Source organism: Triturus cristatus, chromosome 10, assembly GCF_964204655.1.
Source record: "Triturus cristatus chromosome 10, aTriCri1.1, whole genome shotgun sequence".
Classification (NCBI taxonomy): domain Eukaryota; kingdom Metazoa; phylum Chordata; class Amphibia; order Caudata; family Salamandridae; genus Triturus; species Triturus cristatus.
The window spans coordinates 823,770,948-823,843,036 of NC_140593.1; positions in this window are offsets into that span (position 1 = coordinate 823,770,948).

A 72,089-nucleotide genomic window follows, 5' to 3' on the forward strand; every position below is an offset into this window, starting at 1 on the left:
ATTGGACCATATGAGCCTGCCAAGAAGGCTTAGAACGGACCCTGATTCTTGACCCTTTTGGTATCTCTTTTTTCCCTTATTCTTTAGCGTTTTTGTGCCCATTCTACGTCATTGGCTCCATTTTAAGTTGTTTTTTTCTTTAACGCTATGATCTGTGAATATAATTGTAGAAAATGTATCTTTTTGGTTGCCCCCTAGCAGCAAATGAACAAGGTCTTGTTGCTCTACGCCCAGGGCGGGTTGGTTTTGAATGCTTGCTCAGGAAAAAGGTATTTTGGGTTGCAGTTATGTTACTATTCCTATTGGGGGAAGGGCCGGTTCTGGGTGATGGAGTGCTCTGGGGCTACATCGTCATGTGTCTTGTATCAAGCAGTTCCCTCGGATCATCAGACGCGCACTATGCACAGTAACGTTTTTCTGGATACCTACCAAAAATTCTTTGGAGATAATACAGCTTGTTATCCTACTGATTTTGTTACAAGTTTATGGACAGCTTATCCCCTTTCACTGGTATATTACACATAGGTTCATCCCCCCACCTTTGTATAGGTAGAAGGTGAATTTATTTTGGGATACCCTGGACCTTGTCTATATTATAGAAGGTCAAGAGGTACAGGATATCCGGCATGTATGCCTAAAATGTATTGTGCGATACAAAAGGGGGTGGTGATGGACGGAGCATCAGAACCAATCAAACACTCACACCCAGTCAACAGATCTGGGTTTGATCCATCACCGTTCTTTAGCCCACTCTGCCACCCCAGTTCAGACATGGCCATATGCAAATCAGTCTGACCCTGTGCCTCATGGGAACACTCCAGCCCGAACTGCCAAGCCATGCCTTCCCTGACCGGAAACAAGCTTCCTAGGACCGGTTTCTGGCATTTCAGCCGTCATCAGCCAGGCTTGCTTGAATCCAGTGGCAAAGTGAGCAAGGGACTCACGTCTGAGCATACCCTGCCAACTTATGGCGAACAAAGCGATACAAAAGGGGGTGGTGATGGACGGAGCATCAGAACCAATCAAACACTCACACCCAGTCAACAGATCTGGGTTTGATCCATCACCGTTCTTTAGCCCACTCTGCCACCCCAGTTCAGACATGGCCATATGCAAATCAGTCTGACCCTGTGCCTCATGGGAACACTCCAGCCCGAACTGCCAAGCCATGCCTTCCCTGGACCGGAAACAAGCTTCCTAGGACCGGTTTCTGGCATTTCAGCCGTCATCAGCCAGGCTTGCTTGAATCCAGTGGCAAAGTGAGCAAGGGACTCACGTCTGAGCATACCCTGCCAACTTATGGTGAACAAAGCGATACAAAATGTATTGTGGTCATCTATATTTCAGCAAACGGAATATCACACTGACAGGATGGCATTACCAAGATCTGACTGTCACTCAAGAGTCAGGAATATATCCTGCGTGTTGTCCTGAATTAAATAGTACTGATACTTATTTCTATCTTAACTGTTCTGGAGAAATAGTTTACAAAATTTTCCTATGCTTAGGAAAAAGGATGACCCAAGTATGAAAGGAATGAGCACTAGATATGCTCCATTGGATTACCAAGATCCACTCTATGCACACTCCAGTTTTTATTTTTTATCCACTGGTTCATATTTTAATATGTACAGTGGTACAGAAGACATAGCTTTGGGAATGGTGTTACCCCTTGGGGTACCTTGCAGGCATAGTAAACCAAATATAAGATGGGTAAAAAGAACTCTGACCAGGGAATTCTGCGAAGGAGTTACTGATTTGGAAGTTAATAATTATAGTAATGGAATTACTTTTGGGTACATCCTTTGGCCAGAGGTGAACATGCTAGAGAGTATTTTCAGTGTAAATTACAGATTCTATCAAATTTGACAGTGGTAGCTTTGCGGGATATCACCACTCAGTTAGAAAGTATGCGCATATAGTTCAAACAAACAAGGTATGCTTTTGATTTTATTCTAGCTAAGAATGGTGGAACATGCGCTGTCATAGGAGATCAGTGTGTGGTCGGCATCACGAATATGGTAAAAAATATTACCTAATGGAGGTGCGCACAAGTATACTGAGACCTATCTAGGTCTTATTCAAGTTCCAGTTAATTCAAAAGTAATTCTTACAAAGTTGATTTCAGTTTCAATCCATTGAACTTTATTCAATTCTTTAGACGTTCTTCATTTTATTAGCAAATTCATTCTTTGCTGAGACATCTTTAAATTACATTTCACAACCACCCAATGCATTTCGGGTCATGGGGTGACCCTTCTTCAGGGGTCTCTAATGGAAAAACAAAGAAATGTTATGAGCCCATCAGCCACATTATCAAACATAAAACTCTAAAAAGTTTACATGTAATGTTCTTCATACATATATTGCTGTTTTAATATGACACTTTCTGTTGTTAAATCAGGTACCAACTAATCTTGTTGTCACCCGAAGGATACCCTATCAAATTATCAAAAATAAACGCCCTAGATTGAGCTGACAAAAAATCCCAACTCGCACAAGGTCTTTTATGAGCTTTAAATAAACAGGGACAAAAAACATTTTTAAAGTAAAACATCGAAGGTCCTGGAAGAAGAACTTGAAGGAATAAAGCGTGAACTCAATGCTCATGAAGATTTGGCTGCAACATTGGAAGATATTAACAATAAACTGGAAAAATACTCCAAAGAAATTGAAGACAGGAAGATTAAAAAATATAGACGTGATACTATAGATTATAAACTAGAGGAAGTTTATAGTTGGGCGGAAGTGTACAATCAAAGAAAGTGGCAACAACCACCAGTAAACGTCAGCTCGTCACAAGAAAGTGTCATATCCGATTCAGAAACAGCATAAAACAGGAAGCCAATGGGAAAAAGTGTACAAACTGCACGTAAAGATCAACAAAATAAGGTAGCTTTTTTAGAAACAAGCCCGGCTGCAAACTATGTTCCTTCATTGTCCGTAACAACGGGAGAACCCCCAAAACAAGGAGGAGAAAAAGAAAAAATAAAGGAAACGGAGACAGAACGAGAACTACGATCAGCAAAAAAGAAGATGACCTTGTCATAAATATATCGGACACCCACTTGACTACGGCTCAAACTAATCTCCTGAATAAAGGTCTGACATTTGTTCCAGTATATAAGTCGAATCCCCAAGAAACAGAAATATCCATCTTTAAATTTCTGCGCACATTGCGCCTAAAGAACTTCTTCAGTAATCTTCCACCATCAGAAAAACCTGAAAGTACCACCAAAGAGTTCAGAGTTTAGAGCACATTTTGTGCACCTACCTCACACAAAACCATTGATGCTTATAAAAGAATTATCACCACTGAAATGAGGAAAATCAATTACCAAAGTGGTACCAAAAGTAATTTTTCCAAAAAAGAATGGAACACTTTAAGATCTTTGAAGGAAATTACAAACATTACCATACAAAGAGCGGAGAAAGGGGGAGCCCTAGTGGTAATGAACACGGAATTTTACATGGAGAGTGTGCGTACACATTTACAAGATGTTAATACGTATCATAAACTGGACCAAGATCCTACAGATATATTTGCAAATACATTGAAAAATATCCTGGATAAGGCACTCAAGATGAAATGGATCACAGAAAAAACATATCATTTTTTGAACATAAAATATCCTCGGAGACCTCAGTTCTACATGCTCCCAAAAATTCATAAGCATGCCACTAAACCACCCTTCAGACCTATAGTGTCCGCATGTGGATCAATTTCTGAACCTCTAGGGCAATACCTAGATTGGTTCATGCAACCTCTGGTGCAGAATTGGTATACTTACGTTAAGGTTACCACCGCATTTTTGATTATGCTGAACAGCATTGAAATTCCAGTGAATGAAGAAATATGGTTATGCTCCATCGACGTAACATCACTATACACCTCCATCCCTCACAATGAGGGGCTAGAAGCTATGGAATGGAGTCTACTGAAAAATGACGTAACAGGAACTGATAAAGTATTTATGTTGGAACTGCTACACTTTGCGCTATTTGACAGTTAACTGGAATGGGAAAATGAATTTTATGAACAATGTAGTGGAACATCCATGGGTTTTGCGGGGGCACCATCCTACGCAAATACATTCATGGCTAAATTTGAAAGTGATCACATACTCAACAACCCAGATTGGTTAATTGGCATCATGGTATTTAAAAGATACATAGACGATATCTTTGTAATTTGGAAAGGAGCCAAAGAAAAACTGGTAGAAAATATTCATGTTTTAAATCAACAGCACGAACGGATTAAACTCACTCACCAAATTGATAAAAATGAGCTAGCATTTCTGGACGTTAAAATAACTTTAAGGAATGGTCAAATATGCACTGATGTGCACATTAAAGACACTGACAGAAATAGTGGTCTCCACTATGAGAGTTTCCATCACCATTCACTTAAGAAGCATTTACCCTTGTCCCAATTTATCCGCTATAAAAGAATCACATCGGATCCTAACAACTTATCCTCCACAATCGACATGCAGATCCAAAAATACAAGAAACATGGATATCTAAAGGCCATATTACAAGAATCCAAAACAAAGGTATTAGCAATGAGCAGAGATTCCTTACTTGGCAAGAAAGAAAAATCTGATAAAAAACTCACAGTATGTGTGTTGAAATATTCAGTACAAACCACCCAGATCACTAAAATCATGAGAAAACATTGGTCTCTCATAACACAGGAACCTGATCTTCAACCATTAGTTTCGAATCAAATAACGTTTGCCTACAAGAGATCTAAGAATGTGAAAGAACTACTAAAAAGACAGAGGACACCGAGTGACAATACAACGTATAAGGGAATGAGAAGATGCGAAAATTGCATGCACTGCAATAATGTGATGACTGGTCAGACTTTTACGCATCCAATGACAGGAAAAAATATTCCTTTACTTCACTCAAGTACTTGTGATACCAAAGGGGTAATTTATGGAATAAAGTGTTCTTGTGGAAAGCTTTACATAGGACAAACAGAGCGCAAAATAAAAATAAAAATAACTGAACACAAAAGCAATATCAGACAAAAAAATCAAAAGTCTACAGTGGCCACTCATTGGATGAAAGCAGGACATAATATTTCACAATTGCGATTTACCATATTGGAAGTAATCAAACCACACCCTTCTATGGATGCTCACAAACAAAGATTAAAAGCAGAATACTTTTGGATTCATAAAATGGACAGTATGCAACCGTTAGGACTAAATGACAGGATAGAATTATCGTGCTTTCTTTGAATAGAAATTGAGGAAAACGACATTGATCTCCTGTTTCTAACATTCACATATGTTTTTACCCCAACCCAAAATGGCCGAACAAAATACTCCAATTGCAAGTCATATTTTGTGTTTGTACCCAAAGCTTTTTCATTTATGTACTCGTTCTTGTGCCTTTTAGTTTAAGAATGAACCACGTTATTATTTATGATATAGGAACACAAATATACAGTTTAAATTATGTGTTTCACATTATGAACATTTTAGTTTTCAAAATGTGCGTTAGCGCTTAGAGAATTAACTAAGGTAATACAAGGGTTCATGACAGCCTAGAAATGCGGATTGTTGAAACTCTTTAGAAGGTATATACATTGTGATGCCCGATATTTTGACTTTGTATATCCGCGATCATGTGATCGCGTTTGAACCAATCAGGAAGCTGTTATATAGAAAGATAATATCCAGGCTAGTAAGCAGAATTTCCATTGGAGGAACACTGAGACATGTTCTACGTTTCACACAAATGTAAGTGTTGAGTATGAAACGCTATGCTTCATTATAGTCGTCTTCTTAATGAATTTACACAGTTATAAATAGTTATGGGCATTCTGCTTTGAACACGCCAATATGTTTTAGCACATAAACAGAGTTAATGAGTCAGATAGCGTCTGTGAAACATCATGCACAAGATTGTTTGTTTGTTTATTCATTAGCGCAAGGACCTTCGATGTTTTACTTTAAAAATGTTTTTTTTCCCTGTTTATTTAAAGCTCACAAAAGACCTCGTGCGAGTTTGGATTGTTTGTCAGCTCAATCTAGGGCGTTTATTTTTGATAATTTGATAGGGTAACCTTCGGGTGACAACAAGATTAGTTGGTACCTGATTTAACAACAGAAAGTGTCATATTAAAACAGCAATATATGTATGAAGAACATTACGTGTAAACTTTTTAGAGTTTTATATTTGATAATGTGGCTGATAGGGCTCATAACATTTCTTTGTTTTTCCATTAGAGACCCCTGAAGAAGGGTCACCCCATGTCCCGAAATGCATTGGGTGGTTGTGAAATGTCATTTAAAGATGTCTCAGCAAAGAATGAATTTGCTAATAAAATGAAGAACGTCTAAAGAATTGAATAAAGTTCAATGGATTGAAATTGAAATTAACTTTGTAAGAATTAATTTTGAATTAACTGGAACTTGAATAAGACCTAGATAGGTCTCAGTATACTTGTGCGCACCTCCATTTGGAAGTGGAACCCCCATTTTCTCCAAAGTTACCTAATTAGAGATAGTGTTTCCAGACAAAACTCTGGGAGGAAGCTGCACACAACAAAAATTGTGTGCAATTGTTAAAAAAATACGAATACACATGAGTGCCCGATTGACTTCTAATAGAGTTTTAAAAAATATTACCCAACATATTTTAGACATTTTGGAGAATGTTAAGGGCATGGAGAGCAGCAATTGGGGTTGGTCCTTGTTTGGTGGTTGGGGTTGGATCTTAGAGAAAGTGATATATTTCATTGTAATTCTAATTAGCTGTTGTGTCCTGATACAGTGTCTTCCTTTATGTTGTTCATATTGTACCACCTATCTTACACCCAATAGAAATTCAATTCATGATACAAATGCTTAAATAGTGCTTCAACAAGAGCTTGACACACTCATGCAGTTGGATGAGGGAGTTTTTGGATCAGGTACTTCCCTTGCTGAATCTGTCTCTGATGTTACTCGTATTGCTAACGATTAATACCGCAACTTCTTTTCAGTGAGCTTTATTATTATATGTAATCATATTTGACAGATTATTGTTTATCCAATAAAGTTTTTCCTAGTTACTAGAATTGTAAAGACCCTTACCTGATATCATAAATAAAGATGATTTAGCATATAAATGCTAATAGGAGGGTCTGATAGAATTGAAACGTAGTTTTAATATTCCACGTGTGTTTTACTTTACAATATGTTAGCATTCATATGGCGAATGCATTATATTTTCATAGTAAGTGTAAGATGTAATCAGTTGATACAGATGTCACGTCAGTTAGGTTGACATCTGTGCCGCCATTTTAGTTAGAAGTACGCCATATTCTGATGCAATCGAAACTGTTACTTGCATACTCAAAACTGTATTTTGCTCATTTACGAGAACTGGTCCTTGGTAAGTTTTGGATCTTCAATGCCCATGTTAGCTCGTTAGCGCATGCCTTTTCCCCTTGGATCAAGGCCTTCTCCCACCTGTCTAGAGGGGAGGATAAGCCAGACAACCTTGAAATGTAGATAACTTGTACCAGGCTGCAGAATCAAGACTTATGATCTGTACCCCCATTGTATTATGGCACCTACCAGTGTTTTTCCATGGTAGGCGGGTCTTTGTGGACTCCGCAACATACATAATGTAACTTTATGCTTGTAAAAGGCAATCCCTTCTCAGTCATCATAGGAGGCTGGTCTGATTGGACTCCAATACAGTGCATTCTGTAAATAAACTAGTTTTCTTGTATTCTCTACAGTGTCATCGACTCTTCATTCTTGGAAGGCTATAGGAGGTCGAGAGTGAACCTTGGGGTCATTCTAAGGAAATATTCCTTAATGGACTTACGTAATGTGTTGCACAGTAAACGGTCCCTTCTAAGGGGCACCAGAAAAAACAAATCTCTTGTATTTTGGGAGAGGACCATCCCAGACCAGTGTCAATGGGCATGGGGAATGGTCCGAAGCAGTGATAGGGTGTGTGGAGTTGGCCCGCAGTGCTGGGATTAAATTCTTACTTGCAGAAATGTAGTCGATCCTAGAATAGGACCTATGTGTATGAGAAAAGAAAGTATAGTCTCTATCTAGTGAGTTCATTATGCACCATGTATCTACTAAGCCCAACGAAGACACATCTTTTTTCAAGGCTTTGGTGAAGGTGCTAGAGACTGCCCTTTGGCATTGCGTGCTATCCAGGCCTGCACCCAGGTTAAATTAAAATCCCCTAGTAAAAAAAAGATCCCCTCAGCAAACCCCCCCAACCGAGATAGGACCTTAGATAAGAATGTAGTTTGGTTGGTGTTAGGCACGTAGATAGAGGTAAATGTACAAAGTCGACCCAGTAATATCCCCTTAACCATCACTATCCTGCCCTCCTTATCAATTTTGCTTCCTTCCAGCTGGAACTTCAAGGCTCTATAAAAGAGTAGTACAACTTCGTTGTGCTTGGTCGTGGCCGAAGAGCGATAAATGATGGGATATTTCTTTGTCCTAATCAGTGTTCCTCCGCCCTTTTCATGTTCTTTTCCTACAGTGCAACGACATCATGCCTTTGGTCTTGGAGATACTTCCACAATTTCTGGCATTTGCCAGGGGAGTTAAGCTCTTCCACATTCCAAGTTAGCAAGGAAAGTACCATTTATATTCATTGTTTGTGGAACTGTGCCCTCTTATTTTTTGTGAAATCAGCCTTTTGTTACACCCCTCTCTGCCCTAATATTAGTGGTTTTCTCATCAGATCCATGGTTCCTTCCACACCTGCCTCTTGTTAATGAAGGAACTTCTGTGCACTTCCAACCAAAATAACAAAACAATCCTAAATTAGAACTTTTGGCATCAACTTGACCCAACTTCCCAAAGTTAACGATCATAGAATACATTTATTGTGTATTTAACGTGGACGTATTGGTCCATGTCAGCGTATGGCGAGCTACAAATTGTTGCTGTCAAATCACCTGCTCTGGGGTAGCGTCAGGAGAGGTAGTGAGTAGTTTATCCCAGCTCCATTTCTCCCCCACTAGTAAGCTATCACAATACTCTCCCTTATTTATCATCACACAAAGGAGATATTTTAGTCCCCCCAAGACCCGACCGCCATAAAGCTTCACGAGTGATCCCATGGATTTGGTCCAGACACTCATCAATATAGTTAAATCAATGAGGACATTGTTCCATGTTGGCGGTGAGACAAAAATGGCGATCACCTGCTCAACAAAAAAAAGGGGCGAGAAAGAGTGTAGAGGAGGGAGGGAGGTAGAGGGGAGGTGAAAAGAGGCAGAGAGAAATTTCCCCAGTGTCAAGGATCCAATCCCGAAGGGGAGGACTCAATGTAGCCTCTTGTTTGCCCTCACACACCCCGAAGGATGTCTTGCTTCATCATCGGGCTTGTTATTGCTCCTCGTCGGGCCGGCGCTGCAATGCCCGACGGTCCCCCGAAGGGTCTCTTTATCGGAGGTCTTTTAAAGAGAAAAGCCGTAAGGTGAGTGCGGGTGTGTGGGCTTAAAAAATGATGGTAGTGGATCCAGGAGAAAGGTGATTGCGTGCGTGCAGAGTGTGTTGATAAAAATGCCTAGGGGTGGCCAAAAAGGTACTACTTTAATGATGTGGGGCCCCTGGCAGAGTAAAAAAGACCAGTAGGTCACGGGGTAACTAAAAAGTGCAAGGTGCTAGTGTGACTTATAAAAAGGTCGACATGTTTCACGCCTAGATAGCCCGGAAGGGTCAGTGGCGATTCTTCAGGACCTAACTCAGTGGGGGGATGTGCACGGTGAGGACGGGGGTTCCTGTGGTAGACAAGGTAACCTGCGTCTATGAAAGGTAAAGAAAGGTACGGAACTGCGGGGTACAGTGACCTATTCAGCAGATATAGAGAAAGCGTACCAATGCTAGTGTTACCTAAAAAGGGGGAAATAAACGGGGGAGGGGGGGAAGGAAACGAGAGAGAGGGGTGACAAACACACATTGATGTTTATAGACCGATCTGGTACAAATGTGAACACCACTTAATCGAGAGAACACAGCAAAAAACTAACCGTGCCCCCGATTACCATCCAAATCGTAAGTGTGCAGTCACACCCATCGTTTTGTACAGAGAGACATACACCAATACCGTGATGGCGGTATATCATTAGTGCCAGGCACACACATCTATACTGAAGGTGATATAATGCCCGAACATAGAGGGGCGATGTTAGAGGTCAACAAATCACATAAACTTGGTCAATATTAATGCCAAACAATGAATTACGATACGAGGAGGCAGTCTGTGCACCTAGAGAGAAATGATAATAGTCATAATGGTTCGGGGGTGAACCATAGCGTATACATTCCACAAAGTGAAGATAGAGTCCCACTCTGCTCGTTGGTAGGCAGACAGCACAGAGCGCACGTGGAAACTCAGTTCGTCTCGCTAAGTGAGTAAAATAAAATAAAATGAAATGAAATAAAGTGGGCATTCAAACAATCATACGAGATTCACACACATGTATATACCAAGCTCCTTACCCTCGTAAATGTAAGCGAGGGCTTCCTAGGTGTTGCCGTGGCTGCCTGCGCCCTATTTGCTAGAAAAACAAAGCATAGGTAGATTGATGCTGGGGCCCCTAAGAAAGGGCGAGCTGTGTATTGGGATCGTGGAACGATTCCCAGGCGGACCCTGCGTTGTTGAGTACTTACGGTTGCGTCGGGGGCCAGCTCATTCAGCACCTACCCTCTGCCAACGGCTGCCTGTAGATAGTCCTGGTAGTATTCAGGGTTCCATTTAAAGCCGTTAAAGGAGGCGTGTCCCACTTCCTGTTCTGAAGGAACCGGGTCGCTGTGAGTGATGGATCTAGCGCATGCGTGGGTGACTGTGTCTTGACAGGCGCGCATGCTCTAACGGAGCAACAGGCGGTGTGCGCGTGCGTACTGAGTAGACCTCGGTGCCCTTCTAGGAGGTGCCGTGCATGCTCGAAACGGAACCAAAGATGGTGTGCGCATGCGTTCTGACTGTACTCGGTGCCCATATATGAAGTTGACTACGCTTTTATAAATAATGGGGCTAGTAAAAGCTGGTGGTGCCTCGTAGTCTGGTATAGAATTACGGAGTGGCGTGCCCACCCCGGCTGAACCGGACGTGTCTGTGTATTGTCTGGATGCCCCTTAGTAAAGTGGTCAGTGTTTCAAGGGGAAACAGAGGGGAGCCAGAGGGCCCAGAGCAGGGGGATGTCCCTTAATCAATAACCAAAGGGCCAACGTTGAATCACAAGTATACTGATATGTGCCCAATGGAGGGATGGTGTATGTAAGGGACTGATTAGAGTTCATCAATATAGGCCATGAGAAGTCATATCCCCTCCCCCTTTCCCAGAGAGCTATTTTCCTTCTCACCCCTTTTATTAAAGTCTGAGTTAGTTATTGGTACTCTCCTCACCCCTGGACATCTCCAAACCTTGTGAGTGTTCCTGTGGTGCTGGCCCATGCCTGTATCCATCACACTTGGCAAAATGTTCAGAAATCATTCTACTCCATCTCTCTTCATGTCTCTGATTCCCCCTTTGGGGTTATTTTTCTTTTAGAGATTTCGACCTATTTTGCCGCTGCCACTGTCCGTCTCTATTTGTCTCCACTGCCTTTTTCCCTGTGTCGCCCTTCGAGGTTCCGTTTCCCAGGTCTTCAGGGAGCGCAAGCCCAGTATTTCTGCCGCTTCAACGTAGGAGGTACTTTAGTGTTGCCTATTATGTAAGGAAAAAGTGATTCCAAAGAGTAGGTCATCTGTATTTTATGTGATCCTGTTGTAGCCTGTCGAGACTGATCACAGTTGTTGCCAGCACACCAGCTTTGCTGGTGCCACATCCTGGAATAGATCACACTTTAATACTTGGAAAGATATCTCCTCTCACGATCTTGCTCCCTGAAGAATCGCCCCCTCATCTTATGAGAGTGTAGTTTAGCCAGTATGTCTCGTAGTCGCTTATTCCCTCCAGACAGTGGCAGGCCCACCGTATTCACCATGTTGATTTTTTTCTTCGTGCCTCCGGATCTGAGAACTTCTCCAAATAATCCCAAGACAAAGGCTTCCAGGTCTGTCCCTTCTGCTCCTTCTATGAAGTTCTTAAGGCGAACATTATCTCTCCGAGCACTGTTCTGAAGATCCTCACATTTTAGGATATTGACTTGTAGCTATTCATGGAGCCCTTTTGTTGTGTTTTCCATCTCCTCCCTTTTATGTTCTAATTCTTTCACTTTAGATTCTTCTTCCAAGGTGCGACTGCCGACCGAGTCAAGATCTTGCTGCAGCGACGTTAGCTTGCCCTGGATGTCAGAATGTAGGGCCTTTAGGTCTGCCTTAGTTTTCACTCTGAGTTCTTTCTTGAAGTCTCTTAAGGAGGCCAGCAGGTCTTCTTTAGTAAGCACCATCTCTCCCTCCTGCCTGCCTCCTTTTGGTAGCCCTCTCGTCTCTGTAGGAGTGAAATAGCTGAAGACTCTATTTGCCTGCAACTTTTTGGGTGGTATAGAGTCCGTAGTGCCAACTCAACATCCTCTCCTGGGTGTAACTCTGTATGTTGTAGCCTCCTCATTTGGACAGTACTTCCTATGCATGGGTTTCTCTGTCAGGCAGAAAACTTTATCGGATCACAGGCCTATGTGTGCGGTGGAGAACTCATTGTCCCCGTATGCCAACTTGATTGTTCACAGTAGATCCTCCTTGTGTCAGTAACCCCATGCCTTCGAAAGGTATTCCACATTTAGAGGGGGTTCCTTCCGGAGCTAGCATTAGGGAGGGTCATGCTGAGTCTCTCACCTTTTGCTGGCCCACAATCCTGGGTGGCCCCTGTAAGCTCATCCCCAGACTGGGAATCTCCTCCTCCATTGAGTCTATCCTTGCGCGGGAGCTAGCTTCCGTCCGCTTCATGTGGGTCCTTGCATTATGTAGACTCCATATTGGTGCTGTTAAGTTTCTCCCCTGGGTACTAGTGCCTGTAGATAGGTTTCAGTGTTCCTGGAGCTGCTTCATCCCACTGGAGTGGCCGCCATGTTGAAGTCAGACACCCAGATGCTCAGGGGTCCCCCTGTGTGGCCTCCAGGTGCCACCATCTTCCAGAGTAATCTTCTGGCCAAACCACCATTTCCCCCTCCGGTTGCCCTGCAGACACCACCTGTCCTGCCTGTACCAGCTATAGGCAAGACCAAACTGTGGCTCAAGCGGCCACCAATGTGACATCTGGTGACTGCCTCCACGTGTTTCCCGCAGCTTCTCTTGGAACCAGGGGCTCCTCAATGATCCTTGCGTTGCTGCAGCCACCCGTCAGGCAAACTATCAGACCAGTTTCCGATTTAGGGCTGGCGGGACACACAGGTCCGCAGCAGTGCAGTCTGATGCGTCTCTCCTATGGAGTCAGCGCTCTCTGCTTTCCTCCCGGGAGGGGGGAGAAGCCCGATCATTGTCGGCTCCTCCGATGTCATGCTGCCTCCCACAGCTCGGGCCGGCGCATGATGCAGCTCCATGGTGTTCTACCAGCTGCTTCCCTCCTTGGGGCCTTCCACCACACCCAGGGCCTCTGTGAGCTTCCGCCAACCCGACAGTTCCGGTTCCTTTTTGGCAGCAACCCAGTGAGTTATCAGTGCCGCCATAAACTCTGACTTCTCTTGGCTTTTCTCATGCCGGGAATCACCTTTGTTCATACTGTTAGGTGACTTTTCCCATTTGCTCATCACGGAGCCTCAGCTGTTCAGGTCCTCACGGACATCTTGGCTCGTAAAGATGATTTTTATGTTCTGTGTTTGAAAATACCGCTTTTGGAAAGTGTGTATTTTCTTGCTTAGCCATCCTATGTGCCTCTGATGAGTTGTGAATTAACTGTCTGGTTTTGGAGTAATAGAGGCTGGGAATGTGCATTCTCTTAAGATAGCCACTGCTGGGGTTGAAGGGTGTCCTGCCTCTCCTCAATGAGTCAGGGTTGGGCTGAATAGATCTGGAATGCATTTAGAGTAGTGGGAGGAGATTTCCGTGCACCTGAATAGGCCTGATCTGCCTTGGACAATGCTGCTGCCACCCCCTGCCAGGAAGCAGGGCCAGAGAGGACAGAACTGGTTTGTACTGAGCACAGACACTCGCTGCCACAAGAAAACAAAGGGAAATGTGGTATGATATTTGGGGCCCAGACCCCAGATTTTCAAAACTCTTTTGGACTCAGAAACCTGCCAAGAAGAAGAGCTAAATAATCTGTGAGGAGGAACTACCACTTTGCTGCTATCCTTGTAAATGCCACAGTTGTGCCAAGAACATTGCTTAGCGATGTGGAGGCTATTTGCATTCAGATACGCTGTTAGCGATCCGGAGGCTCTTTGTATGCATGCAGATACACTGTTAGTGATATGGATGCTCTTTCTATATGGAGACGATTATATTGGCATCATATGTGCGAGGCAAGCGCTTATGTTATATGCATGTTGTCATAGTGTGCTAGGAATGTTAAAGCCCATCTTGCACTTAGGAATACAAGGGCATAGTCAATTCTCTAATAATCAGCTGTGTTTGTTTGCACAGCAAAATCCTGCGAGACAACAGAAGATCGCAGCCACCATCTTGGATGTGGCGATGCCGTAAATAGTGGCCCCACCTGACCTAATGACACCACTTGCAATTGTTAATCTTGCAGCTTGGGATCACGTGCTGGAGCAATTTCTGAGTTCCTGTGTTCCCGAAGGACCACCATCCCCCACAGTGATTAAGCAGGTAGCAGTGATCTGGGGAATACTAAACCATGGTAATAGAAAACATATTCTTTGTGTAAGGATTGGAAAACGGTTGCTTGCGCGCTCCACAAACATATTAACCAACACAAACAATCTCTTGTGAACTCTGTAGTGCTAAAAACATTTCAAAGAGCAAAGTGCATTATAGTGTTTGAGTCTATAGTGTCTTAAGAGGAAGCCATAGGATCTTTGTTTGCATGTTTCAATGACGTAATGTACATAATTTTGCTGAGAATCCAGTTCATTATTTACAAGTTAAATGCAAACCTTTGAACAGGGTGAAGAAACACAATCAGTGAATGGTACTAGTACAAGTAATCATGAGAAGCTGTAATAGTATGTAAGACTGTGAACTGTGCAAGGCACTTTAAAACTAACATTGACATATTCAGAGTGAACCAAGAGATTTTGAACTTGCTAACCAAATGTACATTAAAACTACTCTGGCAGTATATAAATACTAATTTCTTATTCCACTGATTAGAAACAAAGGAAGTCCTTCTTGTAATGCCTCTGTTGTAATATTGGTTCCAAGTATGAGCAGGCACCAGTTGTCTAACTTGGGTCCTGTCTCGTTCCAGGTCTCCCTCCCGCAGTACCCTCCCTAAAACCCTTCCCCTCGCCTGTCCACTTTAAACTTCTGTTTACACAGCAGAATCAGTGCTTGCCTATTTTGCATATTTAGGGTACTGCTCCTGAGGAACCACAACTCTTGACAGAAATGTGAACCTATACAATTATGTTCCTCCTGAGCATTACCTCCAACATGTCTTCCATAGACAATTTGTGTAAAATGCTGACAGAGAAGCATGGCAGGACTCAGCTCGGTTGCCTAGTAAGGTGGCTCACGTCCAAACCCAGATCTCTCAGTGGCTACACCACCATGTAAACAGTCCCCTTAGTAAATTCAGACAACATCCTCATATGCAATTGGAGAAACTTCAAGGAAGAGTCTGAGAAGACCTCTGATAGGCGCACCATCACCGGATTAGCAGACTGTGAACTGCTCGAGCTCAAATGAGATGGAAACAGCAATGTATCAAGCACAAGAAGATGCAATACAGTTAGGAAACTTGGAAGAGCAACTAAATGTTGAACAGAAACAAATATATCAGCAAGTGAAAGGGCAGATTGACCATGGATTACTTCATGAAAAGTGAGGGTGCTCATGTACATCATTTCAACCTAACCAAATGTATGTGAGTGGTCAAGCTGGAACAGGAAAAAGTTTTTTTAATTAAAGCAATTACAAGTTATCTGCAGAAAACAACTGATTCACATTTGTCTTGTGTTGTCACTGCTCCAACTGGGTTGGCAGCTCATAACATTAAAGGAATTACTTTACATTGTTTACAAATGCTGCCAGTAGAGCGTGAGAACAAATTGGAATACCACAAGCTATCTGGAGAAGCCTGTTGTGAAGTTTCAAGAGTCCTGAAGAAAATGAAACTTCTCATTATTGATGAGGTGAGCATGGTCTCAAACTTGATGCTTGCCTTTGTGCATTTAAGAATGCAGCAATTTCTTAAAACAGAGTATGACGTGTTATTTGGAGGAAAACACGTCATAGTTTTTGGAGATCTACTGCAACTGACTCCGGTAAAAGGACAACCGGTATTTAAAACACTTGCCCATGAAGATACCAGAAAGTCTCTTGGCAGTGTTGGTAATGTGAACATTTGGAGTAATTTTGAATACAAAGAACTGACAACAAATATGCGACAGGCAAATGATGCTGAATATGGAAGTATTCTTCAAGATATAAGAATTGGAATTCTTTCAAAACAAGGGAAAGAAGCTTTGGAAAGACGATTACTTTGCAATGTCTTTCCAAATGAAAATGCAGTTCCTGCAAAAGTGTACGTGGAAATTGCTAATCATAAGTCAGTGATTTGCTTAATGCCAACACTGCATGAGTGTTCAATATTCAACGAAGAATTATTAAAACTGGAAAATGAAGAAATTATAAAAATGGAAGCCATCGATAAAATACTGCATGAAGGAATCACTATTATTTTGACAGGAAAGTTGAGATCAAAACTGGATTGTTTAGAAAAAAAAATATCTAAAACTGCTGGTTTAGAAAAGACACTATATGCGTGTGTAAACTGTCGGGTAATTTTAAGGCGTAATTTGGATGTAGAGCAAGGTTTAGTTAATGGTGCAATGGGTAAAGTGGTGGATTTTGTGAATTATCAGAAAAAAGAAGGAATTGAATTTTTAAAAATTAAATTTGATCAGATTGATGAAGTTAAAGAAATTGGTCGTTGTTCAGTTCGTTTTTTGCTTGTTAAAGATTTATATGTCCGTAGGAAACAATTTCCATTTTCTCTGGCATATGCAGTGACTATTCATAAATCTCAAGGATTAAGTGTAGACAGTGCATTGGTGAACATTGGATCTACCGTATTTAAAGAGGGTATGGCATATGTTGCTTTGTCGCGAGTCAGAACATTATCTGGTTTGTTTTTTATTGATTTTGATGAGACAAAGGTTACTGCAGATGCAAACTGTGTAAAAGAGTATAATAGGTTAAGAAGGGTGAATGCTCCAAATTTAGGTCAATATCCTGTATTTGAAAAGCGTGTGGTTGGTCGAAAAAGAAGGTTAGAGAATATCTGTTCTGAAGGTGTCAAGAAGGGAAAACAACAAGATAATGTTGTGAGTGCAGGTAAAAAGAAATTGGACACTGTTGGAGAGATTGTTGGTTATCAGTTTGAAAATAGTTCTGGTGTAAACTGCTATGCTAATGTAGTGGTCAATGTTGTTTTTTATCTTGAAGGTTTGCAAGAACAAATTATGCAGAATCGGCAAAAAGATTTTGTTCTCTGTTGCATTCTGTTTATGAAAAATTGACAACAGATAGAAGTAAAATACAATCTGTTTCAGTTGTTCGTAGTATTTTGGATGTGTGTTCTGGTTCTACACAATTTACACAAAATATCCAACAAGATGCTCAGGAATTTTTAATGTATATGCTTACCATTCTGAAAATTGCATGTATACATGTAGCACCAATGTAGTCACTGAGAGAATTCTGTATTTAACATTACCAGACTGTAAATCAGTGTCTTTCAATAAATTAGTTAAAGGTGCAATTCAAAACATGGAGTGCAGCCAATGTAAATCAGAAATGTTATCCACATTATTCTTAACAAAATATGGAAAATACATCATTTTAATGATACAACGTTGTACAGCTGACGGAAGAAAATTGGATACTTTAATAAAGCAATTTGTAGCAGCACAACTATCAATATCAGGAAGGACTTTTGTAGCAATTACAATAATTTTCCATGATGGTCCTTCCACAACATCTGGACATTACACTGCCTATCTAAAATGTGACAAAGGCTGGACACTTTGTAATGATGCCCAGTTGGTTTTCAAACAATGTTTTCCTAGTGAATTACCAAATTCCTACCTAATATTTTTAGAGCCAAAGTTTTAGGAAGATAATTCACTCTCTGGGTATTTTATTATTATAATTTAATAGGACTACCATTGGACAATTTACATAAAGAAGGAGTCCGAAAATACCATTTGGCCTCAAGGAAAGGTATATTTTTGAATTATGGACTTTTTGGTGGTCATTCATTATTTTAATGCGGCAACATTTACAGTTTTTATAAGTTAAAGTTATAAGATTTTGTAAGCTGTAAGCATTTCATAGATGTGTGATTTGTATTTTCTGGTATTTTACTGAGAATAGTATGTTGTTGTTTTTTTTACAATCTTTCTGATTGTTTTTTTTTTGCCCGCTGTTAAGTGATGAGTACGATTGAAATCACTATTTCTAGTGAAATTCAATATATTCTGAGAACAGCAAAAAAGGCAAACAAATTACTTTGTGGAAATTATGCTGTGTTGTAAAAAATATATTATTACATGTTAGATTTTTTTTTCCCTTTTCTTTCACAGATCCAAATTTTAAAATAAGCAATTTATATGAATTTAGATTGCAATGAAAATATGAAAAAAATGCATACCATTTTTTATTCCTATTACTGTGAAGGTAAGTTTAACTAAGTCTCAATATGCAGAACGACGAGGTATGCAAGAAGCTACAAAGTTGAAACACGTTTCTAAAAACACTCTGTTTATACCTATGTAGTTTTGAAATCTGACGATAATCAGATATCATGTGACCTGCAAAAAAAGCGATTTGAGGGGTTCATAATGTTTCCCATTGTACCTATTGAAGGACTGAAATCATTTCAATCATTCTTCTTTGAGCATCTTTGCAGACAAAACTCTGTGCTTACCTTCTATCATTCGCAAGGAATTTTAAAACCGGAAATATGTCACTTTTTGTAACATAGTTATTGCGCAAGACACTCGTTTATATTTACAAAGAGAGGAAAAGGCACTCTGTGCACTTTTTCTACTCCATGTAAATACAACCTCATCATACACACCACTTTGCATTGTAAGGGTGTCCTATAAGTCTTGTTGTGCATGATTGCACTGAATACTCATAGAACAAGATATATCTCTAGATTTATCAGAAATCAGAAATCTCGATATGTATGTGAATGTTGCACCATTCTAAAATTGGTGTAGGTAAGTACAATAAGGAAAATTATTTTTATTTCTCCACATTTTTATATCTTCAATGCATGCTAAAATGTTCAGCATACATTGAGGGGGAAAAATGCATTTTCTCATTGTTTTTGTGCAGGAAGGTGTGTCTTCCTGCAGAAAAACAAACAGCAAATGACACAGATATCCTTGCACTATGGTGCAAGGGTGCCGGTGTCACCTCATGGCTGCAGTTTAAGCAGCCGTGCAGAGAGAAGCATAGATTTGCAACATATTTATGTACATATGTTGCATCCCTATGCTTCGGAAGTACTACAGCACACTGTAGTTATGGAGGTTACTGTGTGATGCTGCGGCACTTCCTCACAGTTCTGCACTTATACATTCACCATACGCTACTAATGCATTCATTCACTCAATTACGTACTACACATATATTCATCTAAACTTTCACACACTAAAAATTTTGCTCTTTTTTTAAACCAGGAAAGTTAGTTCTTACAAGAACTTTTTTTTTTCTTCTTTCTTCTTGTATATTTTTTTTGGGTTTTTCTAACAATTTTGTGATTTTTTAGTTTTTTCTGGAAAAAACAAAAAACAAAAAATAAAACAGGAGGAACCAAACAATGAACTTCAGGGAACAAAAAAAAACTAGCAAATGTGACTTTCTTGCCGGCGGCAGATCAGATCGATCGACTGCACACCGTAGCACAAAGTCGCATTGCACTTAGTGCAGAGCACTTTTAAATATTGAAATTGAGGACGGATGCACTCTTGAAGTGCTCGGCTGCGATGAGGTGGAAGGCGCAGGAGCAGGAGTGTTTCTCATCCGTCGACACTCTTCTCGTGCAAGATTGTTCGGATGAAGGGTCCTCAGGTGCTTCATCATACTTGCCGTGCCGCACAAGTATTTCCTGTTAGGATCCCCTCACTACAGCACTCTTTTGCAAATCTTGCACGTGACCAAGGTGGCATTGGTCTTATTCTGCCCCTTGGGAAAAGTAAAAAATGTCCACACTACTGAAGAAAAACGTTCTTTGGGTGGTGCCTCCACCAAAAATTCATCCTCAGATGAATGAAGAGATGCAGGTGATGCCTGCTGCCCTGAAGCCATTTTTAGTGTAAACTTAGTCTAAAAAATCTTCTTCTCTGCAAAGAGATGCTCCTCCAAAGAAGGTCAACGAAGAATAACTGAATGGGGTGGGGTCTTTTAATAGTTAGAACAGGAAGTGTAATGAACCAATCAAATCTCTTTTTTTTCAGGTCACATGCGATCCGCGCACCTTGCGCATACGCAGCACGCACCCAGCGCGGATTCCCGAAATTGAATTAAAAAAGGATTAGATGTAAAAATATATTAGTTTTAAGACTAGTTTAGAGTTTGTCTTCAATTAATATTCACATGAAATACATATATATATGTTTTTTTAAATGTTAAATATTTCGCGGGATCCGCGCACCTACCGCGTCATAGACGCATATGATGCATCGCGGAAGCGTGTAAACGTCGCGTTACGTACATCAAACGTGTCGCGTATAGGCTGGGAGTCGCATACCAGTCGCATTGCAATTGCGCACTAAACACAAACCCAACGCATACCATGCGCGGATGCTATCACGTAGGGATCGAGAACGGTGCGCATAGGGTGCGCGGATCCAAAAAACATGGGAAAAAATATATAAAATAAAGTTTTGAACATATAGTTAAAAAATATTTTGAAAAATATAAAACAATATGTTTGAAAAACCCATTAAATTCAAATAATATTTTTTAATTTTTAAAAGAATTAATTGAAAAATTAAGTTTAAAAAATGATGATCAAAAAGTATTTTTAAAAAAACATAATTAATGAAATTGACACACTGAATTTGAAAAATATAGAAATCCAATCAAAATCATTAAACATGATATCTTCAGAGATGAGTTAAAGATAGGAATTAGCATTTAAAAAACCTTTGAAATTCACTGAAAAAACCATAGGTTTCGTGCACGTTATAGTTAGGAATTGGCATTTAAAAAACCTTTGAAATTCACTGAAAAAACCAAAGGTTTCAGGGGCATTATAGTTAGGAATTGGCATTTAAAACACCTTAGAAATTCACAGAAAAAACCATAGGTTTCAGGGGCGTTATAGTTAGCTGGACATTTCCCTCGTAAAAAACCCTAGAAATTCCCCTGTTATAGTTAATTCAGCTAACTATAACTCGCACCCCCGCAATGCACTGCTGATGACGTCACATATTACATCACTCATGACATGGTCAGTGACATCACTGATGACATCACTTCTGACATCTCAAATGACATCAGTGATGACATCACTGATGACATCATCCATGTGATAAATTAGTGCATCTTCTCACACCCTAATATAACCTTTGATACACCGACTCAAAATTTCAGACGGCCATTTTGAAAACCATAGATACTTCAATACCAATAACTACATACCCACTCATTAACTCTTAGGTCTACATACACCTCCACTCACCTGTACAGTCACTCATACTTACAGTCACTCCATACAAGACTATCATATGCATTTATACACCTATATAGACACTCACACACCGCCAATCATCCATTGAGGTACTGACACACCTAGTCAGTCGTGCAAGTAATTAAACACAGTCCAATTTACTCACCTATACAGTTAAACACACTCAAGTTCACTTAATCATAAAAATAGTACCACATTCTTACGCTCTTATACAATCATTGATACAAGCACACATTCATCCATACAGCCACTCTCACAATCACACTCTCTCACATATACCCACTTATATACTGTTACACACATATATACTGCCTTTCACATATGTAGTTAGTCACACATGTAGCACTGAGATATACATTCAATCCCTAACACATCCATACATACACTCACCCAACCATACAGACCATCACAGATGCACTCTTAAAAACATGCAGCCATAGAATCGCCCACTCACACATCTATGCATAGAGTCACACACACCCTACCCACACAAACACTCAGGCACCCATACAGATACTCAGACAACCAATCAATAACCCATATAGACACTCCTATAGCTATTCACAAAACCATGCAGCCACTTATAGACCTACACACAGACACATACAGACATTCACACAGTTTAGTCACTAGTCTGCAGTAAGATACATTTAATGACTCACTTATAGAGTCAGTTACGCACCTAGAAAATCATCCATTCACACACTTGTACATCCACTCATTCTTCCACAGGCCTTTCCCTATATATATTAAACATATTTAATTTTCTGAAAAACACACATTCACTGGATGATGTCATCAGTGATGTCATCAGTGATGTCATTTGAGATGTCATCAGTGATGTCATCAGTGATGTCACTGACCATGTCATGAGTGATGTAATATGTGACGTCATCAGCACTGCATTGCGGGGGCGCGAGTTATAGTTAGCTGAACTAACTATAACAGAGGAATTTCTAGGGTTTTGCACGAGGGAAATGTCCAGCTAACTATAACGCCCCTGAAACCTATGTTTTTTTTCAGTGAATTTCTAAGGTTTTTTAAATGCCAATTCCTAACTATAACGCCCCTGAAACCTTTGTTTGTTTCAGTGAATATATATATACATACATATATAAACATATATATAAACGCGACAAGGGGGCAGGGTAGAAACACCCTGACCCCTAGGCCTGCTCAGGACGTCCCAATTTTTTTTTTTAAATGAGAGGATGCACGCTGGATGCACGGATCCTCCCGATAGAAAAAAAATTCAGTGCGGGCTCCCGTGCTAAATATGCTAATTTGCCCCTGGGGGGCCAAATCCTGGAGACATACTAAAAAAAGAAGTGTGGGGGGTCCCAATCCACGTGGCCCCCTCCACCATTAAGATAATAAAAAAAAAATGAATAAATGGCCGGCCCCGGGGGATGGAGTCCCCGGGCCCTTAAAGTGGCCAGAGGAGGGGGGCTACGCAGCCCCCCTCCATAAAAATATTCATAAATAATTTTATTAAAAGGGACCTGCCCTGGGGGATGGGGTCCCCGGGTAAATTATGGCCTCAGGAGGGCGGCCACACGGCCCCCTTCCCAATTTAAAAAACAAAAAAAACAAATTGGGGGCAGGCCCTGGGGGATTGGGTCCCCAGGGCCAATAAATTAGAAAAAGAAGGGGGGCTACACAGCCCCCCTTCTTAAAAAAAAAAAAAAGACGGGATCGGGCCAGAGGCCACGCCCTCTCCTTATACCACTCTGCAAACGCACCCCCTGGCGCATTTGCAGAGGGGTAACTAATTCCCCTTGAATACTGGGGGTCCTTGGGGTCCAACTAGCCCACCAGGAACCTCCAGTATGCGCCAGGGGGCTGCGTTGCAGAGAGGTGTAATGATGCTACGCCCCTTTTTACACCTCTGTGCAACATAGCTCCGTGGCGCTTACTGGAGGTACCTGGTGGCCTAGTTGGCCACCAGGGGACCTGATGCTTCAAAGGGACTTAATCTCCCCACTTAAAACGCGACACAATAATTTTCCTTAAAAATCACTACTTTAACCAAAACGCTTTTACGCAACTGTTTACAGGAGATGTCCAAGGACTGAATATAGGATCCAGTCCTGTGGTTAGAAAAGTAATCCATAAAGTAACTAATTGCATTTGACTAGAAATTCACATTGAGATCAATGTTGCATTGTGTTTGAAATTGTGTTGCCCATTGCAACAACTGTAACTACTGTACTTAAAAGTCTATTGCCTATTTGCAAAGTATTTAAACTAAAGTAATTCATTCTGAGAAAGTATATTTTGTATTGTAATGTATAATGTAATTCAAAAAATAAAATATCTAAAAATAAACAGTTTCAAAAATGTAGTAAATCAGTATAAAAAAAATCAGTATAACAATTAATTCATAAAAAATTGTCATTTACAAAACCTTTGAAATTCACTCGAAAAACCAGAGGTTTCAGGCCTGATATAGTTAGGAATTAGCATTTAAAAAACCTTTGAAATTCACTGAAAAAACCATAGGTTTCAGGCCTGATATAGTTCCTAACTATATCATGCCTGAAACCTATGTTTTTTCAGTGAAGATATATATATATATATATATATATATATATATATATATATATATATATATTCAGTGAAAAAACCATAGGTTTCACACACGTTATAGTTAGCTGGACATTTCACTCGTAAAAAACCAATGTTATAGTTAGTTAAGCTAACTATAACTTGCGCGCCCGCAATGCACTGCTGATGACGTCACATATTACATCACTCATGACATGGTCAGTGACATCACTCATGGCATCAGTGATGACATCTCAAATGACATCACTGATGACATCACTGATGACATCATCCATGTGATAGAGTGGCAGACCTCCTCTCACCCTAATATAACCTTTGATACACACATTCAAAAATAGAGACTGAAATTTTCAAAAAAATGGACATACCAATACCAATTACAACAACATCTTCAATAATTCTAAGATCCACATAAACATCCACTTATTCACCAACAGTCCTGTACAGTCACTCATTCGTGTACTCACACATCATATGTACTCATACACCTATACATCCTGTAACACAATGCCACTCATCCATAGAGTTACTCACACACATAGTCACTCATGCTAATAAAGAATCAAACATCCATTTACTTGCATATACAGTTATACACACACCACCACACTTACTTCTACGGAAACTTACACATACTTACTCTTTTAAACAATCACTTATTGAAACACATACTTATTCATACAGGAACTCTTTCAATCTCTCACTCTCACATACACTCACTTATATACACCAATAGTCACATATACTAGTTTAAAACATATGTAGTTACTCATAAAGACACTATTGAGACAGCCATTCACTCACTAACACACCCATACACACACTCTTCCACCCATACAGTCCTGCACATATGCTGTCTTCAACACATACAAACAGTGAGTCACTCATTCATGCACTTATGCACTACGTAATACCCCCCACTGAACCATACAGACACTCAGACACTCATACTGATACTCAAAAAACCAACTAATAACCTATATAGACACTCATGTTGCTGCTCACCAACCCATGCAGCCACTTATACACAAAGTAAGAGACTGATACAGGTATTTACACATTTAAAAATTACTCACTTAGATACACTTAATCAGTCAGTAATACAATCAATTTTTCAAAAACAAATCATCCATTTAGACACTTATATACTCATTTATTCTTCCATCGACCTTGAGATATATAAAACATATTTAATTTTCAGAAAAACACACATTCACTGGATGATGTCATCAGTGATGTCATCAGTGATGTCATTTGAGATGTCATCAGTGATGTCATGAGTGATGTCACTGACCATGTCATGAGTGATGTAATATGTGACGTCATCAGCAGTGCATTGCGGGCGCGCGAGTTATAGTTAGCTTAACTAACTATAACGGGGAAATTTCATTGGTTTTTTACGAGTGAAATGTCCAGCTAACTATAACGTGTGTGAAACCTATGGTTTTTTCACTGAATTTGCAAGGTTTTTTAAATGCTAATTCCTAACTATAACATGTGTGAAACCTATGGTTTTTTCAGTGAATTTGCAAGGTTTTTTAAATGCTAATTTCTAACTATAACGTGTGTGAATGAAGGACACCTTTGCACAACTGTTTTCACTTTTCCCTAAAACTGCCTTTGTGTTTTCTAACATATGCCAAAGGCAAAAATGGAACTGGTCCAATCATTTCTGTCCGCAGATTGACAAAGCAAGAAAGCACGTCAACAAATCTGTTTCTGCTTTCCTCCGTGACTATGGTATGGGTTCCATTTACCACAACAACTTGCATTACGACATGCAAGACATTTATAGAGGAGATGGTGTGCACTTCAATGATGAAGGGAACAGAGTCTTCCTCTTGAACCTTAGACTCTGCATCGGTACTTACTTGTAGGTACCACTAAAAAATCACTTCATAAACACAACGGCTCTTTTTAGAGCCCCCTAATATCTAAACACTTAAATCTGAATTTCATTTCTTTTTTTCTTTTTTTTTTCTACCATACGCTTACGGTAAGCTTACCGTACGCGTACCCCGCGATTTTTTTTAAAATCAATAAATGTTGTCTTTGTACTTTTCTGTCCTTCTTTGTCCCCCTTACAAATGTTAGGGGGTCTGTAACTCTCCTCCTTCCCCCTTTTCAAGATATCACTCTTTTTTTTTCTGAGTGAAACACACGAAATGGCGGCCGCCGCTTCCTGGTTTCGACCGATTCGAATGTTTACTAAGATCTAAGAGCCAATCAGAATCGCGCTCGCGCACGCCACCGTACGCGTACGGTAAGCGTACCGTAAGCGCACCGTAAGCTGGCTCAGATATATATATTGATTTAAAGGCTATTTTCTCAGAATCTACTGAACAGATTTACACCAAACCTACAAAAGGCACTTCCTTGACCTGAGGACTACCTCTCTGCCAAATTTCAAGTAATTCTGTTCAGCCGTTCGGGCTGTAGCTGTGTCTAAAGGTCCTATGGAAAAATGCATGGGAAAAACGCGTTTTGGGACCCCCCTTTTATCTCAGCCCCCGCTTGACGAATCCCCCCGAGACTTTCAGGGTAGGAGTGGAGCGTAGCGCCCCACCTATTTTGAAAAATTCGCGAGGATTCGTCAGCCGGCGCAAAAGTTATTCCAAATAGAATGTGGCAGATTTCCTATGGAAACGTGGTCCTAACTATAACTACGTACTGGCGACCGCCAGTAGGTAATATATATATATATACATATATATATTCACTGAAAAAACCATAGGTTTCACACATGTTATAGTTAGCGGAAATTTTACTGATAAAAAACCAATGAAATTCCCCCGTTATAGTTAGTGCAGGCAACTATAACTCACGCGACCGCAATCCTCTGCTGATGCTAATACTGTATTTAGACACTTATTTGCCCATGTCTTCTTCCATACATTTTTAGCTATACATATATTACAAATATTTTTTTTTCATAAAGACACATATGTCATCAGCAGAAGATTGCGGTCGCGTGAGTTATAGTTGCCTGCACTAACTATAACGGGGGAATTTCATTGGTTTTTTATCAGTAAAATTTCCGCTAACTATAACATGTGTGAAACCTATGGTTTTTTCAGTGAATTTGCAAGGTTTTTTAAATGCTAATTCCTAACTATAACGTGTGTGAAACCTATGGTTTTTTCAGTGAATTTGTACGGTTTTTTAAATGCTAAGTTACTTTACGCCATTCGTGGCGTGCGCGCCCACTTAACGCAGTTCGTTCCGCGCACCGTGTGCCCACTTTACGCAGTTAGTGCCGTTCACGCACGGTGGGCACGCGGTGCGCTACGCGCACCGCGTGCCCACGTTACGCTAGATGGGCCATGTACGCACGATGCGCTTCGCGCACCGTGCGCACATGGAGGACATATGATGCACTTCGTTTTGAAAGGTAATATTTTAATTTTTCGTATATGTTATAAGCCATGCTCAAAAGCCCTGTCTAAAGGTCCTATGGAAAAATGCATGGGAAAAACGTGTTTTGGGACCCCCCTTTTATCTCAGCCCCCGCTTGACGAATCCCCCCGAGACTTTCAGGGTAGGAGTGGAGCGTAGCGCCCCACCTATTTTGAAAAATTCGCGAGGATTCGTCGACCGGCGCCAAAGTTATTCAAAATAGAATGTTGCGGATTTCCTATGGAAACGTGGTCCTAACTATAACTACCTACTGGCGACCGCCAGTAGGTAATATATATATAGATATATATATATATTCACTGAAAAAACCATAGGTTTCACACATGTTATAGTTAGCGGAAATTTTACTGATAAAAAACCAATGAAATTCCCCCGTTATAGTTAGTGCAGGCAACTATAACTCACGCGACCGCAATCCTCTGCTGATGCTAATACTGTATTTAGACACTTATTTGCCCATGTCTTCTTCCATACATTTTTAGCTATACATATATTACAAATATTTTTTTTTCATAAAGACACATATGTCATCAGCAGAAGATTGCGGTCGCGTGAGTTATAGTTGCCTGCACTAACTATAACGGGGGAATTTCATTGGTTTTTTATCAGTAAAATTTCCGCTAACTATAACATGTGTGAAACCTATGGTTTTTTCAGTGAATTTGCAAGGTTTTTTAAATGCTAATTCCTAACTATAACGTGTGTGAAACCTATGGTTTTTTCAGTGAATTTGTACGGTTTTTTAAATGCTAAGTTACTTTACGCCATTCGTGGCGTGCGCGCCCACTTAACGCAGTTCGTTCCGCGCACCGTGTGCCCACTTTACGCAGTTAGTGCCGTTCACGCACGGTGGGCACGCGGTGCGCTACGCGCACCGCGTGCCCACGTTACGCTAGATGGGCCATGTACGCACGATGCGCTTCGCGCACCGTGCGCACATGGAGGACATATGATGCACTTCGTTTTGAAAGGTAATATTTTAATTTTTCGTATATGTTATAAGCCATGCTCAAAAGCCCTGTCTAAAGGTCCTATGGAAAAATGCATGGGAAAAACGTGTTTTGGGACCCCCCTTTTATCTCAGCCCCCGCTTGACGAATCCCCCCGAGACTTTCAGGGTAGGAGTGGAGCGTAGCGCCCCACCTATTTTGAAAAATTCGCGAGGATTCGTCGACCGGCGCCAAAGTTATTCAAAATAGAATGTTGCGGATTTCCTATGGAAACGTGGTCCTAACTATAACTACCTACTGGCGACCGCCAGTAGGTAATATATATATATATATATATAATATGGCACCAAAACTCTCCTCCCTCCAGAGATGAGCAAAGAACACATGGACGCATGACAGGTTTCGGCCGGACGCCTTTCTCAAATGGCATAGTTCTAAAACCTAGTTCCCTGATAGGTTTCTAAAGTAGGCCCCTCCTATCCAATGATGAAAGGCTCACTTGCAACCCCTTTGCCTGCAGCACTTCATGACAGTGCAAATACCAGAACTACGTGTCCCTTGATGCAGCGTGATGGTAAGTACCTTGCTGCAGCAGGTAAAACTCGTGGAAAATTGCAGGACATAAACAGCCTCGAGTCCCCAACTTCCAGCTGACCCCATCCGCTGAAACCCAGGCTGGAAACGTAAGGACAGTGCCAGCGTCTCCCCAAGCAGTCTTCATCCGCCGTTTGGCGGCAGTATCTCAGTTCCCTTGAATTGAGGTGGCGGGTCTCGAACATCCGATTCCTCGGCCCAACAACAGATTCACTTACTCATGAAGTCGAGACCACTTTGCGGAAGGGTCATCTGTTGCTCGCCATGAGGACCGTGCTTCATATGGCACTAAAACTCGCCTCCCTTCAGAGATTATATATATATATATATATATATTATCTACTGGCGGTCGCCAGTAGATAGTTATAGTTAGGACCGTGTTTCCATAGGAAATCCTCAACATTCTATTTTGAATAACTTTGGCGCCGGTTGACGAATCCTCGTGAAATTTTCAAAATAGGTGGGGCGCTCCGCTCCGCTCGTACACTAACAGTCTCGGGAGGATTCGTCAAGTGGAAGCTGAGATAAAAGGGGGGTCCCAAAACGCGTTTTCCCCATGCATTTTTCCATAGGGACCTTTAGTCCAAGGTACAGCCCGAACGGCTGAACAGAATTATTTGAAATTTGGGAAAGAGAAAGTCCTCAGGTCAGGGATGTGCCTTTTGAATATCTGGAGTCAATATGTTCAGTAGTTCCTGAGAAAATTGCAGTTAAAAGTACATACATATCTATAGGCGCGCACAGTACGCGTACCGTACGCGTACCGTACGCGCACGCTGCCGTGCGCGAGCGTAATTCTGATTGGTGGTTACATGACAGTAAACATTCCAGTCGGTCGAAATCAGGAAGTGTCGGCCGCCATTTTGTGTGTCTCACACTGAAAAACAAAGGTGAAGAACGTGAAAAGGGGGCAAGGTAGAGAGTTGCAGACCCCCTAGCCTTTGTCAGGGGGTTCAAGAAGGACCCAGAAGTGTGAAAAATAAATTTTTATTTATTTTAAAAAAATCGCGGCGTACGCATACCGTGCGCGTATGGTACACGTACAGCGGTAAAAAAAACTTAAAAAAATAGAATTAAAAATCAAAATTAAATGTTTAGATGTTAGGTGGCTCTAAAAAGAGCCATTGTGTTTATGATGTGTTTTTTTGGTACCTACAAGTAAGTACCGATGCAAAATCTAAAGTTCAAGAGGAAGACTCTGTTCCCTTCATCATTGAAATGTACACCGTCTCCTCTATAAATGTCTTGCATGTTGTTGTGGTATATAGAACCCATACCATAGTCTCTGAGGAAAGCAGAAACAGACTTATTGACGTGCTTTCTTGCTTTGTCAATCTGCGGACAAAATTGGTTGGACCAGTTCCACTTTTGCCTTTGGCATATATTAGAATATACAAAGGCAGTTTGTGGAAAAAGTGACATCAATTGCACAAAGGAGTCCTTAACAAGCATTTCCAGACCTACCCCAGTTAAAGTGCCTAGGTCATTTCCACCACAGTGCACAATAATAAGGTTAGGCTGTGGGAGATGTAGAAAGGTTTTCACCAAAGGCATTCATTGGTGCCACTTTAACCCTCTCTGACCAATGTCTACATTTGGCAAAGCAAGGTCTTTCACAGTACCTATTTTTTCTGCAAACTTTTCACTCCAGAAGACATAGCTATGACCTACAATCCACACTGTGAACATCTTTCAAGGAGATCTGGATGCACTCAGAAGGTGTCTTTCAGTAGAATGGCAATATGAAAAGAAAGATAGTTGTAAAATGGAGGCTAACATACTTTTTTTTTTTTTTTAAAAACTGATTGGCTGATTCAAACCATTTTACAGTTAAAACTAGGCTGTATGTTTAGATTTTTACAAGCATGTTTTGCATTGGCTCAGAAAAATGTGTACCCACAGAACATTACTTTGGATTTGCTGTTAGGTTTGAAAAGTCAAGCACTCTTGCTCTAAGGATTAGAAACATTCAGGCACATGCATCAACCACAAAACCGGTCGCAAACGGGCAGATTCTCAGAATCTGCCCCTTTGCGACCGGTATTTTTGCATTTGGGATGCATCATCCCAAATGCAAAAATCGCTATTTAAGGAATCTCAAAATAGCGATTCCTTAAATAGCGATTGCATTTAAGGAATCCCAAATTGAGATTCCTTAAATGCAATGCATTACAGTTTAAAAAATAGCGATTTCGCTGTTAGCGGGAGCAAATTACCATGAAGCTGGACTTCATGGTAATTTGCTAAAACTTAGAAAAATGCACTTATTTGCATTTTTCTAAGTTTCATGTTGCGCACACACATGCCCTTAGAGCATGTGTGTATGCAACATATGTGCAGAGTTAAAATACAGGGGTGCAATAGGGTGTCATTTTGACACCCTTGCACCCTAGAAATTGCGGGAGCAATTTGCGAGTACCTACTGGTACTCGCAAATTGCTCCCGCAATCTCCAATTCATTCCTATGGGCCCGGAGGCCCATAGGAATGAATGGGAAGCCATTCATTAATTGCGACTCGCAATTTGTGAGTCACAATTAATGAATGTTAAGGAATCGCTATTTTAATAGCGATTCCTACATGCATAGGCTTTTGCGAGTCCTTAATTGCGATTCCTTAATATTCGCAATTAAGGACTCGCAAAAGATTTTCTTGATGCATGTGCCTGATTGTGTGTTGAACTTATGACCTCTCTGCTCACAGCATAGTTCCATGACCTGTTGGTATGGTAGCAGGCAGAAGTCATGTTGGGGGAAGGGATCATTTGGAAAGGGTTGAAATTTGCAACCAATAGAAATGTGTGTTTCCATTTGAAAAAAAATGTGGGAAGCACTGTGATTTGGAGTTAACATGTATATGTGTGAAAAAAGAGAGGGAAACATTGCCATTAACTGGTTCTGGTGAGAGGAGAAAGGTGTACAGCTCAGAGATTGTTGCTGTGATAATCTGCTGTTTGAGTGCCACATTTCTTTCTGAACTAACTACTTTTAAAGGTGAGTTATGAATTTGAGAGGGAATGTATGTGGTGCATTTTGATATACATAATAGAAATGTGATTCTTTTTTTAAAGTTGTTTTTCACATTTTGTGTTTTGGGAGATATTTAACTGTCTTGAACTTGTAAGATATTATTGAGTATGTCTTCAACATAAGTTAAGGTATACTGGTATCACCCAGGAATACTGTTTTCTGCCTAGAATCACACCATGAGACAGTGTGCACACAGGAATTGTTATCAGAGATTTAATTTGTGTTGCTCTTGCTCTGTTAGCCTTGCACTCACAGGAAAGCGGCAGTTTGTTTTCTTGAACTGTGATGGTTAGCATTCAGCAGAAATCACTTTCTCACAAATGAGAGGCAAATGCTCACACATTTGAAATTAACATGGAACATTTTCCTTCCACTTTTAAAGTTGTGCTTTATATTTTAAGATAAGGAAGATATTTAAGTGCCTTGAACTTGTAAGATATTATGGAGTATGTCTTCTCTAGAAGTTAAGGTGTACTGGTATCACCCAGGAATACTGTTTTCTGCCTAGAATCACACTATGAGTCTGTGTGCACAAAGGAATTGTTGTCAGAGAATTAATTTGTGTTGGTCTGGTTCTGTAAGAATGGCATTCGTAGGAAAGGCGCAGCTTGTTTTTTAGAACTGTGATGGTTTGTATTCAGCATAAAAAAGCTGTTTGGGCATGTGCTATTTTCTGTTTCTGAAAAATAAAATGAAAATGTATCAGACTGTTAGAGTAATTATCACTTGCTCTAAGTGTGGTTTCAAATTGCAAATCAAATTTCGTTTTCTGCCTAGAATCACACCATGAGTCTGTGCGCACACAGGAATTGTTGTCAGAGATTCAATTCGTGTTACTCTGGTTCTTTTAGAATTGCATTCGCAGGAAAGGGGAAGCTTGTTTTCTTAAACTGTGATGGCTAGCATTGAGCCCAAATTAATATGTCACAAATGAGAGGGCAATGCAAACACATTTGACATCAACATGGTAGATTTTCATTCCACTCCTGCAATGGGTCATGTAGTTTGTACATGTTCAGAAGTCCAATTAACCCTTACCACACATGTAGTGTTACATACATGTCTCCAATGTTTATGCAGTTGTGCAAGCGTCCATGCAGATCTCTTTTGCACCTGACAGTAGACAGTCTCCAGAAGCACAATCTTAGCAGTGAGCAAGCTGTTTGTCATGTACAGTCATGCTTACTATTCAGCGCTGTGTGGTGTTTCAAATAGCAGTGAGTAACGCTAATACATTGAACATCACCAAGGCTCATTTCCTTTCCTAGAGTGTAGTACGTCATTCAGGTTGCACATGTTCATGGTCTCAAAAAGCAGTTTGGGCATGTGCTCTTTTCTGAAAAATATAATGAAAATGTGTCAGACTGTTAGAGTAATTATCACTTGCTCTACCACAGTAGTAAGTGTGCTTTCAAATTGCAAATCAAATTTCGTGTTCTGCCTAGAATCACACCATGAGTCTGTGCGCACACAGGTATTGTTGTCAGAGATTCAATTCGTGTTACTCTGGTTCTTTTAGAATTGCATTCGTAGGAAAGGGGAAGCTTGTTTTCTTGAACTGTGATGGTTAGCATTGAGCCCAAATTAATATGTCACAAATGAGAGGGCAATGCAAACACATTTGACATCAACATGGTAGATTTTCCTTCCACTCCTGCAATGGGTCATGTAGTTTGTACATGTTCAAAAGTCCTATTAACCCTTACCACACATGTAGTGTTACATACATGTCTCCAGTGTTTATGCAGTTGTGCAAGCGTCAATGCAGATCTCTCTTGCACTTGACAGTAGAGAGTCTCCAGAAGCACACTCTTAGCAGAGAGCAAGCTGTTTCTCATGTACAGTCATGCTTACTATTCAGCGCTGTGTGGTGTTTCAGATAGCAGTGAGTAACGCTAATACATTGAACATCACCAAGGCTCATTTCCTTTGCTAGAGTGTAGTACGTCATTCAGGTTGCACATGTTCATGGTCTCAAAAAGCTGTTTGGGCAAGTGCTCTTTTCTGTTTCTGAAAAATATAATGAAAATGTGTCAGACTGTTAGAGTAATTATCACTTGCTCTACCACAGTAGGAAGTGTGCTTTCAAATTGCAAATTAAATTTCGTTTTCTGCCTAGAATCACACCATGAGTCTGTGCGCACACAGGAATTGTTGTCAGAGATTTAATTCGTGGTATTCTGGTTCCTTTAGAATTACATTCGTAGGAAAGGGGAAGCTTTAATTCGTGTTGGTTTTATTGTATTTTTCACTTGTAGGAAAGGGGTAGATAGTATTATAAGATTTGAAAAGCACAAAAAAAATATAGTAATAAATTTAAATTATATAAAGGTATTTTCTTTTTAGTTTCTTTCAGGTATTGCTGAGGAACAGTGAAATAAATAAAGATGCCTATAAAATCAAGGAAGAGAAAAGAACAGAAAAAAACATTTATATTTGAAGACAACTGGAGGACCCAAATTAGTTGAAGAGCCTCATGTTGGAAAAAAGAAAAAGTCTTCTGGTAAGCAAACTAAGGATTTTTTAAAAAATATCTTCAAAAAAAGAACAAATTTGAAAAATGTCCCCACTGCAAATAGTGTTTCAAGAAGAAAACAACAGGATAAAAGTGAGACATTACAAAATGCTAATGTACAATCAGAAGCAATAAAGAATGACTTAAAAAGAACAAAGGCATTTAAAGACATTCGTAGAAAAATGTTTCAGAGAAGAGTGATGACCAATTTGCTAAAGGATGTGAAAAAATATAAGAAGAAAGCGAAATGTTATAAGCGAAAGCAAGATATTGAATCAATTGTAGCTAAGGCTTTAGATTTGAAAAGAAAACTATTCATTTTAATTTTGAACAGGATCCGTACATTAGATAAAATGGTCAATGTAATGAAGTCACAAAGCAAAACGAAAAGAGTAGTGAAAAGAAATAACTTTTGTAAAGTGTTTTTAGGAGAATGGATGCATAGTTCAAGTACTGAACCATTTTTTAATGAAGAGAGTTATCTTCAAAGTAATAGTTTGCTGCGTGCAGTTGACACCAGAGGTCGTGCTTATGAAGTAAAAGATGGTTGTATAATGGAAAAGGAGAAAATGGTTCCAAGAAATGAGGAAAAAGTGATAGCTGATGAGGTTATGGGGAGACGTCCTAAAGCCCCAGTGTACACTTGGAATTGTAGTAGTATTTGTACTGTATGACAGGAATCTATTGATAAATTACGTGAGTTTCTAAGAGAATATAGTAAAAAAAGTGTTAAACAGAAGATTAAGGCGCTTCAAAGACTAGATCCATGTAGAGTGAGAGAGAATACTGGTTTGCAAGGACATTCTCTGGCTTGTCTTTCTAGGAAAGTTTGCAAACGTGTTTTTCACCATTTTAGGATGCTGGCAGTTCATCATACTGAAATGAGAAAGTTTGTGAGAAGATTGTATTTTGCTAGAAGTCCAGCACTAAAGTTAAATGAGTTGAATAGGGCTCTGTTCCGTGGATCTGTATCAGATGTAGAGAAGGTTACTGATGAAATTCAGTTTTGTTACTTTGGTCCGGAACAAGAAAGTGCAGGTAATGACACAGTTATTGAAGAAAATGTGGAAGAGAATGTAGAACCCACTGTTAGTGAAAATTTTGAAGATCAAATGACAAAATTTACTATCATCTCTAATGAAAGACCAAATATTACTTGTATTTGTTGCCAGAGAAGCCATTATAAAACTCAAACAAGGAATGTTGATCTCTATACAAAAAAGTGAAAATGAAGATAATTATAAGTGGAAGGATTTTGCAACATATGTATTTCTGGAAAATAGTTTTGATTTGGGTGAAGATCAGCTTATTTGTAAATACTGTTATAACAAGTTAGAAGAAAATAGAATGCCAGCCAGAGCTGTACATAATAATTTAGAATTGGTTGATATTCCTGCAGAACTTTCTGATTTAAATACGTATGAGTCTATACTCATTCAATGTGTCCATCCGTTTGAGACCATAGTGCGTATGGAGCCAAAAACAGGTAAATTACCTCCTTCGGATTTACAAAGAGGTTTAAAAGGAAGAGTTGTCTATTTGCCGTTGGATTTGAAAAAAAAATATGGAAACTATTGATGCAGATAGATTGGAAACTGAACCATTAGTTATTTTGGTTAATGGAGTACCAACAAATAATAAGAAAATTTGGCAGGAGCTGGTAGATGTACGAAAAGTACAAAGAGCAAATTTATATTTGAAAAGAAATAATAAATGGTATGAAACAATTTATATGGATGAAGATGAAGAAGTTTTACTATCAGACTCAGGAATACCAGCTGGGCAAATTGAAAAAGTGGATAAGTCAAAAGAAGAAGAAATTTATGAACATTTCAGCATACATCCTCTTCATTCAAAAGAAGTTATGGCAAACACTATTGATCTGTTTCAGATGAAAAAAGCACAAGGAACTCCCGTGAGTGTATGGGAAGAGAGCTTGGAAGCTCGTTGTTTTCCCCAGCTGTTTCCTACAGGAAAAGGTGGACGATATGATGAACGTCCAGTACAGATTCCTGCTTCTGAGTATCGGACTACAAGATTATATGCAGAAGATCCAAGATTTCGTCAAAGTATTCCTTATTTGTTCCATCTTTTATTTGAAAGTGACTTGTCAGCACTATCTTATGCAGTAAATCACATTTTGAAAACTGGAGTACATCTACATAATGTGTCTGCAAAGGATTTTATGAACAAAGTGCAACAGCGAGATGATCATTTGGAATCTCAATTGATTATTCTAATGGCTTGTCAGTGTGGGACAAATGTATATTGGTACCGACGCCATGGAGAATTGAAATGTATGTTACGGAATTTAGGAACTCCTACATGGTTTCTCACCCTAAGCTGTGCTGAGTACGCTTGGGATGATCTTCTGGATTTTCTTCGAGAGGCAAATTCAAATATTGAAAACATCCAATACAAGACAGCAGGAGAATTGTGCTCATTTGATCCGGTTAATGTTTGCAGATATTTCAATCATAGATTTGAGGCTATGATGTCCTTCATCTGCAATAAAAAAAATCCACCTCTTGGAGAAGTTGTGGATTTCTTTTGGAGAAAAGAGTACCAAGCAAGAGGTGCTCCTCATATTCATATGCTGTTGTGGATCAAGGATGCCCCAAAATTTGGAACAGATTCTGATGATGCAGTTTTAAGTTTCATCGAAGAATATGCAACATGTGCTATACCTAAAAGCACAGAAGAGAAAAACTTAAAAGAGCAAGTTTTACGTTTCCAAAGTCATCGGTGTGGAAAATACTGTCGACCAAAGTACAACAGTAAAGAAAAATTCTACACAAAATGTCGATTTGGATTTCCACGACCTGTTCTTTCAAAAGGAAGAGTTAACAGTTTTATGTCAGCTGTGCGACATACTATTACAAGAAAATCTCCCAAAAATACGTACAACCTAAGAAGAAAAGAAGAGTCAAAATATATAAATGACTACAACCCAGTCATTTTATCCATGTGGAATGCTAACATGGATACACAGTATGTTGCTGACAATTCTATTGCTGTTGCTCGGTATGTCACATCTTACATCACTAAATCTGAGAAAACGGAATTGAAAGAAATGTGGGAAGAGATTTCTCACGAGGAGACTGTCAGTAAGAAGCTATACAGTTTCAGTTTAAAGATGTTATCGCATCGAGAAATTGGATCCTACGAATGCTCAGATAGGTTATCATCTGCAAGTCTGTACTCCAAATCCAGAAGAATAATTTGGGTAAGTTTAGGCCTTGCAGGAATGCGAAATCGGGTACTGAAATCTGTTGGAGAAATTGAATATTTGGCAGAGAATGACCCGGAAAGTACAGATATTTTGAAATCAAACATGTTGGACACATATTACCCAAAAATAAGTCGTCATCTTGAGAACATGTGTCTCTATGAAGTGCTGCAGAACTACATTTTTACACGGAAAGCCACAGAAGACATCAACAATGGAAAATATAAAGTCATTGGTGAGGAAGGATATTTGGTGAAGCAAACAAAAGGAAGTTTGATTAATCACAGGAAGCTGAGTTGCGACACTCCTGACAAAAAGGAATTTTACTATTTAGCACTTTTACAGCTGTTTAAACCATGGCGTTCAGAGGATGAATTACTTGGAGATTTTCACAGCTATGAAGATTCCTTTAATGCATGTAAAGATACGATTGAATGCAGTACTTTCACAAATTATGTGCAAATGTTAAATGAAGAAATTGAACAGGAAGCTACAATTGCAGCTGAAGTAGCTAGAGACAGTTCTCAAGACAGCCAACGTTCTGGAACGCTCAGTCAAGATCCCCTAGGACAACCAATCGTAGAAAATGAAGCTGCAATAGCAATGACTGAAGTGGAAACAGCTATGAATCAAGCTCAGGAAGATTTAATAGACTTACCAAATTTGGAACAGCAACTGAATGAAGAACAAAAACAAATTTATGAAGAAGTCACAAAAAAAATTGATCATGGATTACTACATGAAAAGAAAGAGTGCTCATGCGCATCATTTGAACCAATCAGAATGTATGTGAGTGGACAAGCCGGAACTGGAAAAAGTTTCTTGATTAAAGTCATCCAAAGCTACCTACAGCAAAAAACAGATTCAACTTTGTCTTGTGTTGTTACTGCTCCAACTGGGTTAGCAGCATATAACATAAAAGGAATTACGTTACATCGGTTGCTATTGTTACCAGTGGAGCATGAGAACAAAATAGAATATCACAAGCTAACAGGAGAAGCATGCTTCGAAGTTTCAAGAGTGTTGAAGAAGATGCAAGTTCTCATTATTGATGAGGTAAGCATGGTATCAAACTTAATGCTTGCCTTTGTGCATTTAAGAATGCAGCAAATTCTAAAGAGAGACTATGACGTGTTATTTGGTGGAAAACATGTTATAGTTTTTGGGGATCTTCTGCAGCTCACTCCAGTTAAAGGACAACCAGTGTTTAATACTGTGACACATGAAGACACTAAGAAGTCATTAGGAAGTATTGGTAATGCGAATATTTGGTCATTCTTTGAGTACAAAGAACTCACTACCAATATGAGGCAAGCAAACAATGAAGATTATGCAAGTATTCTGAAAGATATCAGAATTGGACTACTCACAGAAGTTGGCAGAGAAGCATTACAGAGTCGGTTGCTACATAATTTATTTCCAAGTGAAGAAATAGTTGCAGAGAAAATATACCAGAATATTGCAGAAAAAATACTGTAATCTGCTTAATGCCAATACTACGTGAATGCTCGATATTCAATGAGGAACTTTTGAAATTGGAAAAGGAAGAGATTAAGAAAATGGAAGCAGTGGACAAAATTCAGCATGAAGGAATTACTATTACATTAACAGGCAAATTGAAAAATAAATTGGATTCTCTAGAGAAGAACATTTCGAAAACAGCTGGATTAGAAAAAAATCTTTATGTTTGTATGAACTGTCGAGTATTTTTAAGAAGAAATTTGGATGTAGAAAAAGGTTTAGTGAATGGAGCTATGGGTAAAGTTGTGGGTTTTGTGAAATACCAGAAAAAAGATGGGATTGAATTTTTAAAAATAAAATTTGATCAGATTGAAGAGGTTAAAGACATTTGTCGTTGTTCAGTTCGTTTCTTGCTTGTGAAAGACTTATATGTACGTAGGAAGCAGTTTCCGTTTTCTATAGCATATGCTGTAACTATTCACAAATCTCAAGGATTAACTGTAGATAGTGCTTTTGTAAACATTGGTTCTACTGTGTTCAAAGAAGGTATGGCATATGTTGCTTTGTTACGAGTGAAAACATTATCTGGTCTATTCATGATAGACTTTGATGACTCAAACGTTAGTGCTGATGCAAATTGTGTAAAGGAGTATAATAGATTAAGAAGAACCTATGCTCCTCATTTAGGTCAGTATCCTGTGTTTGAAAAACGTGTTGTTTCTCGGAAAAGGAGAATTGAGAATATCTGTAATGAGGATGTACAGAAGAGAAAACAAAAGGAGAGTGATGTGATTGCAAGCAAAAAGAAAAAGGACAGTGTGGAAGAGGTTGTTGGTTGTCATTTTGAAAATAGCTCTGGTGTCAACTGCTACGCTAATGTAGTGCTGAATGTTGTATTTTATCTTGAAAGTTTGCAAGAGCAGTAATACTAAATCATGAAAAATGATTCTGTTCTCTGCTGAGTTTTCTTTCTGAGAAGCTGAGTAATGATAAAACTAAAATAGAAAGTGCTTCTGATGTTAGAAAACTTTTAGATGTATGTTCATGAAGTACACAGTTTACTCAAAATGTCCAGCAAGATGCACAGGAATTCTTGATGTATATCCTTATGGTACTGGAAGAAGAAGGGGTAGAAATAGAAAATATGTTTGGTCTCTCTTATAAATGGGAATATAGTTGTGAAAACTGTTTCAACACATGCAGCTCTAATGTTGATTCAGAAAGGTTAATATATTTAACATTACCAGAGAGTCAATCAGTGACTTTTAGTAAATTAGTTAAAGATGCCAATCACAGCATGGAATGTTCTAAATGTAAATGAGACATGTTTTCAACGTTATTTTTAAAGAAATATGGACAGTATGTAATTTTAATGATGCAACGTTGTAGAGCTGATGGTTCAAAATTGGACACTTCAATAAAGAAGTTTACAGGACATCAATTATCAATATCTGGAAAAACTTTTGTTGCAGTTGCAATAATTTTCCATGATGGACCTTCGATAACTTCTGGTCATTACACAGTTTATTTTAAATGTGAAAAAGGCTGGACACTGTGTAATGATTCTCAATTGATTTTCAAGCAACGTTTGCCTGCAGAATTACCAAATTCCTATTTAATTTTTCTGAAACCAAAATTTTAGATACAAATTGAAACATCTGAACAAATCATTTTTGCGATTTTATTGGATTACCATTGGATATTTCATCAAAAAAGAATTTAAAAATTACCATTTGGCCTCATGGAAAGGTAAAAATTTCTCTTGTGGACTTCTTTGACAGATATTATTTTGGTGTATGTGCTTAAACAACAAGATTTACAGACGATATGTATTGCAAATATTTGTTGTTTTTAGATTTTGTTTTTATTAAATATGTTGCATTTCTATAAAGGTATGTTTTACTGAGAAGAGATTCAGGGCTTTTTTTAAACAATCTTTCAGATTGCTAATTTTTTTGCCCGCTGTTAAGTGATGAATGCAATTGGTTTCACGATTTACAGTGAAATTCAATATATTCTGAAAACAGCAAAAAAAGGGCAACAATTTGTTTTTTTAAATAAGAAAATATGTGTACTGTATTCTAAAATGTATTGTTAAATATTAATACTTTTTTTCTTTTTTTCCAGATTGAGAAAGAAAATTTAGGAAAATTAATACTTTTTTCTAGCAATTAAAAAAAAACAGTTATTGATAATTAAGTTATTTTGTTGGTCAGGTAAGTTTGAAATATCTGTATTTATCACACATTTACTTTCATATTCCCTTTTTTTCACTTCTCCTCACTCTCCTTTTCTCATTTCCCTTGTGGTCCCTCAAGTACATTGAGGGGTTGCTTCAGTATGTCGAGCAAAAGTCTTGGGATGTACATCCCTAATGTGTCTAAACATAGAGAAAATTCCAAAAGAATACTTCTTCTTTGGATTTCCTCTAGATAAGACACGCCCACAAAGTCTGCAGGTGACTAATGGAGCATTGACTTTTTTCTGCCCCTCTGGAAATGTGAAATATTGCCAGACAAAAGAATTCTTCTGTTTCCTCTTTCTCTGTCTAATAATGCTGTCCTGCTCACTCCCAGAAGAGGACTGCTGCTCTGCCATTGTAACCCAACGACAATTCAGCTCCTTCTCCTAGAGAATCATAAGCAGTAATGAGGGGAATGGGTGTGGTGTTGGAAGTTTCTGGAAATGAAACAAGTTTAAACCAATGAAAAGTGTTGTTTCTGGATCACATGACCTACCGTGCACGCTCTGTACGCTTAACATAAGCGCACGGTAAAAGTACGCATGCGCGTACGTAAGACGCGGGTACGTAAGACGCGCACACGCCCGCATGCGCATTAGAGGTACGCGCGCACGCTCTTTAGAAGCACGCGCGCATGCCCATTAGAGGCGCGCACGCACGTACGGCGGTTCCACGTAACATGCGCGCGTGCATGCGCGTAGGAAGCAAGCGCATATGTGTCGCGGACGAAGTACGGATGCGTACGTAAATCGCGTACGCATGCGCACATGGAGCATAGATATTACGTACGCGCACCGTACTTAAAGCGTACCGTGCGCGTACCGTAAGCTACCGTACGCGCACGGTAAAAAATCCTAAAAAAAAATAAAATAAAAAAATAAAGGTTTGTAGAAGATATTGACTATGTTATTCAACTATATCTAAACATTTATTTAAAAAAGGTGAACCATTCTATGTTGCAGGATACAGTAAATCAATGATTATATACATAGGTAGCATATTGTTTAAAAAAAAAATCTCAAAAAAAGGTTTAAAAAACATTGCAAAATCACTGAAAAAACTATAGGTTTCACACACGTTATAGTTAGGAATTAGCATTTAAAAAACCTTGCAAATTCACTGAAAAAACCATAGGTTTCACACGTTATAGTTAGGAATTAGCATTTAAAAAACCTTGCACATTCACTGAAAAAACCATAGGTTTCACACACGTTATAGTTAGGAATTAGCATTTAAAAAACCTTGCAAATTCACTGAAAAAACCAGAGATTTCACACATGTTATAGTTAGCTGGACATTTCACTCGTCCAAAACCATTGAAATTTCCCCGTTATAGTTAGTTCAGCTAACTAAAACTCGCGCGCCCGCAAACCACTGCTGATGACGTCACATATTACATCACTCATGACATGGTCAGTGACATCACTCATGACATCACTGATGACATCTCAAATGACATCACTGATGACATCACTGATGACGTCATCCATGTGATAAATTACGACATCTTCTCAGACCCTAATATAACCTTTGATACACCGACTCAAAATTTAAGAGTTCCATTCTCAAAACCATACATACTGCAATACCAATAACTACATACCCACTTATTAACTCTTAGGTCTTCATACACCTCCACTCACTCACCTGTACAGTCACTCATAAATACAGTCACTCCATACAAAACAATCATATGCATTTATACACTTATATAGACACTCACACACTAACAAGTATCCATAGAGCTACTCTTACACCTACTTAGTCATGCAAATAATCACACTCCCATTTACTCACCTATGCGGTTATACACACTCAAGTTCACTTACTCATAAAAATAGTATCACATTCTTACACTCTTATAGAATCATTGATACAAGCACACACTCATCCATACAGTCACTCTCACAATCACACACTGTCACATTTACCCACTTATATAGTCTTACACGCATATATTCTGCCTTTCACATATGTGGTTAGTCACAAATGTACCACTGAGATATGCATTCAATTCCTAACACACCCATACATACACTCACTCAACCATACAGTCCATCACAGGTGCACTCTTAAAACCATGCACCCATAGAATCACCCACTCACACATCTATGCATAGAGTCACACACACCCTACCCACACAAACACTCAGCAACCCATACAGATACTGAGACAAGCAATCAATAACTCATATACACTTATATAGGTATTTACAAAACCATGCCGCCACTTATACAGCAACATACAGACACATACAAACATTTACACAGTTTAGTCACTAGTCTGCAGTAAGATACATTTAATGACTCACTTATAGAGTCAGTTACGCACCACACAAAATCATCCATTTACACACTTGTACACCCACTCATTCTTCAACAGGCCTTTCCCTATATATATTAAACATGTTACAATTGTTCAGAAACACATACCCAATGGATGACGTCATCAGTGATGTCATTTGAGATGTCATCAGTGATGTCATGAGTGATGTCACTGACCATGTCATGAGTGATGTAATATGTGACGTCATCAGCAGTGGATTGCGGGCGCGCGAGTTATAGTTAGCTGAACTAACTAAAATGGGGAAATTTCAATGGTTTTGTACGAGTGAAATGTCCAGCTAACTATAACATGTGTGAAACCTCTGGTTTTTTCAGTGAAAATATATATATATATATATATATATATATTACCTACTGGCGGTCGCCAGTAGGTAGTTATAGTTAGGACCACGTTTCCATAGGAAAACCTCAACATTCTATTTTGAATAACTTTGGCGCCGGTCGACGAATCCTCGCGAATTTCTCAAAATAGGTGGGGCGCTACGCTCCGCTCCTACCCTGAAAGTCTCGGGGGGATCCGTCAAGCGGGGGCTGAGATAAAAGGGGGGTCCCAAAACGCGTTTTTCCCATGCATTTTTCCATAGGACCTTTAGAACGAGCTACAGCCCGAACGGCTGAACAGAATTACTAGAAATTTGGCAGAGAGGTAGTCCCTAGGTCAAGGAAGTGCCTTTTGTAGGTTTGGTGTAAATCTGTTCAGTAGATTCTGAGAAAATAGCCTTTGAATCAATATATATATCTGTATGCGCGCAGAGTGCGCGCTGGGTGCGCGCACCTTGCCGTGCGCGAGCGCAATTCTGATTGGTTGTTAGATCTTAGTAAACATTCGAATCGGTGGAAGTCAGGAAGCGGCGGCCGCCATTTTGTCTATCGCATAAAGAGGGGGTGATAAACAAAGGGGGAGCACTTGAAAAGGGGGAAGAGTGGGAAGAAATAGACCCAGTAGGCATTGTAAGGGGGTCAAAGTAGGACCTTGTAGGGCAAAAAAAAAGAATAATATTTTGAAAAAAAATATCGCCGAGTGCGCGCACCCTGCGCGCACCCGGAAAAAAAAAATAAAAAAAATTTTTTAAAAAAAATTGCATTTAAGTGTTTAGATATAAGGTGGCTCTAAAAAGAGCCCTTGTGTTTATTGTTTGTTTTTCGGTACCTACAAGTAAGTACCGACGCAGAGTCTGAGGTTCAAGAGGAAGACTCTGTTCCCTTCATCATTGAAGTGCACACCATCTCCTCTATAAATGTCTTGCATGTCGTAACGCAAGTTGTTGTGGTAAATGGAACCCATACCATAGTCACGGAGGAAAGCAGAAACAGATTTGTTGACGTGCTTCCTTGCTTTGTCAATCTGCGGACAAAATTGGTTGGACCAGTTCCACTTTTGCCTTTGGCATATGTTAGAATATACAAAGGCAGATTGAGGAAAAAGCGACATCAATTGCACAAAGGTGTCCTTAATAAGCATTTCCAAACCTACCCCAGTTAAAGTGCCTAGATCATTACCACCACAGTGCACAATAATAAGGTTAGGCTGTGGGAGATGTAGAAAGGTTTTCACCAAAGGCATTAATTGGTGCCACTTTAACCCTCTCTGACCAATCCACTTGATGTCTACATTTGGCAAAGCAAGGTCTCTCACCATACCTCTTTTCTCTGCAAATTTTTCACTCCAGAAGACATAGCTGTGTCCTACAATCCACACTGTGAACATCTTCAAAGGAGATCTGGATGCACTCAGGAGGTGTAATTCAGTAGAATGGTAAAAAGAAATGAAAGACAGTTTGGGAATGGGAGGCATACATATTTTTTATAAAAAAAAAAGAACTGATTGGCTGTTTCATACCATTCTACACTAAAAACTAGGCTGTATGTGTAAATTAATAGAAGCATGTTTTGTATTGGTTCAGAAAAATGTGTTACCAAAGAACAGTACTATGGATTTGCTGTAAGGTTTGAAAAGTCAAGCACTCTTGCTCTGTGGAATTGAAACATTGTGTGGCGAACTTCTGACCTAACTCCACACAGCAGTGTTCCATGAGCTGTTGCCATGGTAGCAGGCAGAAGTCAAGTTGGGGGAAGGGTACTAGGCAGAAGTCAAGTTGGGGGAAGGGTACTTTTGGAAAAGGGTTGGTTTTCAAGCAATAGAAATGTGTGATTACATTTGTAAAAAAGGGGGAAGCAGTGTGATTTGAAATTAACATCTATATGTGTGGAACAATAGAGGGAAAGATTGCCATTATCTGGTTCTGCTGAGTGGAGAGAGGTGTAGAGAACAAAGGTCCTGGCTCTGATAATGTGCTGTGGGGTTTTGAGGTTTCAGTCTGTAATACAAATACATTCAGCATCACTAAGGCTGGTTGCCCTTGCTGGAGTGTAGGCAGTCACCCAGCATACACATGGTTTGTGGTCTGAAAATGCAGTCTGGACATGTGCATTTAAAAAAATGTGAAAAGTGGATTCATAATGTGTCAGTCTGTAAAAGTGATTTTCACTTGCCAACAAAAAAGAGCAGTAAGTGTGCATTCAAATTGGCAAAGATTTTTCGTTTTGTGACTAATGTGAAAACATGACTCTGTGTGCAAATAGGAATTACAGGAAGAGATTTGTTGCATTTTGCTCTGGTGATTTCACAGTTGCATTAGTAGGAAAAAGGGGGAGTCTCTCAAAAAAAAAAAAAAAAAAAAAAAAAAAACTTGGGTGCGCGCAGGGTGCGCGCACCTCAAAAAAATTTTAAAAAAAAATTTAAAAAAAAAAAAATTTTTGGTTAAGTTTATAAGTGGCTCTTAAAAGAGCCCTTGAGTTAATGGAGGGAAACAGGAAGAGAAAAACGCAAAAAATGAAAAAAAAATCTATGGCCTAGTGCATGAATGTGCATCAAATTTTCTCTGAAGGAGATCAAGACTGGTCTCCCCCACAGAAATAAGTGAACCGCAATCAGTGCACCGTGTAGACAACCTCGCCAAACAAGGTGGACCAACAAGAGGTAAAGAAACAGGTGAAGGCACCACCGCAGCTGAAGTGCTCCCCTGAGCTGCCGAAGATGTGCTCGGCTGAGCTGCTGCTGATGTCGTCGGCTGAGCAGGTGAAGAGTTTTCTTCAGAAGCTCGACGAAAAGATACTGGGTGCATTTTGTCAACATGTCTTAACATAGTGTGAATGCTAAAAGAATATTTCTTATTAGGATTCCCACGAGATAAGACTTTGCCACAAAGTAAACAAGTAACTTTTGGTGCATTTACCTTTTTCTCATTCTTGGGAAAAGTGAAAAACTGCCATATAAAGCTGTCTTTCTGCTTCCTGTTCCTCTGCCTCTCAAGAGTGTCCTGCTCACTGTCTGAAGTAGGTTGCTGTTCAGCCATTGTCTCTCAACAACAGAATAGCTCCTTCTCCAAAGGAATCAGAACTAATAATGAGGGGTGTAGGTGTGGTTTGGGAAGAATCTGGAACAGAAAGTACTTCAAACCAATCAAAAGTGATGATTCTTGATCACATGACTTGCCATGAGGGGATTGGGTGTGGTATTGAAACAATTAGAAACTGAAAGTAATGATAACCAATAAGAAATGTTGTTTTATTATGTATAAACCCGAGGTGCGCGCACTGCGCAAGCTCCGAGCGCGCACCCCGTGATGACGTATGCACGAACGCGTAAACGCGCAGGTGCATACGTCATATACGCGCACCTAGCGCGCATACGTTTAACACGCGTATACGCGACCGTTATTGCGCGTAATTTTAGCGTATGCGGAAGTAAACCGCGTCGAGGGCGTAGGACGCATGCGTACGTACGTACGCATACGTACTGGGTGCGTGCTCCCAGCGCGCACCAATAAGTATATTTGCGTACGTAAATAACGTACGTCGGAATTCATAAAAAACATACGAAATAGTACTAGGAGCGCGCTCAGAGCGCGCACCCCAAGAAATTATAAATAAAAAAAAAAAGAGGACATTAAAGAATTTAAAAAATTATAAAAAATAAATATCCAAATTGAATTATTTAAAAAAATAATTTATAAAAAAATACAGATAATATATAAATGAATATAAAGTAATTTTATTTAAATAAAAAAAATATCTTTAATTAAAAATACATAACTTACCATACAAATTCTCAGAAAAAAACATAGGTTTCAAAAACGAAATATTTAGAGATTAGCATTTAAAAAACCTTGCAAATTCACTGTAAAAACCATGGGTTTCACACACGTTATAGTTAGGAATTAGCATTTAAAAAACCTTGCAAATTCACTGAAAAAACCATAGGTTTCACACACGTTATAGTTAGGAATTAGCATTTAAAAAACCTTGCAAATTCACTGAAAAAACCATAGGTTTCACACACGTTATAGTTAGGAATTAGCATTTAAAAAACCTTAGAAATTCAGTGAAAAAACCATAGGTTTCACACACGTTATAGTTAGCTGGACATTTTACTCGTAAAAAACCAGTGAAATTGCCCCGTTATAGTTAGTTCAGCTAACTATAACTCGCGCGCCCGCAATGCACTGCTGATGACGTCACATATTACATCACTCATGACATGGTCAGTGACATCACTCATGACATCACTGATGACATCTCAAATGACATCACTGATGACATCACTGATGACATCATCCTTGTGATAAAGTGGCAGACCTCCTCTCACCCTAATATAACCTTTGACACACACATTCAAAAATAGAGACTAAAATTTTCAAAAAAAAAGGACATACCAATAACAGTTACAACAACCTCTTCAGTAATTCTAAGATCCACATACACATCCACTCATTCACCAACAGTCCTATACAGTCACTCATACATGTACTCACTCATCATATGTACTCATACACCTACACATCCTGTTACATTATGCCACTCATCCATAGAGTTACTCACACACATAGTCACTCATGCTAACAAAGAATCAAACATGCATTCACCTGCATATACAGTTATACACACACCACCACACTTGCTTCTACAGAAACTTACACATACTTAGTCTTTTAAACAATCACTTATAGAAACACATACTTATTCATACAGGAACTCTTTCAATCTCTCCCTCTCACATATACTCACTTATATACAACAATAGTCACATATACTAGTTTAAAACATATGTAGTTACTCCTGAAGACACTATTGAGACAGTCATTCACTCACTAACACACCCATACACACACTCATCCACCCATACATTCCTGCAGACATGCTGTGTTCAACACATACAAACAGTGAGTCACTCATTCATGCACCTATGCACTACGTAATACCCCCCACCGAACCATGCAGACACTCAGACTGATACTCAAAAAAACAACTAATAACCTATATAGACACCCATGTAGCTACTCACCAACCCATGCAGCCACTTATACACAAAGTGAGAGACTGTCACAGATATTTATATGTTTAAACATTACTCACTAAGCCATGTATTCACTATGATACACTTAATCAGTCAGTTACACAATCAATTTTTCAAAAACAAATCATCCATTTAGACACTTATATACCCATTTATTCTTCCATCGACCTTGAGATATACATGTATAAAACATATTTAATTTTCAGAAAAACACACATTCACTGGATGATGTCATCAGTGATGTCATTTGAGATGTCATCAGTGATGTCATGAGTGATGTCACTGACCATGTCATGAGTGATGTAATATGTGACGTCATCAGCAGTGCATTGCGGGCGCGCGAGTTATAGTTAGCTGAACTAACTATAACGGGGCAATTTCACTGGTTTTTTACGAGTAAAATGTCCAGCTAACTATAACGTGTGTGAAACCTATGGTTTTTTCACTGAATATATATATATATATTACCTACTGGCGGTCGCCAGTAGGTAGTTATAGTTAGGACCACGTTTCCATAGGAAAACCTCAACATTCTATTTTGAATAACTTTGACGCCGGTCGACGAATCCTCGCAAATTTCTCAAAATAGGTGGGGCGCTACGCTCCGCTCCTACCCTGAAAGTCTCGGGGGGATCCGTCAAGCGGGGGCTGAGATAAAAGGGGGGTCCCAAAACGCGTTTTTCCCATGCATTTTTCCATAGGACCTTTAGAACGAGCTACAGCCCGAACGGCTGAACAGAATTACTCGAAATTTGGCAGAGAGGTAGTCCCTAGGTCAAGGAAGTGCCTTTTGTAGGTTTGGTGTAAATCTGTTCAGTAGATTCTGAGAAAATAGCCTTTAAATCAATATATATATCTGAGCCAGCTTACGGTACGCTTACCGTACGCTTACGGTAAGCGTACGGTGGCGTGCGCGAGCGCGATTCTGATTGGCTCTTAGATCTTAGTAAACATTCGGATCGGCCGAAACCAGGAAGCGGCGGCCGCCATTTTGTGTATTTCACTCTGAAAAAAAAGAGTGAAAACAAGGAAAGGGGGCAATGAGGAGAGTTACAGACCCCCTAACAATTGTAAGGGGGTCAAAGAAGGACAGAAAAGTACAAAAAAAACATTTATTGATTTTAAAAAAAATCACGGGGTACGCGTACGGTGAGCTTACGGTAAGCGTACGGTAAAAAAAATAAATAAATAAATAAATGAAAAGCAGATTTAAGAGTTTAGAAATTAGGGAGCTCTAAAAAGAGCTGTTGTGTTTATGGAGTCATTTTTTTAGTGGTACCTACAAGTAAGTACCGATGCAGAGTCTAAGGTTCAAGAGGAAGACTCTGTTCCCTTCATCATTGAAGTGCACACCATCTCCTCTATAAATGTCTTGCATGTCGTAACGCAAGTTGTTGTGGTAAATGGCACCCATACCATAGTCACGGAGGAAAGCAGAAACAGATTTGTTGACGTGCTTTCTTGCTTTGTCAATCTGAGGACAGAAATGATTGGACCAGTTCCATTTTTGCCTTTGGCATATGTTGGAAAACACAAAGGCAGTTTTAGGGAAAAGTGTAAACAGTTGTGCAAAGGTGTCCTTCATAAGCATTTCCAGACCTACCCCAGTCAAAGTGCCTAGGTCATTGCCACCACAGTGCACTATTATGAGGTCAGGGTGTTGGGTTTGCATGAAGGATTTCACCAATGGCATCAATTGGTGCCACTTTAACCCTCTCTGACCAATCCATTTAATGTCTACATTTGGCAAAGCAAGGTCTCTCACCATATCTGTTTTCTCTGCAAACTTTTCACTCCAGAAGACATAGCTGTGCCCTACAATCCACACTGTGAACATCTTCAAAGGAGAACTGGATGCACTCAGGAGGTGTCTTTCAGTAGAATGGCAATATGAAAAGAAAGACAGTTTGGAAATGGAGGCATACATATTTTTTACAAAACAAAAAGAACTGATTGGCTGTTTCATACCATTCTAGAAAAAAAACTAGGCTGTATGTGAAAATTAATAGAAGCATGTTTTGTATTGGTACAAAAAAATGTGTAACCAAAGAACAGTACTATGGATTTGCTGTTAGGATTGAAAAGTCAAGCACTCTTGCTCTGTGGAATTGAAACATTGTGTGTCGAACTTCTGACCTAACTGCACACAGCAGTGTTCCATGAGCTGTTGCTATGGTAGCAGGCAGAAGTCAAGTTGGGGGAAGGGTACTAGGCAGAAGTCAAGTTGGGGGCAGGGTACTTTTGGAAAAGGGTTGGTTTTCAACCAATAGAAATGTGTCATTACATTTGAAAAAAAGGGGGAAGCACTGAGATTTGAAACTTACATGTATATGTGTGGAAAAATAGAGGGAAAGTTTGCCATTATCTGGTTCTGCTGAGAGGAGAGAGGTGAACACAACAGAGATCCTGGCTCTGATAATCTGCTGTTTGAGTGACACATTTCTTTCACAACTAACTAATTTTAAAGGTGAGTTTACAGTTTGAGAGGGGATGTATGTGGTAACTTAAGAAATGAATAATAGAAATGGGAATTGTTTTTGTTGTAGTTACACATGGTGGATTCATAATGTGTCAGTCTGTAAAAGAGATTTTCACTTGGCCCGAAAAAAAAAGAGCAGTAAGTGTGCTTTCAAATTGGCAAAGAAATTTCATTTTGGGACTAATGTGAAAACATGACTCTGTGTGCATAGAAGAATTATAGGCAGAAATGTATTGCGTCTTGCTCTGGTGATTTCACAGTTGCAGTAGATGGAAAAGAGGAGCGAATTTTTGGGGGAAGAAGCAGAGGCTTAGCACACACCCATGTGCTTGCCATGTATAGTCATGCACAGTAATTAGAAGCGAGTGGGGTTTTCAGGTTTAAGTCTGTAATGCAAATACATTCAGCATCACTAAGGCTGGTTGCCCCTGCTGGAGTGTAGGCAGTCACAGAGAATACACACGGTGGTGGTCTGAAAAAAAAACAGCTTGGACATGTGCATTTAAATAAATTTAAAAAAAACGTTTCAGAATGTGTCAGTCTGTAAAAGTGATTTCAAAGTGTAAAAAGAGATTTTCACTTGGCCCGAAAAAAAAAGAGCAGTAAGTGTGCTTTCAAATTGGCAAAGAAATTTCGTTTTGGGACTAATGTGAAAACATGACTCTGTGTGCATAGAAGAATTATAGGCAGAAATGTATTGCGTCTTGCTCTGGTGATTTCACAGTTGCAGTAGATGGAAAAGAGGAGCGAATTTTTGGGGGAAGAAGCAGAGGCTTAGCACACACCCATGTGCTTGCCATGTATAGTCATGCACAGTAATTAGAAGCGAGTGGGGTTTTCAGGTTTAAGTCTGTAATGCAAATACATTCAGCATCACTAAGGCTGGTTGCCCCTGCTGGAGTGTAGGCAGTCACAGAGAATACACACGGTGGTGGTCTGAAAAAAAAACAGCTTGGACATGTGCATTTAAATAAATTTAAAAAAAAGGTTTCAGAATGTGTCAGTCTGTAAAAGTGATTTCAAAGTGTAAAAAGAGATTTTCACTTGGCCCAAAAAAAAAAGAGCAGTAAGTGTGCTTTCAAATTGGCAAAGAAATTTCGTTTTGGCACTAATGTGAAAACATGACTCTGTGTGCATAGAAGAATTATAGGCAGAAATTTATTGCGTCTTGCTCTAGTGATTTCACAGTTGCAGTAGATGGAAAAGAGGAGCGAATTTTTGGGGGAAGAAGCAGAGGCTTAGCACACACCCATGTGCTTGCCATGTATAGTCATGCACAGTAATTAGAAGCGAGTGGGGTTTTCAGGTTTAAGTCTGTAATGCAAATACATTCAGCATCACTAAGGCTGGTTGCCCCTGCTGGAGTGTAGGCAGTCACAGAGAATACACACGGTGGTGGTCTGAAAAAAAACCAGCTTGGACATGTGCATTTAAATAAATTTTAAAAAAAGGTTTCAGAATGTGTCAGTCTGTAAAAGTGATTTCAAAGTGTAAAAAGAGATTTTCACTTGGCCCAAAAAAAAAAGAGCAGTAAGTGTGCTTTCAAATTGGCAAAGAAATTTCGTTTTGGCACTAATGTGAAAACATGACTCTGTGTGCATAGAAGAATTATAGGCAGAAATTTATTGCGTCTTGCTCTGGTGATTTCACAGTTGCAGTAGATGGAAAAGAGGAGCGAATTTTTGGGGGAAGAAGCAGAGGCTTAGCACACACCCATGTGCTTGCCATGTATAGTCATGCACAGTAATTAGAAGCGAGTGGGGTTTTCAGGTTTAAGTCTGTAATGCAAATACATTCAGCATCACTAAGGCTGGTTGCCCCTGCTGGAGTGTAGGCAGTCACAGAGAATACACACGGTGGTGGTCTGAAAAAAAAACAGCTTGGACATGTGCATTTAAATAAATTTAAAAAAAAGGTTTCAGAATGTGTCAGTCTGTAAAAGTGATTTCAAAGTGTAAAAAGAGATTTTCACTTGGCCCAAAAAAAAAAGAGCAGTAAGTGTGCTTTCAAATTGGCAAAGAAATTTCGTTTTGGCACTAATGTGAAAACATGACTCTGTGTGCATAGAAGAATTATAGGCAGAAATTTATTGCGTCTTGCTCTGGTGATTTCACAGTTGCAGTAGATGGAAAAGAGGAGCGAATTTTTGGGGGAAGAAGCAGAGGCTTAGCACACACCCATGTGCTTGCCATGTATAGTCATGCACAGTAATTAGAAGCGAGTGGGGTTTTCAGGTTTAAGTCTGTAATGCAAATACATTCAGCATCACTAAGGCTGGTTGCCCCTGCTGGAGTGTAGGCAGTCACAGAGAATACACACGGTGGTGGTCTGAAAAAAAAACAGCTTGGACATGTGCATTTAAATAAATTTAAAAAAAAGGTTTCAGAATGTGTCAGTCTGTAAAAGTGATTTCAAAGTGTAAAAAGAGATTTTCACTTGGCCCAAAAAAAAAAGAGCAGTAAGTGTGCTTTCAAATTGGCAAAGAAATTTCGTTTTGGCACTAATGTGAAAACATGACTCTGTGTGCATAGAAGAATTATAGGCAGAAATTTATTGCGTCTTGCTCTGGTGATTTCACAGTTGCAGTAGATGGAAAAGAGGAGCGAATTTTTGGGGGAAGAAGCAGAGGCTTAGCACACACCCATGTGCTTGCCATGTATAGTCATGCACAGTAATTAGAAGCGAGTGGGGTTTTCAGGTTTAAGTCTGTAATGCAAATACATTCAGCATCACTAAGGCTGGTTGCCCCTGCTGGAGTGTAGGCAGTCACAGAGAATACACACGGTGGTGGTCTGAAAAAAAAAAACAGCTTGGACATGTGCATTTAAATAAATTTAAAAAAAAGGTTTCAGAATGTGTCAGTCTGTAAAAGTGATTTCAAAGTGTAAAAAGAGATTTTCACTTGGCCCAAAAAAAAAAGAGCAGTAAGTGTGCTTTCAAATTGGCAAAGAAATTTCGTTTTGGCACTAATGTGAAAACATGACTCTGTGTGCATAGAAGAATTATAGGCAGAAATTTATTGCGTCTTGCTCTGGTGATTTCACAGTTGCAGTAGATGGAAAAGAGGAGCGAATTTTTGGGGGAAGAAGCAGAGGCTTAGCACACACCCATGTGCTTGCCATGTATAGTCATGCACAGTAATTAGAAGCGAGTGGGGTTTTCAGGTTTAAGTCTGTAATGCAAATACATTCAGCATCACTAAGGCTGGTTGCTCCTGCTGGAGTGTAGGCAGTCACAGAGAATAAACACGGTGGTGGTCTGAAAAAAAAACAGCTTGGACATGTGCATTTAAATAAATTTAAAAAAAAGGTTTCAGAATGTGTCAGTCTGTAAAAGTGATTTCAAAGTGTAAAAAGAGATTTTCACTTGGCCCAAAAAAAAAAGAGCAGTAAGTGTGCTTTCAAATTGGCAAAGAAATTTCGTTTTGGCACTAATGTGAAAACATGACTCTGTGTGCATAGAAGAATTATAGGCAGAAATGTATTGCGTCTTGCTCTGGTGATTTCACAGTTGCAGTAGATGGAAAAGAGGAGCGAATTTTTGGGGGAAGAAGCAGAGGCTTAGCACACACCCATGTGCTTGCCATGTATAGTCATGCACAGTAATTAGAAGCGAGTGGGGTTTTCAGGTTTAAGTCTGTAATGCAAATACATTCAGCATCACTAAGGCTGGTTGCCCCTGCTGGAGTGTAGGCAGTCACAGAGAATACACACGGTGGTGGTCTGAAAAAAAAAACAGCTTGGACATGTGCATTTAAATAAATTTAAAAAAAAGGTTTCAGAATGTGTCAGTCTGTAAAAGTGATTTCAAAGTGTAAAAAGAGATTTTCACTTGGCCCAAAAAAAAAAGAGCAGTAAGTGTGCTTTCAAATTGGCAAAGAAATTTCGTTTTGGCACTAATGTGAAAACATGACTCTGTGTGCATAGAAGAATTATAGGCAGAAATGTATTGCGTCTTGCTCTGGTGATTTCACAGTTGCAGTAGATGGAAAAGAGGAGCGAATTTTTGGGGGAAGAAGCAGAGGCTTAGCACACACCCATGTGCTTGCCATGTATAGTCATGCACAGTAATTAGAAGCGAGTGGGGTTTTCAGGTTTAAGTCTGTAATGCAAATACATTCAGCATCACTAAGGCTGGTTGCCCCTGCTGGAGTGTAGGCAGTCACAGAGAATACACACGGTGGTGGTCTGAAAAAAAAACAGCTTGGACATGTGCATTTAAATAAATTTAAAAAAAAGGTTTCAGAATGTGTCAGTCTGTAAAAGTGATTTCAAAGTGTAAAAAGAGATTTTCACTTGGCCCAAAAAAAAAAGAGCAGTAAGTGTGCTTTCAAATTGGCAAAGAAATTTCGTTTTGGCACTAATGTGAAAACATGACTCTGTGTGCATAGAAGAATTATAGGCAGAAATTTATTGCGTCTTGCTCTGGTGATTTCACAGTTGCAGTAGATGGAAAAGAGGAGCGAATTTTTGGGGGAAGAAGCAGAGGCTTAGCACACACCCATGTGCTTGCCATGTATAGTCATGCACAGTAATTAGAAGCGAGTGGGGTTTTCAGGTTTAAGTCTGTAATGCAAATACATTCAGCATCACTAAGGCTGGTTGCTCCTGCTGGAGTGTAGGCAGTCACAGAGAATACACACGGTGGTGGTCTGAAAAAAACCAGCTTGGACATGTGCATTTAAATAAATTTAAAAAAAAGGTTTCAGAATGTGTCAGTCTGTAAAAGTGATTTCAAAGTGTAAAAAGAGATTTTCACTTGGCCCAAAAAAAAAAGAGCAGTAAGTGTGCTTTCAAATTGGCAAAGAAATTTCGTTTTGGCACTAATGTGAAAACATGACTCTGTGTGCATAGAAGAATTATAGGCAGAAATTTATTGCGTCTTGCTCTGGTGATTTCACAGTTGCAGTAGATGGAAAAGAGGAGCGAATTTTTGGGGGAAGAAGCAGAGGCTTAGCACACACCCATGTGCTTGCCATGTATAGTCATGCACAGTAATTAGAAGCGAGTGGGGTTTTCAGGTTTAAGTCTGTAATGCAAATACATTCAGCATCACTAAGGCTGGTTGCCCCTGCTGGAGTGTAGGCAGTCACAGAGAATACACACGGTGGTGGTCTGAAAAAAAAACAGCTTGGACATGTGCATTTAAATAAATTTAAAAAAAAGGTTTCAGAATGTGTCAGTCTGTAAAAGTGATTTCAAAGTGTAAAAAGAGATTTTCACTTGGCCCAAAAAAAAAAGAGCAGTAAGTGTGCTTTCAAATTGGCAAAGAAATTTCGTTTTGGCACTAATGTGAAAACATGACTCTGTGTGCATAGAAGAATTATAGGCAGAAATGTATTGCGTCTTGCTCTGGTGATTTCACAGTTGCAGTAGATGGAAAAGAGGAGCGAATTTTTGGGGGAAGAAGCAGAGGCTTAGCACACACCCATGTGCTTGCCATGTATAGTCATGCACAGTAATTAGAAGCGAGTGGGGTTTTCAGGTTTAAGTCTGTAATGCAAATACATTCAGCATCACTAAGGCTGGTTGCCCCTGCTGGAGTGTAGGCAGTCACAGAGAATACACACGGTGGTGGTCTGAAAAAAAAACAGCTTGGACATGTGCATTTAAATAAATTAAAAAAAAAGGTTTCAGAATGTGTCAGTCTGTAAAAGTGATTTCAAAGTGTAAAAAGAGATTTTCACTTGGCCCAAAAAAAAAAGAGCAGTAAGTGTGCTTTCAAATTGGCAAAGAAATTTCGTTTTGGCACTAATGTGAAAACATGACTCTGTGTGCATAGAAGAATTATAGGCAGAAATTTATTGCGTCTTGCTCTGGTGATTTCACAGTTGCAGTAGATGGAAAAGAGGAGCGAATTTTTGGGGGAAGAAGCAGAGGCTTAGCACACACCCATGTGCTTGCCATGTATAGTCATGCACAGTAATTAGAAGCGAGTGGGGTTTTCAGGTTTAAGTCTGTAATGCAAATACATTCAGCATCACTAAGGCTGGTTGCTCCTGCTGGAGTGTAGGCAGTCACAGAGAATACACACGGTGGTGGTCTGAAAAAAAAACAGCTTGGACATGTGCATTTAAATAAATTTAAAAAAAAGGTTTCAGAATGTGTCAGTCTGTAAAAGTGATTTCAAAGTGTAAAAAGAGATTTTCACTTGGCCCAAAAAAAAAAGAGCAGTAAGTGTGCTTTCAAATTGGCAAAGAAATTTCGTTTTGGCACTAATGTGAAAACATGACTCTGTGTGCATAGAAGAATTATAGGCAGAAATTTATTGCGTCTTGCTCTGGTGATTTCACAGTTGCAGTAGATGGAAAAGAGGAGCGAATTTTTGGGGGAAGAAGCAGAGGCTTAGCACACACCCATGTGCTTGCCATGTATAGTCATGCACAGTAATTAGAAGCGAGTGGGGTTTTCAGGTTTAAGTCTGTAATGCAAATACATTCAGCATCACTAAGGCTGGTTGCCCCTGCTGGAGTGTAGGCAGTCACAGAGAATACACACGGTGGTGGTCTGAAAAAAAAACAGCTTGGACATGTGCATTTAAATAAATTTAAAAAAAAGGTTTCAGAATGTGTCAGTCTGTAAAAGTGATTTCAAAGTGTAAAAAGAGATTTTCACTTGGCCCAAAAAAAAAAAGAGCAGTAAGTGTGCTTTCAAATTGGCAAAGAAATTTCGTTTTGGCACTAATGTGAAAACATGACTCTGTGTGCATAGAAGAATTATAGGCAGAAATGTATTGCGTCTTGCTCTGGTGATTTCACAGTTGCAGTAGATGGAAAAGAGGAGCGAATTTTTGGGGGAAGAAGCAGAGGCTTAGCACACACCCATGTGCTTGCCATGTATAGTCATGCACAGTAATTAGAAGTGAGTGGGGTTTTCAGGTTTAAGTCTGTAATGCAAATACATTCAGCATCACTAAGGCTGGTTGCCCCTGCTGGAGTGTAGGCAGTCACAGAGAATACACAGGGTGGTGGTCTGAAAAAAAAAAACAGCTTGGACATGTGCATTTAAATAAATTTAAAAAAAAGGTTTCAGAATGTGTCAGTCTGTAAAAGTGATTTCAAAGTGTAAAAAGAGATTTTCACTTGGCCCAAAAAAAAAAGAGCAGTAAGTGTGCTTTCAAATTGGCAAAGAAATTTCGTTTTGGCACTAATGTGAAAACATGACTCTGTGTGCATAGAAGAATTATAGGCAGAAATGTATTGCGTCTTGCTCTGGTGATTTCACAGTTGCAGTAGATGGAAAAGAGGAGCGAATTTTTGGGGGAAGAAGCAGAGGCTTAGCACACACCCATGTGCTTGCCATGTATAGTCATGCACAGTAATTAGAAGCGAGTGGGGTTTTCAGGTTTAAGTCTGTAATGCAAATACATTCAGCATCACTAAGGCTGGTTGCCCCTGCTGGAGTGTAGGCAGTCACAGAGAATACACACGGTGGTGGTCTGAAAAAAAAACAGCTTGGACATGTGCATTTAAATAAATTTAAAAAAAAGGTTTCAGAATGTGTCAGTCTGTAAAAGTGATTTCAAAGTGTAAAAAGAGATTTTCACTTGGCCCAAAAAAAAAGAGCAGTAAGTGTGCTTTCAAATTGGCAAAGAAATTTCGTTTTGGGACTAATGTGAAAACATGACTCTGTGTGCATAGAAGAATTATAGGCAGAAATTTATTGCGTCTTGCTCTGGTGATTTCACAGTTGCAGTAGATGGAAAAGAGGAGCGAATTTTTGGGGGAAGAAGCAGAGGCTTAGCACACACCCATGTGCTTGCCATGTATAGTCATGCACAGTAATTAGAAGCGAGTGGGGTTTTCAGGTTTAAGTCTGTAATGCAAATACATTCAGCATCACTAAGGCTGGTTGCCCCTGCTGGAGTGTAGGCAGTCACAGAGAATACACACGGTGGTGGTCTGAAAAAAAAAAACAGCTTGGACATGTGCATTTAAATAAATTTAAAAAAAAGAGCAGTTTGTGTGCATTCAAAATGGCAAAGAAATTTCGTTTTGTGACTATTGTGAAAAGAAATGTAGTAATATATTTAAATACAATAAAGGATTTTTTTTTTAGTTTTTTTCAGGTATTGCTGAAGAACAGTGAACAAAATTTAAGATGCCTACAAAATCTCGAGTTCAAAAAACGCTAAAAAAAAAACTATATTTGAAGACAACTGGAGGACCAAAGTTAGTAGAAGATGCTGATGTTGGGAAAAAGAAAAAATCTTCTGGTAAGCAAAAAAAACAATTCCTAAACAAAATATTGAAAACAAACAAAAATGTACAAAATGTCTGTTCTCGGAAAAATGTAACAAAACCTACAGAACAGCAAAAAATTGAGGATTTAGTTAATGCAAATATACCTTCTGCAATTGAAAAGTTTAACATAAACAGAAAAACAGCATTTAAAGAGATACGTAGAAAAATGTTTCTGAGAAGAGTTATGTCCAATTTGATAAAGGATATAAAGAAATATAAGCAAAAGGCTAAATATTTCAAGAGAAAAAAAGAAATTGAAGCCATTGCAGCAAAAGCATTAGAATTAAAAAGGAAACTATTCATATTAATTTTGAATAGGATGCGTACATTAGATAAAATGGTTAATGTACTGAAATCACAAAGCAAAAGGAAAAGAGTAGTGAACAGAACAAACTTTTGTAAAGTGTTTTTAGGAAAGTGGATGCATAGTTCAAGTAGTGAACCTTTTTTTAATGAAGAAAGCTATTTTCAAAGTAATAGTTTGCTGCATGCAGTTGACACCAGAGGTCGTTCATACGAAGTAAAAAATGGTTGCATAATGGAGAAGGAGATAATGGTTCCAAGAGATGAGGTACAAGTGATGGCAGATGAGGCAATGGGGAGACGTCCTAAAGCCCCAGTGTACACTTGGAATTGTAGTAGTATTTGCACTGTGCGTCAGGAATCTATTGACAGATTTCGAGAGTTTCTAAGAGAATATAGTAAAAAAAGTGTAAAACAAAAGATTAAGGTGCTTCAAAGTCTGGATCCATGCAGAGTGAGAGAGAATACTGGTTTGCAGGGTCATTCTCTTGCTTGTCTATCTAGAAAAGTGTGCAATAGTGTTTTCCATCATTTTAGGATGCTGGCTGTTCATCATACTGAAATGAGAAAGTTTGTGAGACGGTTGTATTTTGCCAAAAGTCCAGCAATACAGTTAAATGAATTGAATAGGGCTCTGTTCCGAGGAACGGTATCAGATGTAGAGAAGGTTGTTGATGAAATTCAGTTTTGTTACTTTGGTCCTGAACAAAACAGTGCAGAGAAGGACACAGTAAATGAGGCAGAAGTGGAAGAGAATGTAGAACCTTGTGTAAGTAAGACATTTAATGATCACATAACAAAATTTGCAATAGTCTCTAATGAAAGACCAAATGTTACTTGTATTTGTTGCCGCAGAACTCATTATAGAAAACAAACTAGGAATGTTGATCTCTACAGAAAGAGTGAAAATGAAGATAATTATAAGTGGATGGATTTTGCCACATATATATTTCTTGAAAATTGTTTTGAATTGGGTGAAGATCAGCGTATTTGTAAATACTGCTACAACAAGTTAGAGGAAAATAGAATGCCGACCAGAGCTGTACATAATAATTTAGAATTGGATGCTATTCCTGCTGAACTTTCTGAATTAAATACATATGAGTCTATACTCATTCAATGTGTTCATCCGTTCCAGACCATAGTACGTATGGAGCCCAAAACTGGTAAATTACCTCCTTCAGATTTACTGAGAGGTTTAAAAGGTAGAGTGGTGTATTTGCCCTTGGATTTGAAAAAAAATATGGAAACTATTGATGCAGATACTTTGGAAACTGAACCATTAATTATTCTGGTTAATGGTGTCCCTACAAAGAATAAGAAGATTTGGCAGGAGCTGGTAGATGTGCGGAAAGTACAAAGAGCAAATTTGTATTTGAAAAAAAATAACAAATGGTATGAATCAATTTATATAGAAGAAGAAGAAGAAGAAGAAGATTTACAAGGAGACACAGAAACACCAACTGGACAAATTGAAAAAGTGGACAAGTCAAAGGAAGAAGAAATTTATGAACATTTTAGCATACATCCTCTCCATTCGAAAGAAGTTATGGGAGACAATATTGATCTCTTTCAGATGAAGAAAGCAAAAGGAAATCCCGTGAGTGTATGGGAGGAGAGCTTGGAAGCTCGATGTTTTCCCCAGCTGTTTCCTAAAGGAAAAGGAGGACGATACGATGAACGTCCGGAACAGATTCCAGCTTCTGAGTATCGGACTACAAGACTATATGCTGAAGATCCCAGATTTCGACAAAGTATCCCTTATTTGTTCCATCTTTTATTTGAAAGCGACTTGTCTGCACTGTCTTATGCAGTAAATCACATTTTAAAAAGTGGAGTACATTTACAAAATGTGTCTGCTAAGGATTTTATGGAGAAAGTGCAGCACCGAGATGATCATTTGGAAACACAACTGATCAATCTGATGGCTTGTCAGCGTGGGACAAATGAATATTGGTACAGACGCCATGGTGAACTAAAATGCATGTTACGGAATTTAGGAACACCAACATGGTTCCTTACCCTAAGCTGTGCCGAGTACGCTTGGGATGATTTACTGGATTTTCTACGAGAGGCCAATTCAAACATTAAAAACATCGAATACAAGACAGCAGGAGAACTGTGCTCATTGGATCCGGTTAATGTTTGCAGATATTTCAATCATAGATTTGAGGCTATGATGTCCTTCATCTGCAATAAAAAAAATCCACCCCTTGGAGAAGTAGTGGATTTCTTTTGGAGAAAAGAGTACCAGGCAAGAGGTGCTCCTCATATTCATATGCTGCTGTGGATCAAGGATGCCCCAAAGTTTGGAACAGATACTGATGAAGCAGTGTTATCTTACATTGAAGAATATGCAACATGTGCTATACCTAAAAGCACAGAAGAGAACAAGTTAAAGGAGCAAGTTCTACGTTTCCAAAGTCATCGGTGTGGAAAATACTGTCGACGGAAATACAAGAGCAAAGAAAAATACTACACTAAATGTCGATTTGGATTTCCTAGACCTGTTCTTACAAATGGAAGAGTCAACAGTTTTATGTCAGCTGTGAGACATACTATCACAAGAAAATCACCTAAGAATACCTACAACCTTAAAAGAAAAGAAGAATCAAAAAATATAAATGACTACAACCCAGTCATTTTATCCATGTGGAACGCTAACATGGATATACAGTATGTTGCTGACAATTCCATTGCTGTTGCTCGATATGTAACGTCTTACATTACGAAATCAGAAAAAACAGAATTGAAGGAAATGTGGGAAGAGATTTCTCACGAGAAGACTGTCAGTAAGAAGCTGTACAGTTTCAGTTTGAAGATGTTATCGCATCGAGAAATTGGATCCTACGAATGTTCAGATAGGTTATCTTCTGCAAGTCTCTACTCGAAGTCAAGAAGAATAATTTGGGCAAGTTTAGGCCTTGCAGCAATGAGAAATCGGGTACTGAAATCTGTTGGAGAAATTGAATATTTGGCTGAGAATGACCCAGAAAGTACAGACATATTGAAAACAAACATGTTGGACACATATTATCCCAAGAGAAGTCATCATCTGGAGAACATGTGTCTCTATGAAGTGCTGCAGAACTACATTTATTCACGGAAAGCTGCAGAAGACATCAACAGTGGAAAATATAAAGTTGTTGGTGAAGAAGGATGTTTGGTGAAGCAAACCAAAGGAAGTTTGATAAATCACCGGAAGCTGAGTTGCGACACTACCGACAAGAAAGAATTTTACTACTTGGCTCTTTTACAGTTGTTTAAACCATGGCGTACAGAGGATGAACTACTGGGAGAATTCCAGAGCTATGAAGATTCTTTTAATGCTTGCAAAGACAGCATACAATGCAGTACATTCTCAACTTATCTGCAAATGTTAAATGAAGAAATTGAACAGGAAACTACAATTGCAGCAGAAATAGCTAGAGACAGTTCTCAGGACAGCCAAAGTTCAGGAACATACAGTCAAGATCCCCTAGGACAACCAATCGTTGAAAATGAAGCATCAATAGCCATGAATGAAGTGGAAACGGCTATGAATCAAGCTCAAGAAGAATTTATAGACTTAGAAAATTTGGAAAGACAACTGAATCAAGAGAAGCAACAAATTTATGAAGAGATCAAAAACAAAATTGATCACGGATTTCTACATGAAAAAAAAGAGTGCTCATGCACATCATTTCATCCAATCAGGATGTATGTAAGCGGACAAGCTGGCACTGGAAAAAGTTTCCTAATTAAAGTCATCAGAAGCTACCTAAAGCAAAAAACGGATTCTACTTTGTCTTGTGTGGTTACTGCTCCAACTGGGTTAGCAGCATATAACATAAAAGGAATCACCTTACATCGTTTGCTAATGTTACCAGTGGAGCATGAGAACAAAATACAATTCAACAAGCTAACTGGAGAAGCATCCTTGGAAGTGTCAAGAGTATTGAAGAAGATGCAAGTTCTCATTATTGATGAGGTGAGCATGGTATCAAACTTAATGCTTGCCTTTGTGCATTTAAGAATGCAGCAAATTTTGAAGACAGACTATGACGTGTTATTTGGTGGAAAACACGTCATAGTTTTTGGGGATCTTTTGCAACTTACTCCAGTTAAAGGACAACCAGTGTTTAATACTGTGACACATGAAGACACGAAGAAGTCATTGGGAAGCATTGGAAATACAAATATTTGGTCCTTCTTTGAGTACAAGGAACTTACAACTAATATGAGGCAAGCAAACGATGAAGAATATGGAAGTATTCTGAAAGATATCAGAATTGGACTACTCACAGAAGTTGGCAAAAAAGCATTACAGAGTCGGCTGTTACATAACTTATTTCCAAAGGAAGAAATAGTTGCAGAGAAAATATACAAGAATATTGCAGAAAACAAAAGTGTCATCTGCTTAATGCCAACTCTACGTGAATGCTCAATCTTTAATGAGGAGCTTTTGAAATTGGAAAATGAAGACATCAAGAAATTGGAAGCAGTGGACAAAATTGAGGATGGAAGAATTACTGTCACAGTAACAGGCAAACTGAAAAATAAATTGGACTCACTAGAGAAGAATATCTCCAAAACAGCAGGATTAGAAAAAAATCTATATGTTTGCATGAACTGTAGAGTGTTTTTAAGGAGAAATTTGGATGTTGAAAAAGGCTTAGTGAATGGAGCGATGGGAAGAGTTGTGGGTTTTATTAATTATCAGAAAAAAGATGGAATTGAATGTTTAAAAATAAAATTTGATCAGATAGAGGAAGTTAAAGACATTTGTCGTTGTTCAGTTCGTTTCATGCTTGTGAAAGACTTATATGTACGTAGGAAGCAGTTTCCGTTTTCACTAGCATATGCTGTAACTATCCACAAGTCTCAAGGATTGACTGTAGATTGTGCATTTGTGAACATTGGTTCAACTGTGTTCAAAGAAGGTATGGCATATGTAGCTTTGTCACGAGTCAAAACATTATCAGGTTTATTCATGATTGACTTTGATGATTCAAAAGTTAGTGCTGATACAAACTGTGTAAAGGAGTATAATAGATTAAGAAGAAGCTATGCTCCTCATTTAGGTCAGTATCCTGTGTTGGAGAAACGTGTAGTTTCTCGTAAAAGGAGAAATGAGAATATCTGTAATGAAGATGTAGAGAAGAGGAAAAAAAAGAGGAGTGATGTAATTGCAAGCAAAAAGAATAAGGAAAATGAAGAACAGGTTGTAGGATGTCATTTTGAAAATAGCTCTGGTGTCAACTGCTACGCTAATGTAGTGCTGAATGTTGCATTTTATCTGGAAAGTTTGCAAGAGCAGATAATAGTAAATCAGGGAAAAAGATTCTGTTCAGAGCTCAGTCTCCTTTTTCAAAAGCTGAGTAAAGACAAAACTCAAATAGAAAGTGCTACTGACATTAGAAAACTTTTAGATGTATGTTCAGGACGAACACAGTTTTCTCAAAATGAACAGCAAGATGCACACGAATTTTTGATGTATTTTCTTCAGGTAGTGGAAGAAGAAGGAGTTCCCATTGACATTTTTTTTGGTCTCTCTTATAAATGGGAACATAGTTGTGAAAATTGTTATAATATATGTGGCTCTATTGTTGATAATGAAAGGTTTATTTATTTGACATTGCCAGAGAGTAAAACAGTCACTTTTGCAAAATTAGTTAAAGATGCTAATCATAGCATGAAATGTGGTGAGTGTAATTCTGACATGTTTTCAACATTAATTTTAAGGGAATACGGACAGTATGTAATTTTAATGATGCAACGATGTAGAGCTGATGGTTCAAAATTGGATACTTTAATAAAGAAGTTTACAGGACAGCAATTATCAATTTCAGGAAAAACTTTTGTAACTGTTGCAATAATTTTCCATGAAGGACCTACTGTTACTTCTGGACATTACACAGTTTATCTTAAATGTGAAAAAGGCTGGACACTGTGTAATGATTCCCAATTGATTTTCAAACAACGTTTGCCTTTTGATTTAGCAAATTCCTATCTAATCTTCCTGAAACCTAAATTTTAGAGAGACTTGGCAAGATCTGGACAAAATAATTTTACCATTTTACTGGATTACCATTGCAATTTTGTAGAAAAAATATTTTTTAAAATTATCATTTGGCCTAAAGGAAAGATAACCAATTGTAATGTGGACTTTTTAAATTTTTAATGCAATTTTGAAAAACCAATAATTTAGAGATAATCGGTAACTTCTGCACATTTTAAATTTTGGAATGCTATTGGACTGCCATTGGAAATTTTTACAAAAATGATTTAAAAAATTACTATTTGGCCATGTGGAAAAGTAAGCAATTCTATTGTGGACTAAATATATTATTCAAAAAATTTTCGTGAACCAAAATGTTACAGAGAATCGGTGAGATCTGGACAGATTAAACTTTAGAATTTTAATGGTTTTCCCTTGGAAATTTATTCCAGGGAAAAAAAAAAATACTATTTGGCCTAAAGGAAATAAAATCAGATGTATTTTGGAGTTATTTGAGATATAATATTGTGATTATACTCCTGAAACAAAAATATCAGACGGTATTTTAAAGAAAAAAGTATTGTTTTTAGATGATATTTTTTTAGAATAATATGCATTTCTGTAATGATAAGTTTAAGTGAGAAGAGATTCTGGGCTTTTTTAATACAATCTTTGAGATTGTTATTTTTTTTTGCCCGCTGTAAAATGATGAATGCAATTGCTTTCACAATTTATAGTGAAATGCAATATATTCTGAAAACAGCAAAAATAAGGCAAAAATATTTTTGGGTAAAAAATGTAAATATGTGTACTGTATTATAAAATGGTTTAAAAATATTAATACTTTTTTCTTTTTTTTCAGATCGATATAGAAAATTTTCGTAAACTACAACCATTTTAAAAACTATTTTTTAAAAAAACAAATGAATAAATATTTTTTTGAGTGAGTATGGTAAGTCAATTGTAATAATTGTAGTCTCTCAAGGACCTTGTACGCGTACGGTAAAAAAAAAAAAAAAAAAGTTTTTAAAAAAAAATGTAAAAAAAAGATGAAAGATAAGGTTGGCTCTTAAAAGAACCGTTGTGTTCATGCAGGGACAGAGGAAAGGAACCATGGGAAAATCATTCAAAGCTACAAATGTGCTGATCTATTTTGTTATTCACTAGGGAAACACTGGTCTCCCTATAACAAATTAGAGCTTTACAAAATGTGCAATGAATATCAACCTTCCGAAATCGAGGGTTCATTTCCAGAGGGCCAGCAAAAGGAGATTCTCCCCCCACAGATGAAGGGCTCACCTGAGCTGCAGAAGAAGGAGTAAGCTCTGCAGGTGATGGTCCAGGCTGAGCTGCTGTGGATGTACTGGCTCGTCTTTCTGAAGAGTTACCTCCAAAAAGTTGAGCATGTGTCCTTTTGTGTACATCCTTGAGGTGCCTCATCATGGTGTGATTCCCAAAGGAATACTTCCTGTCAGGATTACCTCTAGAAAGTACACGCTGACACAGCTTGCAAGTAACTAAGGGTGCATTCACCTTTTGCTGGCCTTCTGGAAAAGTAAAATAATCCCAAACATAAGAAGGTTTTACTTTCCTCGCTCTCTGCCTCAAGACAGTGCTGCTGGTGCTAGCCTCACTCTCAGAAGAGCTCTGCTGTTCTGCCATCGTATCCCAAAGACAAACCAGCTCCTTCTCCCAAGGGATCACAAGCAGAAATGAGGGGAATGGGTGTGGTGTAGGAGAGTTCTAGAACTGAAAGTAGTTTCAACCAATCAAAAGTTGTGTTTCATGATCACATGACCAACCGTACGCTTACGGTACGCTTACGGTACGCTTACGGCAAAAAGTACGCGTGCGCGTAAAAAAGACACGCGCTTGCGCGCATGCGCATAACAGTCACTCCCCGGCACTTCCGCGTAACGTGCGCGTGTTGCGTAAGCGCGCACGCGTCCCACGCGCAGTACGCGCGGCTACGCAAAGTACGTAACTATACGCAAGCAGCGTAGATAGATTACGGACGTTGCGTAAACCGTACGCTTACCGTGAGCTTACGGTACGCGTACTATAAAAAAAAAAAAAAAAAAAAAAAAAAATCTGGAAATAAATTTTACTTGTTTATTTTAAAAAATTTATATAAAATAAATATTTAATGATTTTAAAAAATTAAGCATAGACTTTATAAAAGGTAAGAAAATTAAATTAAAAATATGTTTGAAAAAAATGAAGAAAAAAAAAAAAAAATAGCATTTAAAAAACCTTGCAAATTCACTGAAAAAAACATGGGTTTCACACACGTTATAGTTAGGAATTAGCATTTAAAAAACCTTAGAAATTCACTGAAAAAACCATAGGTTTCACACACGTTATAGTTAGGAATTAGCATTTAAAAAACCTTAGAAATTCAGTGAAAAAACCATAGGTTTCACACATGTTATAGTTAGCTGGACATTTTACTCGTAAAAAACCAATGAAATTGCCCCGTTATAGTTAGTTCAGCTAACTATAACTCGCGCGCCCGCAATGCACTGCTGATGACGTCACATATTACATCACTCATGACATGGTCAGTGACATCACTCATGACATCACTGATGACATCTCAAATGACATCACTGATGACATCACTGATGACATCATCCTTGTGATAGAGTGACAGACCGCCTCTCACGCTAATATAACCTTTGATACACACATTCAAAAATAGAGACTAAAATTTTCAAAACAATGGACATACCAATACCAGTTACAACAACCTCTTCAGTAATACTAAGATCCACATACACATCCACTCATTCACCAACAGTCCTATACAGTCACTCATACATGTACTCACTCATCATATTTACTCATACACCTATACATCCTGTAACACAATGCCACTCATCCATAGAGTTACTCACACACATAGTCACTCATGCTAATAAAGAATCAAACATACATTCACCTGCATATACAGTTATACACACACCACCACACTTACTTCTACGGAAACTTACACATACTTAGTCTTTTAAACAATCACTTATAGAAACATATACTTATTCATACAGGAACTCTTTCAATCTCTCCCTCTCACATATACTCACATATATACACCAATAATCACATATACTAGTTTAAAACATATGTAGTTACTCCTGAAGACACTATTGAGACAGTCATTCACTCACTAACACACCCATACACACACTCATCCACCCATACAGTCTTGCACACATGCTGTGTTCAACACATACAAACAGTGAGTCACTCATTCATGCACCTATGTACTACGTAGTACCCCCCACCGAACCATGCAGACACTCAGACTGATACTCAAAAAAACAACTAATAACCTATATAGACACCCATGTAGCTACTCACCAACCCATGCAGCCACTTATACACAAAGTGAGAGACTGTCACAGATATTTATATGTTTAAACATTACTCACTAAACCATGTATTCACTATGATACACTTAAACAGTCAGTTACACAATCAATTTTTCAAAAAAAAAACAACCATTTACACACTTATATACCCATTTATCGACCTTTAGATATACATATATAAAACATATTTAATTTTTCAGAAAAACACACATTCACTGGATGATGTCATCAGTGATCTCATCAGTGATGTCATTTGAGATGTCATCAGTGATGTCATGAGTGATGTCACTGACCATGTCATGAGTGATGTAATATGTGACGTCATCAGCAGTGCATTGCGGGCGCGCGAGTTATAGTTAGCTGAACTAACTATAACGGGGCAATTTCATTGGTTTTTTACGAGTAAAATGTCCAGCTAACTATAACATGTGTGAAACCTATGGTTTTTTCACTGAATATATATATATATATATATATATATTACCTACTGGCGGTCGCCAGTAGGTAGCTATAGTTAGGACCCTGTTTCCATAGGAAATCCGCAACATTCTATTTTGAATAACTTTGGCGCCGATTGACGAATCCTCGCAAACTTTTCAGAACTAATGGGGCGCTACATTCCGCTCCTACCCTGAAAGTCTTGGGGGGATTCGTCAAGCGGGGGCTGAGAAAAAAGGGGGGTCCCAAAACGCGTTTTCCCCATGCATTTTTCCATAGGACCTTTAGACACAGCTACAGCCCGAATGGCTGAACAGAATTACTTGTAATTTTGCAGAGAGGTAGTCCGCAGGTCAAGGAAGTGCCTTTTGTAGGTCTGGTGTAAATCTGTTCAGTAGTTCCTGAGAAAATAGCATTTAAATCAATATATATATCTGTAAGCGCGCTCCGTGCGCTTACCGTAAGCTTACCGTACGCGTACGGTGCCGTGCGCGAGCTCAAATCTGATTGGTTGTCACATGACTGTAAACATTCGAATCGGACGAAATCAGGAAGTGTCGGCCGCCATTTCGTGTGTTTCACACAGAAAAAAAAAGGGAGATAAAGAGAAAAGGGGGCAAGGAAGAGAGTTACAGACCCCCTAACATTTGAAAGGGGGTCAAAGAAGGACACAAAAGTACAAAAAAATCATTTATTAATTTTTAAAAAAAATCACGGAGTACGCGTACGGTAAGCTTACCGTACGCGTACGGTAGAAAAAAAAAATAAAAAAAGAAATAAAATTCAGATTTAAGTGTTTAGATATTAGGGGGCTCTAAAAAGAGCCGTTGTGTTTATGAAGTGATTTTTTAGTGGTACCTACAAGTAAGTACCGATACAGAGTCTAAGGTTCAAGAGGAAGACTCTGTTCCCTTCATCAGTGAAGTGTACACCATCTCCTCTATAAATGTCTTGCATGTCGTAACGCAAGTTGTTGTGGTAAATGGAACCCATACCATAGTCTCGGAGGAAAGCAGAAACAGATTTGTTGACGTGCTTTCTTGCTTTGTCAATCTGCAGACAAAAATGATTGGACCAGTTCCATTTTTGCCTTTGGCATATGTAAGAATACACAAAGGCAGTTTTAGGGAAAAGTGAAAACAGTTGTGCAAAGGTCTCCTTCATAAGCATTTCCAGACCTACCCCAGTCAAAGTGCCTAGGTCATTGCCACCACAGTGCACTATTATGAGGTCAGGGTGTTGGATTTGCATGAAGGATTTCACCAATGGCATCAATTGGTGCCACTTTAACCCTCTCTGACCAATCCATTTAATGTCTACATTTGGCAAAGCAAGGTCTCTCACCATACCTGTTTTCTCTGCATACTTTTCACTCCAGAAGACATAGCTGTGCCCTACAATCCACACTGTGAACATCTTCAAAGGAGAACTGGATGCACTCAGGAGGTGTATTTCAGTAGAATGGGAAAAAGAAATGAAAGACAGTTTGGAAATGGAGGCATACATATTTTTTAAAAATAAAAAGAACTCATTGGCTGTTTCATACCATTCTACACTAAAAACTAGGCTGTATGTGTCAATTTATAGAAGCATGTTTTGTATTGGTACAGAAAAATGTGTTACCAAAGAACATTACTATGGATTTGCTGTTAGGTTAGAAAAGTCAAGCACTCTTGCTCTTTGGAAATGAAATATTGTGTGGTGAACTTCTGACCTGACTCTACACAGCAGTGTTCCATGAGCTGTTGCTATGGTAGCAGGCAGAAGTCAAGTTGGGGGAAGGGTACTTTTGGAAAAGGGTTGG